This window comes from Eriocheir sinensis, unplaced genomic scaffold, assembly GCF_024679095.1.
Source record: "Eriocheir sinensis breed Jianghai 21 unplaced genomic scaffold, ASM2467909v1 Scaffold1378, whole genome shotgun sequence".
In the NCBI taxonomy this organism is placed as follows: domain Eukaryota; kingdom Metazoa; phylum Arthropoda; class Malacostraca; order Decapoda; family Varunidae; genus Eriocheir; species Eriocheir sinensis.
In genome coordinates this window covers 3,185-75,273 of record NW_026110715.1, presented here as the reverse complement: position 1 = coordinate 75,273, position 72,089 = coordinate 3,185, and the positions used below count along the sequence as shown (strand labels likewise).

The 72,089-nt window shown below is 47.7% G+C and overlaps 1 pseudogene; it reads left to right on the top strand.

Annotated features, from left to right (window-relative positions):
- Positions 1-31,203: 31,203 nt before the first annotated feature.
- LOC126989915 (uncharacterized) lies at positions 31,204-43,537 on the top strand (annotated as a pseudogene).
- Positions 43,538-72,089: the final 28,552 nt, after the last annotated feature.

The following is a 72,089-nucleotide window of genomic DNA, read 5'->3' as shown; positions in this document are numbered from 1 at the left end:
CTGGAGGAAGGAAGGAATGGGAGCTGGAGGAAGGGAAGGAATGGGGAGCTGAGGAAGGAAGGAATGGGAGCTGGAGGAAGGAAGGAATGGAGAGCTGGAGGAAGGAAGGAATGGGGAGCTGGAGGAAGGGAAGGAATGGAGAGCTGAGGAAGGGAAGGAATGGGAGCTGGAGGAAGGAAGTGAATGGAGAGCTGGAGGAAGGGAAGGAATGGGAGCTGAGGAAGGGAAGGGAATGGGAGCTGGAGGAAGGAAGGAATGGAGCTGGAGGAAGGGAAGTGAATGGAGAGCTGGAGGAAGGGAAGGAATGGGAGCTGGAGGAAGGGAAGTGAATGGGGAGCTGGAGGAAGGGAAGGGAATGGGGAGCTGGAGGAAGGGAAGTGAATGGAGAGCTGGAGGAAGGGAAGGGAATGGGGAGCTGGAGGAAGGGAAGGGAATGGGGAGCTGGAGGAAGGGAAGTGAATGGAGAGCTGGAGGAAGGGAAGTGGAAAAAAGCGAATGGAAAGCAGGAGGGGGATGGAATTGGAAAAAGAAGTGGTTAGTGGTTCCTTGTTTAACGGTCTTGTAACTCTTTGGATGGAGAAGGTAAGAAGAAGAGGGAGTTGGAAATAATGGGGTATCTATTTTAACTTTATTGATGGAGAGGCAAAGAAAAACAGGAGCTTGAAAATAATTGTGCTACTTATTCCAACTTTTTGGATGGAGACGGTAAGAAAAAAAAGTTGAATGGAAAGAAAATATTGTGGTGCCCTATTTTAACATCTGATTGATTGGCCTGGTAAAAAAACATTGGGACATTTATTATTATTGGCGTCACAGACGCCGAACAACAGATTGTCCATCTTGTTGTTCTCTTCAAGTTGTTTTCCTATATAATAACGTCTTGGCCTCTGGCGTCGGTAGGCCTTCATAGTAGGGCCTGATGGTCGGCCCGTTGTGGCTCAGGCAAGTGTTTATAGTGGCGCCATCTTTACTTTTCAGCATTTTCCATAGGAGTAAAAGAAAAATATAATATGAGATAAATATAGGGGAGACCGAATGAGAGGAGGAGGAGGGATGTGATAATGAAGGTGGATGAAGTAAATGATGATAAGGTGAGAGAATATGAGAGAAATAAATAAAAAAAAAATAATAAATAAATAAATAAAACGAATACAGTGGACAAACTAGAACAGGGAAATCAAAACCAGTAAAAAAAAAACAGCATAACAATAGAATAGAGAGGAAGAATAGAATAAAACATGTAAAGCAGAACAGTATAATAATAATAATAAAAGTTAGGAACAGGATACTGTTGTCAGGTGTGTGTGTGTGTGTGTGTGTGTGTGTGTGTGTGTGTGTGTGTGTGTGTGTGTGTGGTCATTAACAGTAAGGTCAGGGCAGGTAGGCAGAAAGGTGTGTGTATGAGGTTGGTTGGGTCAGGTAAGGTCAGGTGTTGTCAGGTATATCAGACCTTGAGAGGGAGAGAGAAGAATAGGGTAGGAGGGGAAGAAGTGATAACGGGGAGGAGTAGGGGATTAAAAAAGAGAGTGAGGAAAGGAGAGGCGAAGAGAAAGAGGGAAAGGTAAAGGGGAAGAATGGGCAGGAGAGGAGAGTGAGGGAGTGATGTAGATAGGGGTGGATATAGAGGAAGGGGATGAAGAGAGGGAGGTGGGTCATGGGAGTGGTTCATAACCGTTTTTGTCATTTTTAACCCAAAGTCCCGAGCAGTCGCAGATAAGGTCATTGTAGCTTCTGGTGTCGAGGCGAGCAGACGAGACGCTGTCCTCCACATCTCCATACCTCTCCCGCCTTCCCTCCATCAGTAACGAGTTATACCTCCATCTCGAGTCCCTCAATCTCTCCACACCTACCATCAGTAAGCCTCGACCCATGTCCCTGCTGCCACTGAGTCCCCCAGTGCCTCGTCTGCGCCTCACCCTTACTCCCTTTGCTCTAAGGTTCATTCCTAGAGCCTCCCCCTACCTCTCATATCACCCTCATCACCAGCACAGCCTTCCCCCAGCATCCACCCTTTGGCATCCGTCCAATTTTCCACCAGCATTCCTCAGCACCCCATATCACCCGATCAACCTTCCCCCAGCATTCCCCAACACCCCAAATCTCCCTCCCAGCCTTCTCCCAGCATCCCTCTCCACCCAAGAGATCCCCGTACCCCATATTCACCCTCGAGCACTTCTCCCAATGGAACCATGACCCCCCAGCGGTCCTACAGGTTACTTCGCAGGCCCCCCTCCCCCCGCCAGGACTCCCCCGTGCTGGAGAGGTTGCGGCAGGGGCTGGACACTGTGGAGAGGACGTGTATTTCCGTAGATGAGGTTCCGAGGAGCCCACCGATGACGTGTGTTGGCTGCGAGGAGGGACTGAAGCGGCTGCAGAGCTTGGTGATTAAGCTACAAGGAGACTAGAGTACTAATATAGTCTCCTTGGTAGGCTACGTGTTGGCTTTATTGAGTTTACTTACTTTATTTCACCGCAGTTTTGTTTCGTTATTATTTCACATATTTTTATATATTTAGTTTAGCTATTTCACGGTAGTTTTGCTCAGTTAGGTGATTTAGTGTTACGAATGTGTGTGTGTGTGTGTGTGTGTGTCCACGTTTCAAGTTTTAATTATTTATCTCACGGCATTACTGTTTACTTAGTTTTCGGTAATTATTTCACAGCATTCATATTTATTTTGGATCTACCGGTAGTTATCTCAGAGCTCTATTGTCTACCGGTACTTATTTTTAGCGGTTTATTTCACACCATAGCAGATACTCTTCTTTCCCTAACAATACTAATTCTACACATACTCTTGACTCGTGTTATTAATAGCATCTTTTTTCTAACTTCTAGGTGGAGGAAATGGAGGCACGCGGATACTCTTCTTTCCCTAACAGTACTAATTTTACACATCATAAACTCTTTACTCGTGTTATTAATAGCATTTTTTTTCTTCCTTTAGGTGGAGGAAATGGGGATGCGGTAGGCAGCCCGTGAGTCCCAGGGAGACGCTGGTGCCCATACTGGAAGAGGAGGCGGAGGCGGAGGAGGCGACGGAGGGGAAGAAGGCGAGGTGAGGCGAGGCGAACTGACTGGCTGGCTTATGCTCCGTTGACCTGAAACGCTGAACACAAGACATCATCACAATAATTATTGTTGTCATTACATGCAGTAATGATGAATTCAAGCGTATATTTACTCACTGATATATATTCTCGCATAAATGCAGTCAACAGCTCCCTTCACGGTTACTCAACAACTGCGATTGATTTTTTTCGACAAACTGAGAGCTTTTCAAATGAAACTCAGATTTTGGCAAGAAAAAGTCCAAGCAGGTCGGTATGACATTTTTGAGAAAACGAGTGACAGCTTGTCATCTCTGTGTAGAGATGATGAATAAGGTCAGTGTTGTTATCCGTGAGCACTTGTTTTTTCTCAGTGAAGAGTTGGACAACTATTTTCCTAATATCACAGACTTAGATTGTCAACTTATTCGAAATCGATTCAAGACGAACCCTAGATAACTTCCAGAAGACTTACAAGACAAATTCGTTGACTGTGTTAATAACAACTGCAAAGATAAGTTTTGAGAGTTTGTCACTGACAAGATTTTGATCAACAATAGCGAGTTCTTACCCTACTCTAGCAAATAAATGTGCCCGGAACCTCTTGATGTTTCCTTTTACATACCGCTGTGAACAGGGATTCTCAGCACTGTGCTTGATTAAAAACAAGTTACGATCATGTCTAGGAGTCAGAGATGCCATAAAAGTGTCTCTTTCAAACACTGTACTGAGGATTGACTTTAGAGAAACTGTATTAAAGTGAACAGTGAACCAGGCCTGATTCTGCCAGACATGAAGGTTCGGTTTCACCGTGATCGACGGAATTTAATCAAATTTTTATGGCACATACGGTGTAAATACATTAGTGAAACTGTATTAACAACTGATTTCTGATCAGAAGGCCCGGTTCGAATCCTGGCACCAGTGTTGTTCATTTGGGATGTTTATCACTGTGTTAATACAGTTTCTAATGTATTTACGCACCGTATGTGCCATAAGGGTTTGATTAAATGCGTTTCCGTCAGTCACGGGTGTGGGCGGGTTACCTTTCACCTTCATGTCCACAGTGCGGGCTGGGGCGTCAGGTAATGGCCGCAGAAGTGGCCTCAGGCGCGGTAACCTTTAGCCCGTCGGTGGTCTGCTCGGTTTGCTGCCCTGACTTCTGATCAGAAGGCCCGGTTCGGATCCTGGCACTCAGTGGTGTTCATTTGGGAGGATTAACTTGTTAGTAGCAAAGAAACAAGCCCAACCATCTCACTGAATCAGCATATGTTTGTCATGATAGTCTCACACTGACTATCAGTAAGTAACACTTGCTATAAATGAATAGTTCTTGATAGCACTTGCTCACATTCAACTTATTTGAATATATATATATATATATATATATATATATATATATATATATATATATATATATATATATATATATATATATATATATATATATATATATATAAGTTACATATTGGTATTTTTATTCTAGTAACAAACAAGGACTTTCTTGTTGATTACTAGTTACAAACAACTTGTCAAACTTTAACAATCACCACTAAATCACAGTCACAGTCACCTTTTTAATTTATTTTATCCTTTTTTTCACGCTTGGGATGCTAGTCTGGTAAAATTGGAGCCTCTGTCAGATTTGATCTCCTGAGTGATGCCAACAGTCTTGATAAATCCTCGAACCTCTTTCTTCTCAATTTCTGCAACATTCGCGGTCTTCGTTTTAATTTTCATTATGTGGAACACCATCTCCTCCTCTAAACCTCACTTTCTCTTCAGCACCGAAACACAGATTTCTGAGGCTACTGACAGTAATCTCTACTTCTTTTTTTTTTTTTACAGCTAAGAAGACTAAGCTAAGGAGACAGTTCAAGGGCGTAAAGAAAAAAAAAAAGGCCCGCTACTCACTGCTCCCGAACAGAGGTTAAAAGAGTGTCCAAAAGCAGAGGTCAATTTCGGGAGGAGAGGTGTCCTGATACTCTCCTCTTGAAAGAGTTCAAGTCGTAGGCAGGAGGAAATACAGATGAAGGAAGATTGTTCCAGAGTTTACCACCGTGAGGGATGAAAGACTGAAGATACTGGTTGACTCTTGCATAAGGGGTTTGGATAGTATAGGGATGAACATGAGTAGAAAGTTGTGTGCAGCGGGGCCGCGGGAGGAAGGGAGGCATGCAGTTAACAAGTTCAGAAGAGCAGTCAGCATGGAAATATCGACAAAAGATAGAAAGAGAGGCAACATGGCGGCGGAATTTGAGAGGTAGAAGACTATCAGTATGAGGAGGAGAGCTGATGAGACGAAGAGCCTTTGACTCCACTCTGTCAAGGAGAGCTGTATGAGTGGAGCCCCCCCACACACACGAGATGCATACTCCATACGAGGGCGGACAAGGCCCCTCTAAATGGATAGCAACTGTGCGGGGAAGAAGAACTGGCGGAAACGGTACAGAACGCCCAGCCTCGAGGAAGCTGATTTAGTAAGAGATGAGATATGAAGTTTCCAGTTTAGATTTTGAGTTAAGGATAGACCGAGGATGTTTAGTGTTGAGGAAGGTGATAGCTGAGTGTTGTCAAAGAATAGGGGATAGTTGTTTGAAAGATTGTGTCCAGTGGATAAGTGGAAAAACTGTTTTCTTGAGGCGTTGAAGGACACCAGGTTCCTCTTGCCCCAATCAGATATAATAGGAAGGTCTGAGCCTAAGCGTTCTGTTGCCTCCAGCCTTGAATCGTTAAGTTCCTGTAGGGTGGGTCTTCTATTAAAAGAGGTTGAGTAATGCAGAGTGGAGTCATCGGCGTAGGAATGGATAGGACAGTTCGTTTTGGAAAGAATATCATCAATGAACAACAGAAAGAGAGTGGAGATAGGACAGAACCTGTGGGACACCACTGTTAATAGGTTTAGAGTTCTACCACAGCAGAAACTGAACAGTCAGAAAGGAAACTGGAGATAAAGGTAAAGAGAAGGATAGAAACCGTAGGAGGGTAGTTTGAAAGAAGATTTGTGCCAGACCCTATCAAAAGCTTTTGATATGTCCAGCGCAATAGCAAAGGTTTCACTGAAACGGTTAAGAGAGGATGACCAAGAGTCAGTTAGAAGGCAAGGAGATCACCAGTAAAACGCCCCTTGCGGAACCCATACTGGCGATCAGATAGTAGGTCAGAAGTGGAAAGGTGGTGTTTAGTCTTCCGGTTAAGGATTGACTCAAAAGCTGTAGATACACAGGAAAGTAAAGCTATAGGACGGTCGTTTGAGGGATGGGAACGCTCACCCTTCTTAGGCACCGGCTGTATGAAGGCATACGTCCTGCAGGAAGGACAGTGGCGTAGTAAGGGGGGGCGGTCCGACCCGGGTGACAGCTTGAGGGGGGTGCCATGATACAGGCTCAAGTCTAATGGCTAAATTCAGTGACGTAGCTAAGGGAAGGGGTGTTGGGGTCATATAAGAAGACGCCCCCCATGCCCCAACAAAGGTACCGCCCTCCAAATGGTCCATTTGGAAGCCCCCATTTGTTGCCATACTCATTTGTAGAAGCTAGTGTGGGGGGGGGGGGGACCCCAAAAGGAGACAAGACCCCCGCGACCCCGCCCACATGATCTCCAGCCATGCCGGCATATATAGTACCACTGTGGGTAATGATGGAGTTTTGATTACCGAGCTCCAGCCACGCGTGATACCGTGAATGACGGCGCCTTGTGTTTCAAATGACTGTAGCAGATGAATTGCTTTGCTCGTAGCAGAGATGTTATTTACTATAAAGAACACATTTTTGCATAATGTTGAAGATAAGGAACTGTACTTTATCACGTGACGTTAAAAACTTGAATGTAAATGTTTGTTGTAGCATGTGTCTCGCTAAACGGTATCGTAGGTAGGTGAGCGGGGAGACGCCTAAGTGTTTGTTGTAGCATGAATCTCGCTGAACGGTATCGTAGGTAGGTGAGAGGACGCGGGCGTTTGTAGCATGAATCTCGCTGAACGGTATCGTAGGTAGGTGAGAGGGGAGACGCCTAAGTGTTTGTTGTAGCATGAATCTCGCTGAACGGTATCGTAGGTAGGTGAGCGGGAGACGCCTAAGCGTTTGTTGCATGCATGTCTCGCTGAACGGTATCGTAGGTGAGAGGGGAGACGCCTAAGTGTTTGTTGTAGCATGAATCTCGCTGAACGGTATCGTAGGTAGGTGAGAGGGGAGACGCCTAAGTGTTTGTTGTAGCATGAATCTCGCTGAACGGTATCGTAGGTAGGTGAGAGGGGAGACGCCTAAGTGTTTGTTGTAGCATGAATCTCGCTGAACGGTATCGTAGGTAGGTGAGAGGGGAGACGCCTAAGTGTTTGTTGTAGCATGAATCTCGCTGAACGGTATCGTAGGTAGGTGAGAGGGAAGACAACTAAGAGTTTCTTGTAGCATGAATCTCGCTGAACGGTATCGTGGGTAGGTGAGAGGGAAGACACCTAAGAGTTTGTTGTAGCATGAATCTCGCTGAACGGTATCGTAGGTAGGTGAGAGGGGAGTCGCCTAAGTGTTTGTTGTAGCATGAATCTCGCTGAACGGTATCGTAGGTAGGTGAGACAGGAGACATATTATTAATAACACACACACACACACACAATATATACATATACATTTACATATTATTATTATTATTATTATTATTATTATTATTATTATTATTATTATTATTATTATTATTATTATTATTATTATTATTATTATTATTATTATTATTATTATTATTATTATTATTATTATTATTATTATTATTATTATTATTATCATCATTGTTATTATTATAAGTATTATTATTATTACCATTATTATTATTATTATTATTATTATTATTATTATTATTATTATTATTATTATTATTATTATTATTGTTATTATTATTAGTATTAGTATTATCTTAAATATTATTCTCATTTTATGTTGAACACCGACATCGTCGTTAAGTGACTGAAGTATCATGCATATATAATAATAATAACAATAATGATAAGAAGAACTGATTAAGAATTATCATTATAATAATAAGAATGATGATAATAATAAGGATAGTCAGCCAGTTATTTCTGCTTTCCAGTGGCTGTCTCTGAATTTGTCTGCCTGGAATAGTAAGCGATGTATGGGGATAATATAATAATAATAATAGCCGAAAAATAAGGCAGGACATTCAAACCATATATATATATATATATATATATATATATATATATATATATATATATATATATATATATATATATATATATATATATATATATATATATATATATATATATATATATATATATATATATATTCGGATCCACTGGAAGAAGCCTACCGGCACAATAGGCCAAGACGTAAAAAAAAAGTGTGAGGAGCTACGACACGCGCGGGTGTTGGTGACAATGTTCTATGCCGTGAGCCGGATCGCGCGCCGAATTGTGAAGAACGACAACATAAACACAGCCTCTTCTTCTTCTGACCTGTACTGCTTGGAATCGCTTCGCCGCCCCTGAACACCGCTATGGAGAAGATGAGTGACAGAGCTTCCTCAGTCAGCGCGCGACCTTCCTCAGTCAGCGCGCGACCTTCCTTGGGTTCACACGTGACTTTGCCCCGCTGCTGTGTGGTGCCAACTCGCTCTTTCCTCTGTTTTCCTCTGCTTTCGCGGTGTGAGGCGTTCTGTGCTTCTGTGTAACTGCTGCTGTACTGGAGGACTACAAAACCAGGAGGATTACCCTGCCTTCTACTACAGACCGCTAAGTGTTCTGATTTAGTATTTACTTAGTTAGATAGTGATCCACAGTTACTCCTAGGACAAGTGTATTAAGCTTCCCACATCTACACTAAATTCAACATTCTTTCACGCCAACCCAGTGCTACACAGTTTTATATTGCTTTTGTGTTTTTTTTATATTGCCTCTGTGTTTTCTTCTCCTTCTATTATTAGGATACTTTACTGTGCTGTGATAATAGGACTACGTGAATCAGGCGCGCCAAGCTACGTTAATTTCTAAGTCCACACAAAACACTAGATAATCCACTTTCCGCGCAAACCTAGTGAACACAGTTATTATCTTCTTTACATAAGTGATTTCTCAGTATATTAATATTGGCCTATGTTTTGTCTTGGTGGGTAGAAATAACCGCGCCTTTTTACCCGAGACATACCCTTTTCCCCGGGGAATTGACCTGACTGCGACCTCACAGCAGCTGTGGTTTGTTTTCCTAGATACAATTTTTGACCTGACGACCTCACAGCAGCTGTTGGTTTGTTTTCCTAGATACACATTTTTGACCTGACGACCTCACCGCAGCTGCGTACTTTGTTATCGTCTTAACGCGCCTAATTGTTTCCGTCTTGCCTCGCCCATATCTTCACCATGACGTCCCTCAAGCGTTGTTCTGGGTGTGGCCTTCGCATGGCCAAGCAGTACTTTCTTTCCAAGGACGTTTGTAGGTTCTGCGTTAAGACTCAGAAGGATGATCAGAGGATCATAGAGTTAGAGAATAGGGTTACGACTCTCGCCGCCCAGGTACACTTACTGGTTAGTGCAGCAGCAACAAGCGCCGCCTCCTCCTCCTCCCCTTCCTCTTCCTCTTCTTCCTCGTCCTCCTCCCCCTCCTCTTCCTCTTCTTCCTCATCCTCCTCCCCTCTAGTATTGTCTTCAACCACACAGCAGCCCCTCCCATCCTCCTCCTCCTCCTCCTCGACCATCACCGATCTCCTGCTTCTCACCCTCCGTCTCCTCTTCTTCATCCTCCTCCTCCTCCTCCTCCTCCTCCTCCTCCTCCTCCTCCTCCTCGCCTTCCTCCTCCGTCCCCCCTCTCCCCTCTCCCCGCCCACCCTCCTCCTCCTCTCCCTCCTCCTTGTCCTCCGCCTCTTCGCTCGTCCCTCCCTCCCACACCTGTCCTTCACCTTCCCATTCCCCCTCTTCCTCCTCCCTCTCCTCGTCCGTCCCTCCCCCACCTCACTCTCCCTTTCACCTACTCCTCCTACTCCTCCCCCTCCTCCTCCCCCTCCTCCTCCTCCTCCGCCTCAAATTCCTCGCCTTCCTCTTCCGTCCCCCTCCCTCTTCCCTGCCCACTCTCCCTCCTCCTCCTCCTCCTCCTCTTTCTCCTCCTTGTCCTCCGCCTCCTCGCTCGTCCCTCCCTCCAACACCTGTCCCTTACCTTCCCTTTCCCCTCTTCCTCCTCCCTCTCCTCGTCCATTCCTCCTCCACCACCTCACCCTCCCTTTCTCCTTCTTCCTCTTCCTCCTCCTCCTCCCCTTTCCACCTTCCACCCTTCCACAATTTCTCCTCGTTCTTCACAACAGGTCCCTCCCTCCCTTCCTGCTCTCCCTCCCCTTCACCCACCTCCTGGCCCCTACCGACCGTCGGGTTCTTGTTGTTGGTGATAGTCAGGTTCGTTATGTTGACAGGTATTTTGCTCCAAGGATAAGAACAGGACGAGGGTGTGTTTCCCAGGGGCAGGGGTGGGCCATATATCAGACAGGATTGAGGCGTGTATGGCAAGCGAGGGATCGAACCCCATTGTCTTTCTCAGCTGCGGCGGAAACGACGTTTCTCGTGTGCCAAGCGAGGACCTTCTCAGGCGTTTTAGAGAATTGTTAGGCAGGATACGTGACGCTGGTGGGTCACCAGTAGTGTGTGGCGTCCTGCCAAGGAAGGGCGTTGGCGATGGATGGCTGTCCAGGGAGATAGCAGTGAACAGCAGACTTGCTGAGCACTGCGAGCGCAATGGGTGGCAGTACGTCGAAAATAGGGACCTCTTCTTTGGCAACGACGCCCTCTACGCCCGTGACGGGATACACTTGACGTTCAAGGGTGTTGAGGCTCTCTCAGACTCCCTTGAGCGAGCACTTGGTACCCTGAAGGATTTTTTAGTATAGGCGAGGGGGGGAGGAGTAATGGGAGCAATGGGAGGGGTAATGGGAGAGGACATCTAGCTCATAATATAACCAGGCAGCTTAGAAGTAATTCTAGAGGAGTAACAGAGGACGGGCTAAGAATCTTCTATACTAACAGCAGGAGCCTCAGAAACAAGATAGACTTACTAAGGGGTGAAGCTTGTTCAGAAAATTTTGACATAATAGCGATCACTGAGACATGGATAGACTTTGCTAATAGAAATTTTAGGTCAGAATTTGAAATAACGGGTTATCAGATGTTTCACAAAGACAGAAGGGGCAGAAAGGGAGGTGGAGTTGCGCTATATGTTAAAGACTCACTTAAATGTTTAGTTAACAACTCAGTCAAAACTAACATGGATTCAGAATCAGTTTGGGTGAACGTTTACAATGGGAAGAAAACTAACTCTAGGAGTTATATACAGGCCACCCAACCTTAACAGGCAGGACACGAGTATATTACTACAGGAGATTGGCAGGGCGAGTATGAGTAGAAATGTCTGCGTAATGGGGGACTTTAATTATAGGAATATAGACTGGGAAGATCTAGTGGGTGACCTGGAAGCCGAGGACTTTCTTGAAGTTATACAAGATAATTTCCTTAAGCAGGTAGTTACTGAGCCTACCAGAGGAGATAACATATTAGACTTAGTCCTAACCAATAATGGGAACTTGCTACGTGAGTTGGAGGTGGGCGGAGAGTTAGGAAATAGTGATCACAGAACGGTTCGTTTTAGGTTAGACTGCGCGGTAACCCGTGATCCAAACCCAGTGTTAGTGCCAGATTTTAGAAGGGCAAACTACGAGGGGCTTCGAAGACATCTTGAAGGGGTAAACTGGGATAATTTAGGGATTCATGAGGGCCAGAACTGCGGATTGGAGAGCCAGGAGAACCAGGTAGAAATGTCTTACAATAATTTAGTTAGAGTAATAGTAGAGGGGCAAGAACAGCATATACCACAGCGAACACTTAGAAAAGAAAACATTGATCCTAAGTGGATGACTCGTGGACTAAAACACGAGATTGGGTTAAAGAAGGGAATTTATCAGAAAATAAAGAATGGGGAAACACATCTCAGGGGGCGGTACGTCGAACTATCTAGATTAGTTAAGAAAAACACCAGGATAGCAAAAAAGAACTATGAGATCAAAGTAGCAAATGAGGCGAAAAGTAATCCTAAGGGCTTCTTTCAGATGTATAAAACAAAAACACGGGAGAAAATTGGACCGCTGAAATCAAACACAGGGGAGCTAGTAGAAAATTACGAAAATATGAGCACATTGTTGAACGACTACTTCCTTTCAGTATTCACACAGGAGGATCGAACGACTATACCGGAAAGAGTTCAGGTGTACGAGGGCGGGGATGGCGATAAATTGAGGGATATAATCATTACCAGGCAAGTAGTTCAGGATGAGATAGATAAGCTTAAGAAGAACAAGTCGCCAGGTCCTGACCGGATATTTCCGAGGGTATTAAAGGAGCTAGGTGATATAATCAGTGACCCACTAACCGACATCTTTAAGATGTCGGTAAATACTGGCTATGTGCCGAGCCTATGGAAAGTAGCTAATGTGACGCCGATTTTTAAAAGGGGACAGGTCAGTTGCTTCAAACTATCGCCCAATTAGCTTAACATCGGTTATAGGGAAGATGCTGGAGTCCATAATAGCCAGGAACATTCGGGAGCATTTAGAGAAACATAGCTTAATTCACGACTCGCAGCATGGGTTCACAAAGGTAGGTCATGCCTCACCAATCTCTTTGTCCTTCTACAATAAAGTATTTGAGGCGGTTGACAGAGATGAAAATTATGATGTAATCTATCTTGATTTTAGTAAAGCGTTTGACAAAGTTCCTCACCAACGACTGTTGCTTAAATTACAGGCTCACGGAGTAGAGGGTAAAGTTTTGAACTGGGTCAAGGCGTGGCTTAGCAATAGGAAGCAAAGAGTGCAAATCAATGGTAAAAGATCTGACTGGGGATGTGTTACGAGTGGGGTCCCACAAGGTTCGGTATTAGGTCCACTTTTGTTTATTATTTATATCAATGACTTAGACACAGGAATTAGTAGTGATGTTAGTAAATTTGCAGATGATACCAAGATCGGTAGAGTAATTGAGTCGGATCAGGACGCTAGTATTCTCCAAGGTGAACTCAACAGATTATATGACTGGGCGGATAAATGGCAGATGGAGTTCAATGTAGGGAAGTGCAGTATTCTGAGTGTAGGTCGGAACAACCCCTCACATAACTATTGCTTAAATGACACTCTCATAAGTAGGTCTGGGTTCTAGAGGGATTTAGGGGTCTTAGTGAGCTCTGATCTCCGTCCAAGGGCACAATGCATTCAAGCTAGAAATCGAGCTAATAGGGTACTGGGATTTATTTCAAGTAGCGTAAGCAACAGAAGCCCCGAAGTCTTCCTCAAACTATATTTAGCATTAGTTAGACCTCATCTTGACTATGCGGTTCAGTTCTGGTCACCCTACTATAGAATGGATATCAAAATGTTAGAATCGGTGCAGAGGAGGATGACTAAGATGATTCAGGGGTTGAGAAACTTGCCATATGAGGAAAGACTCAAACAGTTAAACTTGCATTCTCTAGAAAGGCGAAGGGTGCGTGGAGACATGATCGAGGTTTATAAATGGATGAAGGGCTTTAATAAGGGAGACATTCATAAGGTTTTGTTGGTAAGAGAACCGGGTAGGACACGAAGTAACGGGTTTAAACTGGATAAATTCAGATTCAACAGGGACATAGGCAAAAATTGGTTTACTAATAGGGTGGTGGATGAGTGGAATAGGCTTAGCAGTCATGTGGTGAGTGCCAATACAATTGTCACATTCAAAAATAGACTAGATAAATTCATGGACAGCGATATTAGGTGGGGTTAGATACACGGGAGCTTAGGGTCAAAGGAGCTGCCTCGTACAGGCCTACCGGCCTCTTGCAGACTCCTGCGTTCTTATGTTCTTATGTTCTTATGTTCTCTATTCTCTCGTGAGCAGAGAATGATGCTCCTCAGGCTTGTGGGGGAGCGGAGGGTCTTCCAAGATCGATCCAGCAATCCCTCCCTCTGAAAACAGTAACCCCTCCATCCATTGTTTTTAGACAACACTGTATACTTAGGTATTTCTTCTTGGATTAGTTATTAAGGCTACTAAAGTGTTAAGATTGTAATAAAGCATGGCATGGTGTTTAGGTTAATTGCACACGTATTTAAATTTTTAAACTTCTTTTTCACATTAGTGGAAGCAAATCCATCCTTGCATGTCACTACACTGCTTGGTAATGAATGTGGGGCTTCAGGTTTGCGAGTGTCCGCCTGCATGGCTTCATCCTCTGCTCTCCCAGACAAGCTTGTGCCTTCCCCCATGGACCCATCCCCTCCTGCCCCTAGAAATCCTTCCACTGTAACTTTCCAGCACATTCCTTCAGCTTCCACAACACCCATTTCCCCTTCTCCTAATGTAAGGAGGCACACCAAAGGGAGGTTTGCTGCTGAGTATTCTATGTATAGGAATAGGAGGAAACAGGATGACTACTATGATCTCTTCATTCAGCAAACAAAAATTGAGCATCAGGAGCAAATGAAGGTCTATCGGGTGCAGCAGGAAGCAGCTGAAAGACAATGTAAAGTGTACGATGCACATCTTGACATGTGCACTCATATAAAAACATAGGATTCATGACATACATGGAAAGGCTGGCTACAGAATGCCAAACTAAATTTAAGAAACAATGAACATCATAAAAGATGCAGTCTAGGAAATAAGTTATTGATTAAGTTAATTTATTTATCTTAAGTACTTGAAAACAATATATTGGGGATGAAAAGAATATATCATATGCGTCCATTAACTTTTATTTTATGCATCTCTTGATAGTTTGTGGAATGATATATATATATATATATATATATATATATATATATATATATATACATATATATATATATATATATATATATATATATATATATATATATATATATATATATATATATATATATATATATATATATATATATATATATATATATATATATATATATATATATATATATATATATATATATATATATATATATAAGGAAATACAGTAAAGACACATCAATTGGGGATTCTTGAATCATATGTTATTGCTCAAATATACATGATTATTTGAATTTCACTCATGGAAAAATGAAAGTATAGATTCACAAATGATTCTAGGGATAAGTAATGAAGGAGATGAATGATTGATGCTCATCTTGTGGATCTGGTTGAGGACAATGTGCTTGTAAAAGGTTATTCCAAAAGTAATGTTTCCTATTTTTTTTATTCCGCCCCAAGGAGTCCGAGGGGACTGATTATAACATGATGACTGAACCTTCGCACTAATAACCTGAAATGTTCATCTCTATGTTGCAAACATTGATGGTGTGACAGTTCAAGAAAGCAACCCTGTCATGGACGTGCGTCAGAAGCAGAGGTGCGTCACTGTCCTCCACGCAGAGCAAGTTGAACCAATCGACATTCACCGACGCTTGGTGAACGTTTACGGAGCCGAGGCAGTTGATGTCAGCACGGTTAGGAGATGGGTTCGTCGATTCCGGAGTGGCGACAGAGATGTGAGTGACAAATCGCTCTCCGGACGCCCATGCACAGCCACCACTCCGGAAACTGAGGTGCTCCATGATCAACTCACCCGCTCTAACTGGCGTATAACAGTGAATGAAATGAATGCACTGCTGGATGTGGGTGTCGGTGTACTGAAAAATGCTGTCATCCCAAGGATACAGCAAAGTGTGTGCCAGGCGGGTGGCTGTGCATGGGCGTCCGGAGAGCGGTTTGTCTCACATCTCTGTCGCCACTCAGAATCGACCAACCCATCTCCTAGCCGTGCTGACATAAACTGCCCGGCTCCATAGACGTTCACCAAGCGTCGGTGGATGTCGATTGGTTCAACTTATTCTGCGTGGAGGAATACAGTGACGCACCTCTGCTTCTGACGCACGTCCATGACGGTTGCTTTCTTAAACTCACACCGTCAATGTCTGCAACAGAGAGATGAAAATTTCAGGTTATTTGTGAGGAGGTTGTCATCATAAGAATGCAATACAATCCCTCGACCCCTTTGGGCAGAATAAAAAATAGGAGGCATTAACTTTGAATGACCTCGTACATATACGTCTCTGTCTAAATTTAGGCCAAAGAGACGAGATGAGCACTAAAGCAACACACAAGTAGTGTGTACACCTCCCACTATATCTTACAACCAAGGAATACTTGCTTTGGTTGAGAATAAGATCAATAAGCAGGTGAGTTGGTGTCATTATCCTGTGTTATGTATACCTACATTATCCTATATTATACATTATCCTACATTACCCTATATTTTACACGCTCTGAGGCCTCTCCGGCTGCCTGCGAAAACCAGGACCGTTCAGGCAAACCTGAGCGTGTATGGGACGTTTAGGCGGCCTGTGCACTCTAGAAGCGGCGTGGACTACGTGACTGGAGAGAGAGGGGGGGGGCAGGGTGAGGTGGTTGACGCCAAGCCAAAAAATTTGGCGGGGAAGCGGGCGTGTCTGGCCGTGCGGCGGGTCAGGAGTATGTCTGGCGGAGAGTAGGGTAACGAGGAGGGAGTGGGGTGGGCCTCGGTGAAAGTCTGCCAAGGAATATTCCACGCGATAACGGCTCCTGGCGAAACTTATATTTACTTATAATACTTAAAACTACTTTATCTCCCCAATTTCTATTTTTCCCGTACTCAATTAAATTTTGGCATTACACCATGACCATTGCAATTACCCACAGCCCCGCCATAACCCTTCCCATTACCCCCATGACCATTCCTTTGACCCGCCCTCCATGACCAGTCCCATTACCCCCATGACCATTCCCATACCCCCTCCGTGATCAGTCCCATTAACCCCTATGACCATCTCCATAACCTCCCCACTCCATGACCAGCCCAAATACCCACAACCCCGTCACCATCCTATCCCTAACACATTAAATCATTTATTTCCCCAGCTACACGATCCGGGAGCCGGAGGACTGCCTGTGGGGTCTTGAGGCCAGCGGCGGCAACTGGACAGGCATAGTAGGGACTCTTCAGTATGAAAAGGCCGACTTCTCCATGGACCTCACCCTGACGCCCCAGAGAGCAGCGATAGTGGAGTACGGGAGGGTGTACATCGGGGAAGAAATGGCCATCTTGTCCCTGAAGCCAAGGCCACTACCCGAGTATTTAGATTTGTTCAGGCACTTAGAAGGTAAGAGATGGTTCTGTAACTCTCTCTCACATATATTGTCAGATAAATACACCGGTCTGACTAACGGTGTTGTCAGGTTTGCATGAAATCATTAAAACTTGGAGTTTTAAGTTCAACTTTTAAATAAGAAAAATATGTTATTAGATTTTTTTAAAACGTTATGTTTTTTCTATGCTATGTAAAAACATTTATAACTTCGATTAAAAAAAAATCAATTAAATGAAAACATATTGAAAAGGAAATCACATCAGCTTGTCAGGATGAATGGAAAGTATCGATGTTCGAGGAAATCAGTGAACAAATAACAAAGAACCTGCGTCATTTTTTGCAATGTATTTTTTTTTGTCCGATGATCTTGAACTCTTCTTATGATTATTATGTTACTGTTACACACAACACGTGCACAGCCTAACCAAGACCGTCGGTGCAATTTAAAGCTACGGCGGCCGTACTCTTCTTCCCTTGAGCATATAAAAAGTGTTTCAAGTGGCCAGACGAAACCTTTCATTATTAGGACTCGTCGAAAGCAGCTCCGGTTCCTGCCAAAACTGAAGGGTTATTTCACACTGCTCGGCAAACATTGAAGTAGACACACAATTATTCGTATATGAAGCAGTACGACTTAAATAATTATGTATAGTATTTTATTCCTGAAAATAGTGTCTCAGTGGAATATTAAAGTTCACTTTGTTTTCCTAAAGTGTGTGTGTGTGTGTGTGTGTGTGTGTGTGTGTGTGCTCAATCAAGCGCTGCTGCCATGCGTCATTTCTTCCTCCATGGTGGCCGGCGTCATGGTGTGGAGCCTAACACTCTGGGCCTTGCTCAGGATCATACAAACTGGCGCGGAGAAGCACCCGATGAAGCTCACGCGGGCACTTTTCTACGGCTGGGGGCTGCTGCTCGAGGACACGCCCTATGACCCGCCCGACAGCGTCACAGGACAGATGTATTTTTTAACAGTAAAGTAGGCAGCTCAAGGGCAAAAAAAAGGTCCCCAAACTGCCCCTTGGCGCTATTCCTGCAAATAGTGTGCATGTAGTAAAAGAGTTCCAATACAGAGGCCAAAATTATTTGGAAAGGTATATTGACACTCTCCTGAAAAAGCGCAGGAGGAAATGCAGAGAAAGCTGATGTAGCTGTTCCTGAGTTTGCCTACGAAAGGGATGAAAGAATGAAGATGCTGGTTATCTTACCTAAGGGATTTGTGTAGTAGAGGGCTGAGCAGGGGTAGGAAGTCATGTGCAGGAAGGCCGCGGGAGGAGTGGAGGCATGCAGTGAACAACGTCAGAAGTCAGCATGAAAATAAGATAGAAGATAGAGAGACAACACTGCGGCGGAGTTAAGACGCAGAAAACTCATTGATTGAAATATGATAACTTGTTACCAGATACCCAATTTGATTTTAGAGAAAAAAAATAGGTACCTTTGATGCACTCTTGACCTTGGTGCATCGGATTCAAGCTTCTATGGATGGTGGGTCAGACACTGAAGCTTGTGTCTCTTCATTTCTCCTCTACATTCGATTTAATTTAACATAAAGCATCCATTTAAACTTTGTCAGAAAGTGTAAATGACTTATTTTATAATATTCTATCTGACTTTTTTTATCTGATAGGCACCAACGCGTTGCCATTGATAGGTATTTTAGAAGCTTTAAGCCTCGTTCACAGTGTGCCGACTCTGGGCCACGACAACCCAGCGACTTTTATGCCCCTTCACACTGCTCCGACTCAGCATCCAGCGATCGTTTCTAGACCTCTTTCCGACCATGTGCGACCCTTTCATCAACCTCTCGCACCAAGACCTCGTATACCCGAGTCACTGGGTTGCCCAGAGTCGCCACAGTGTGAACGGGGCTAAATCAAGTCCGGCGTTCCTCAGGGCAGTGTTTTCGGTCCACTAGTTTTATTGTATTTTTTCTATACTAGTGATTTCTGGCATGGCATTTTCTTCTCAGTGGCATATTCCGATGGTTGACTACTTCTTTATTTTTCTCTATTCCTGATCCTCATAGAAGGTCTTTGTCACTCATTGTAATGCGAATCTTGATTTGAATTTTTCTTGGCAGCGTCAGGCCGTGAAATGCGATCCTGCCAAGACTAGTACTACTAATTTTAGCCACTCAAGGACCACAATTTCGATCCACCACATCCTTATATCTTAATGGACCAAGCAATCCACTATAGTAACTTCTAAAATCACTTGAGGTAACATTGTAGGTTGTCCGTTAAGAATCGCATTAGAAAACTGCTTATGTAATTTTCCAGAAGGCCGAGGTGTTGAGGAAATGCAGGGCTGTTTTCATTGATCAAAATATTGTTTATTTTTTCATTTGTTTTGCCATTTTTAAGCGTTGTGGTCCGATTTGGATGTCTAACTGGCAGCTCCATCTCATCTCAACCTTTTAAACCTTTCTTTTAATCAATATCGTTTCTAGCTCACCAATGGCCTCTTACTAAAGCTGTTTGAGTTGAGAAGTTTTGTGTGAAGATTACAAGACTGTTGAGGCATACTGTTCTGTGCCTTCTTTTTAACGAACGTGATTCCTCTCGACAGCTGATGCTCGAGTGTGGCTCCTCGTGTGTCTGGTGCTGAGGACCTCGTACACCTCCTCGCTGACCTCCCACCTCGTGGTGCAAGGCATGAGTCTTCCGCTATAAATGACATGGAGACGCTGGTCAGACTACACAAAAAGGGGAAGAAGGACGTAGTGGGGCACGCAAATTTTCTCTGGAGCATTCAACATTTTCTGAGTAGCGGCTCAAACCCAGTCTACCACACCATGAAGACACACATGCAGGTAAGTCATGCCAAATTGAGATAACGATTATGTAAGACAATAATATGAAAAGTTTAGAAGTTGCGTTCTCCAAATATTGTTATTCCCAGGAAATCCAAGACAAGTCACGACGGGTTTCGTTCGCGCTTAGGTTAGTGAAAAGCGTGCAGTGAGAAATGCATGTGTGTTACGGGTTTCTCGTAATACGCATGATATGTGCGTACGTATGTGAAACAAGATGTAGCGTCCGTATATTCCGTTTTTACTCCCAAACAATCTGAGCCTAACAGTTATGTCATATTTCTACTTGCCAGAGTGTGCCGAACGACGAAGCCCTCCAAAAGGTTCTTGGTGACGGCTTTTCGTTTTTCCGTAACTATTACATTATGAGGATCTTGGTGGAGACCTTCTATGCCAGGCAAGCTGCAAGCGTCAAGCCTTTCCACATCGGAACGACGAAGTATCCACTCTTTGCTGGCAACGCTTGTCCTTCAGGTGTGTGTGTGTGTGTGTGTGTGTGTGTGTGTGTGTGTGTGTGTGTGTGTGTGTTCCTCATTCACCACTGTTTGATCATGCACTGACTCGCGATCGTCAGTCAGTACCCTCCACGAATGAGCTTGGAGCTCAGGTGACACATCTTCGGGTATTGGCCAGCTGAAGCCTCACACAGACACACCGAGACACAACCCGAACTGAGACTCCGGAGAGCTGGCGGCCTACAGCTCACCCTTTCGGGCTGGTCGATAAATGATTACCTGAAACCGGAGAAGGTAAACTGTGGTAACCCGGATGCCACTCTGCCCCCGTGGTCCTGGGTGACGGGTTCTTTGGGTCTTATTCTTTAGCATTGGCGCCTACACATAACTGACGAGGCTTTCGTGGGATTTGGGGGGCATTTCCAGGGATAGTTTAATGACGCTGGTGGTAGTTTGACCCTCTCTCTGTACCATGAACCTAAAAAACACTCATTAGAACCCGATTAATCTCCTTTTCGGTCTTTGGAAGTGGTTGATGTGACGGTAGCGTCTGACAACACCAACTCATCCACCACAGGCTCAAGGGCCAATGCAACGGAGATTAGCACCGAGGCCATGCGCAGCTCTACCGTAGCCCTAACTTGACCTTACTTCAGTACCAGACGAGCCGTGTGTCCAGACGCGGCGCCTCTGCTGGTGGTCCGCCTCGACGCCGCCGTTCAACGCTTGCTGGACGCCGGGCTGGTCGCCTTCTGGATGAACGACGTCATCACGCACACGGTGGAGATACGCCGAGAAAGCTTCATACATCACCATTATTTAAAGGCCAAAAGAGAGATTAAACGCGTTCTCATGAGTGTCCTTTACGTGTATGGGTGCAGAAACTTTGTCAAGCTTTTCTACCAAGGTCATACAACTACGGATGCCTTGTTAAACGTATGTGCTTGGGGCGGCGAAACCTTCAAGAATCTGGCCCCTCTTGAACGAACAGACTCATTCACCCCTCACCGCCTCCGCTCCTCATTCTCCTCAACCACTGGGATTAGGGCATAGAGAGGGACACATTTCCACCCTCCCATCCTTCCCTCCTCCAGCCTCGGGCACACAGACCACTGCCGCCACCACCGCCGCCACCTCCTCACCTCCTCCTCCTCCCAGCTGTTGTGCATCATCAGCGCGCTCGTGCTAAGCCAGCTTGTCCGCCTCCTGCCTGCCTGCCGCCCCACTCCTGTCCTGCTGGACTAGCACCTCCTCGACCACACCTAAGTTTTCCTCCTCCACCCCCTAAGAGAGAAATCAGACGGCCAGATGGTGCGTGTTACTTTTTACTTTTAGCATCTATAACTGTATAATTACATGTTACTGCTCATACACTGGCCTTGCTTGCTGTTTTGCTTTGTTATTTAATTCTTTTCTTTGTCTTCTACGTCGTCTGCCTTTGTCTCTCTGCTGTCTTTGTGTTGTGTTTGGATTGGTGTTCCTCGCGGTTAGTTTAAAAACACTTAAATATTATGTTTTTTTTCACCATTCTTCGAGTCTTTATCCTTCTTGACGTTCTTTTTTTTACATAGCGCGTTACCAACTTATCTGTGTTACATTATATCTTCAACTTTAGGGGGAACTGCTTTTTTTTTCCACTTTTCACTTACATTAAAAAAATTCAATGACGTTCGGCACGCACAATTGATTATTTTTCCCTTTAAAATGCCATCCGTTGACCTTAACATAAACAATAAGCAGTTTTTCATTATCATTCCAACCCCGTCATCATCGCATCCACTAACAATTCACCACCCATATAACAACAAGCTACAGCTCCTTACTCTAATTATCTTCCATTTATGCTTTCTCTCAACGTTCATAACCTACTAAGCCATCCCATTACCTTCTCAGTGCTGGAACTCCTTCATCTTCAATTCTTATTACGCCTCATATCCATCTGGGCAAACGACTTATTGCACCCACTGTCATTTATATTGCTCTGCGTGTGCTATAAAAACAGCTACTAAGCACTTTCAAGTTACCTCTCAGTGCTGGGAAGTCCCTTCATCTTCTTCATCCTTATTACGCCTTCATCCACCTCACAAACGACACAACGCTCAATTCCCATTTATATTGTTGCTTTTGAGTGTGGTCGCTATGTTTTCCTGGGGAGGGTATTTCTCTCAGTACGTGGCATATACGGGTGCCTGCTCTGTTACAAACAGGCCAGGTGTTAGGTTAAGTTTACTTACATGTGTCACCCGGTAATCTTTGAGAGGAATTACAATGAGAGTATTTCTTCCAGAAATAATTCCTCGTGGTTAGTTTCTGTAGGTGTATAGCCGAGTTAGTCTTCTACTCACAGAGATCCACGCACCATAAAGAGAGATTGCGATAATATGCTCCTCCTGGGGATTCACATAATAAAAAAGAACAAAACCCCTCAAGACAAAACTCCCTTTGGACAAAAAAACCCCTCTCCTTATTGGTCTTCCTCTATCTCTTCTTTTCCTTCTTTTCAACTCTTCTTTATTTTTCTCTTCAAACCTCGTTACATTAAGATACAACTCCCTTAAGAGAAACTCCCATTGAAACGAAACCCATATTAAGGGATCTCTTAGACAGCGTTACCCTCCTCCCCTTACGCCCCTTCCCCTCATATAGTTAAAGCGCAAATAGAACAAATCCCCTTAGTTATTTTTTTGTTTGTTTGTTTTCAGACCCTAACTTAATACTATTGTCTCCGGCGGGCTATAGTGGTTAGTAAGATTATGGAAGTTCAGATCATAAGAGCTTTTAAGTTCTATTTTTTTTCCTCTATTCGATTTCCAGTAACAGCACTCCAACAAAACACTTACCTCACTCTTACCTGTCCAATTCACCTGACCTGACCTGCTCTTGGCCACTCTGCTCCACACTCCACCACCACCACTTGGCACGAATCTAATTTACGCAGAAACATGAACATCCTTGAAATATTTTCTAGCATGAGGGTCATATTTGTTATTTATGTGTATGTGTGTGTGTGTGTGTGTGTGTGTGTGTGTGTATGTGTGTGTGTGTGTGTGTGTTATCTCCTCGTCCGGCGTGTAGTGTTTACTTAATTACGTATTCATTGGAAAGTCTGTGTGTGTTAAGGACCGCGAGCCGGCTTAAGATGTAGGTGGAGGGAGGAGGGAGCGAGCGAGAGGGTGGAGAGAGAGGAGACAGGTCTACTGGGTTGAGGTGAGCGAGAGAAAGGGTAGAGCTCAGAAGAAACTGGGCACCCTCTTCTTCTCTCCTTTTCTTTAAAGTTCTTCTCTCACCCTTTTTTTCCTTTTTTTACATAAAGTTCCTAGTATTTTTTAGGGGTAATTCTCTCCTTGTTGTCTTTTTTCCTCTTCTTTCTTTTTTAACTCTCTTATTTTTCCATTTTCCTGTTCGGTCTTCATTTGAGAGTCTTGTTTTTCTCCCTTTTCTTACCTTCCCACACTTACATCTGTCTACCTTCCTTCTTTCCTTTCTTCCTGTCCTCTCCTTGCACGTTCTTCTTTACTTCTTTTTTATATCTTTTCTTTGGTCCGCTAAACTTCCCATACCACAAACTGCCACCCCTACCATAACCTTCACTTCAACTTTTTATTCCTCCTCCTCCTCCCTTTTTCCAGGTTCTTTTAATATGGCCCCAAGCCCACTTTCGTATATTTTTAGAAGTGTCGCTTGTAAAGTACAGAATCCATTTACCATATCTGAACTCACCCATCCTTCTTTCTATGTCTATGCCTCCCTCATTCACTCAACCCTTCCATCCTTCTTAGCCATGCGATGTCTTGTGTCATTATCGCCTTGCAGCAAACTTATATAGCCTCCTTGACACATGGAACCCAACTCAGAATGCCCCCTTGAAAACTGACAACCCTACTTCTAAGGATCCCCTTTTGAAGATAAACAACTCGACTATGTTTCACCTGTCGAAGGAAAGCAGCCTCACTCCCTCATCACCTCGCATGAAACCCTGGACTGTTTTCCCCTTTGGAGAGACCTCACTGACCTCACCCCTCCATCTCCCCTGCCCTCACATCTCTATCCACCTGCTGAGCTACCTAATCTGTCCCTCTGCTTCAATCTCACCCACACTTCACCTCTACAGTCACCCCACCCCACCCTCTTCCGCCTTTCGTCCCTTTGTGCCCCGCCCCGTCTTCGACTCACCTCTCACTCTCACTCACTTTCTACAATTCCCCATATTCACATCAAATACCAATGCCACTGATCTTTAAGGTTAGACCGATGTTACATTAACTCACTTTGGATCAAGGGTTTAAGAGAAAGGGAGAGAGGACAGTAGCCAGATATGTACTTTTATAAACCCTCCTTATTCCTTAAACTCACACAAAAAACAACATCAAAGCTATATTGAGGATTGTTGAAATTAATATCGTTGTTCTGGAAAAAATGAAGAGTGGTGTGGATAATTGCAATGTCAAATTAAATCGTTTCTACTAATATGTGAAAGGCAAACCTGTACTTACTGAAAACGATACAATAATCAGGATAGAAAACGGGTGAAAGAAAGAATTAACAGCCAATATTTTCAAACATATTGGGACTTACACACCACACTTGATAAGACTTTCATAGAGGTTGTGGGTACTTCTTCCATGGGTGGTTTCTTGAGTCTAGTGATAGTATGACAAGGCTTTTGGACCACGAATATGAAAAACTCGTGATAACCCGACTCATCTCCTGTGTGGCCTTTGAAATTATTTGTTGTGAGATCCGAAAACGTCTGAATATTTTTTTTTACAACAAAGAAGACAGCTCAAGGGCACAAAAAAGGAAACAGTAATAAAAAAGCCCGCTACTCAAGACTAAGAACAGGGCAGCAACATGAAGGACAGGTTGAGATAAGATGGAGTTAAGTCACTATAGCTCTAGACCAGCGTTGCCAAATTATCGTACTCAGAACAATTCATTTATCATTTTTAGGCTCTAAGACTGTCACAACCACGCAAATAATGATAGGAAATTAAAGTCATCGTAAAAACTCTTAGATATTGATGTTTTTTGTTCTTCTTTGCTATAGTTATCGGTCAGACACTACGAAAATGCAATAGGCTGAGTACGATAATTTGCCAGCGCTGCAGTTTAGACAGAAGAAGGACCGATCAGGAAAGTGCTGCTCTCTATATAAAACCAGCTCTGTAAGTCCCCCCCCCCCCCTTCCCCCCATCTTTGGAAGTCCGGGTATGCTGGAGTACTTAACTTTCACTATCGTTATTTTTTTTTCATTATCGTTTTCTGTCGCCTTGACATTACGAATAACGACACTGACCGACCAAGACTCCTTTTACTGTGTGTGTTTGTGTGCTGGGGAGGCGTGGAAAGCGGTTGGGGAGCAGCAGAGCAGAAGAGAAATGAAGAGAAGAGCAGAGAAAACAGAAGAAAGAGCAGAGGGAGAGAGAAGAGCGAAGTTAAAGCAAGCAAGATTGGAAACCAGTGAGAGCAAAATAAGCGGAATAGAGGAAAGAACAGTATGATGGAGCAAATAAATAGAAACAAAGAAGAGCAGAATATAGCAAAACAGAACAGAATGAAAAGAGAACAGAGTAAACATAAGAAGATATATAATAGCAGAACAAAGCAGAAAAGAATAGAGTACAGCAGACGAGGACAGACCAAGAACTAGAGTAGGGCAGAGCAAGATAGTGGAAAGGAACAATCCAGAGTATTAACGCGAGGGAAACTTCCGAGCCACGTCACCAGGGTCAACGCGACCTCTGATGGTGGGATTTTTTTTCTTCAGGGGATGACGTCACGGAAGAATTTCGATGTTTCCCACTGGCTTCATGTGCACGATTCCGTCTCCTTCGCTGACAATGTCTCGGGTTCTTTGTCTCAAACCGTCGACTTGGTGAAGACGATGCTTGTTTTTTTTCGTGGTCTAGAAGAAGTTTGTTGTGTTGCTTAATATTTGATGAGAAGAGAGAGAGAGGGAAAGAGAGACAAAGAGAGATGGTGCTTAAACTGAGGTGGATTTTGATTCTATTACATAAGCATTTCTTGTAACGGTTCTGCCTGGCGAATGAGATAACTAATTCACCGCTTGTAAGGATGGTGGTGAAGGGCAATTATCTTGTCTCACGATGCGATAGTTGTAACAGTTAGGAAGAAAAAATAATGCAGTGTTTGTGACGGTGATAGTGGTGATGGTGGTGGTGGTGGTGGTGGGAAAAGTGGCAGTGAAGGTCGGTGCTCTAACAGTATGCGGTAGTAGGTAGGATAGCTGTAGTTGTGGTAGTGAGGGAAGTAGATTGTGATATATGCTGGCGGAAGACTGGAGGTGTGGCGTGTGTAGGCCGTTTCAGTGGCGGTAATGATGATGATGATGAAGATATATTGTAATAGTGGTGGTGGTGGTAGAGATAAGTTGTCCTTTCTCTATATGCAGGAAGAATGTAGTGGGGGTGTTATGTGCGGGGGGGGGGGGGGGGCGGAAGAGAAGTCGTCCTTTCCCCATGCAGGAAGGCGTGAACATTATAATTATCGGCCCGCTGACCACTCACAGGTATTCCCTAACAAGTCTTACCTGTTGACCTCACTCACTCTCACTTTCTATACGTCTTCGCCTCACTACCTCAGCATCCTTCCCCCCATCCCACCCCTTTTACCTCTCCACACGTACTAAGAAGTTAGCCAATATTGACCACAGAGAAAACAAACACAAAAAGAATGGTCCAACACAAAGCAAATTCTATACGTATATTCGCTGACAAGAAGATGAAATACATAACCAAATCAGCACAGGAAAGGAGAGAATAGAAAGCAATAACAAAAAACAATGGTCCATCACAAAAGCATATTCAAGACTCCATATTCAGTAACAAAGAGTTGAAATACAGAACAAAATCAAGGTCAGTTTCTATAATAATCAGGTGATATTGTTTTTAAAGCTCCTCCCACCCTCACTTAGAAATTACTCCGCACTAAGCTACACCTCTCACCCACGCCCACTGTCCACCTCACCCCTCCTCATCCGTCTTTATTCATCCACACACACACCTGCACACTCCCACCCACACGGCCACTCCTTGTATCCCTCTCCTTTCCCCTCTGCCCATTCCACCACCTTCAATAACCAGGAAAGATGAGACATAAAGAAAGAAAGAAAGGGATAGACAGATAGAGAGAGAATGAGACCGAAAACAAAATCGATTCATACCAGGCTTAAGAGGTTTAAAGGGAGGGGATGCGAAGGTGGGGGAAGGAGGCGAAAGAGGGAAGAGAAAGAAAGAGGGAAAGGCGCATTTTTTTCCTTCTTATCTGGCATTCATCCCGCGGCTTCCCGGATGACATCCTCTCTGTCAAACAAGTTTAGTCCTGGTGTGTGTGTGTGTGTGTGTGGGTGTGTGTGTGTGTGTGTGTGTGTGTGTTCGCTCAGATCTCTCCCGCTTCGTCTGAGAAAAAAAACTTTCGAAAATAAAACTTCTGTGAGTGAAAATAAAGTTAATTAAAGTAAAACAAATGGTAAACTTAAGGAGAAACGCTGATGGCAGGTAGATAAACAGCTTACGAATGATGAAACAAACTCAAGACAAAAAATAACCAATGAAATAAGGCGAAGGAGATAAAAACAATCCACAAACACTATACCAAAATGTGTATTGGGAAGAAGGGTCGACTTGGAAGAGGGAGTCTGAGCGGGTAGGGTAGGGTAGGGACACGGGGCTGGGGAGGAAGGAAGGACCTGGAGGGAGGGTAGGGAGGGGAACTGAGGTAAGAGGCAGTAATGGATTGCAAGGGCGACTCATATTTATTTTTCTCTTCCCTCTCTATCTATATTGCTAGACGGTTTTTCTGTATAATTTATTTTTTGCCCCTGGGATGTTTACTGCGTCTATCCTCCTCGTACACTTTTACTAACATATCAACTCCCTCCTTCACGCACGCATTCCTTTACTCTTTTGTTCAACGTTACTCGGCGCCCTTCATCACAATGCAAAACAGATCAGCGTCAGCATTACCAACGAGCAAGACAGAAGCGGTAGTTCATGCACGGAATGTCTCGCACTCTTGACGAGGATACGGAGTGTGTGGAAATTGGGAGACGTTGACGGAAAAGGAGGAGGAAGAGGAAATATTTACCGGCAGACAAGTGGCGTTAGGAAACAGACAGGAAATTGCGATCGTGCAACCGTTAGGTGAATGTGAGTTTTCTGTTCGTCACTGCTTGCTGGGCGGTCTGTTTGGCTGTTTTTTGTCTGTGTCTGTCTCGTTGTCTTTTCTTAGTTATTCTCGTCTCGTCTCGTCTCGTCTTGTTTCGTCTCTCTCTCTCTCTCTCTCATTTATAAGGTATCATGGACATCAGAGAGACCTGATATGTAAATGGCTCTCTCTCACACACACACACACACACACACACACACATAGTTATACACAGATGCGCTTCTGAATAATTATATCATCACACCCACATGTGCACACACCTGAATCTCATAACACACACACACACACACACACACACACACGCCATTAAGAGGATCACTATCATCATCAGGGTAATATTTATATGTATACAGACCTAAACCTAACCCTTCCCCCCCATCCCCTCTCTTACTACTGTTACATCTACCACAACAACACCTTGCTTACGATATTTACCTGTCCCTAATGAGGCTTAATTTACCTCACCTGTGTTGCAGCCAGCCCGGGATAAAGGTAAGTGCCGGCTATTATTACCATGGTGTTATATCATCGCCATTATTACTGTCTTTTATCCGTATTGTTATTGTTTACATTGTCACTATTATCATTATTATTTACGATTCTATTGTTCTCATTGCTTCCCACATCCCTTCCATCCCCTCCCCTTTCCCGCACCATTCCCATCCCTCCCCTTCCTTCTCCTTCCCCTCCCTTTCATTTGCACCGTCATCGTCTCTATCATTACCACCGCCATTATATCTGTACCATGATTGTACTGAGCATTATTAGACAGTTTCCCATGATTGCTATCTTTCTTCCACCGTCTTTTCCACTCCCTGTCTCAAAGTCTTTGTTTTAGAATGTTTCACTGCCTATCTTTCGTTTTCCTTCCTTCTGTCATCCTAATTTTCTTCCGTTGGTTCTTTCCTTCTTTGTCTACTCGTTCTTCATAGTATCTATCTTCTTGTCTCTCTTCCTCTCTCTGTCATCTCCACGGTCTCTCCTCTCTCTTACTTTTCATTCCAACACCTCGGTCTTGTCTCTGTCTCCTTCTTCATCTTAGTTTCCTCTTTCCCTATCCAGTTTATCCAATCCCTCTGTCTTTCTGTTCTTTCCTACAATCTACCCTATTTCCTGTCCCTGTTCTCGTCTTTAGTTTCTCTTTCTCTGCTTTGCATCCTCGTCTCAAATCCGCCCTCCATCCTGTCTCCCGCACATGACAACTTGGTTCATCATCCTGTCTTCGCTTCTACATTCCTTCTCGCCCCTGCCAGGCCCGCTACGGGAGCTCATAACTCTCTCTTTTCTCTCTTCCTTCCCCTCGCTCTCTCGCCCTACTAACGCTTCGAGTACTTATGTAGCCTGTGAGACGCACCGCATGTTACTGCTGCCCCCATAACGCTTTAACTAGTGCAAAAAGGTGATATGCTTAGAGTAGTGAAACGGGGTGGAATGTGCATGATTAAGGAGGAAGAGGAGGAGTAGGACCGGTAGGAGGGGGGGAGAAGGAGGGAAAGAAGGCAGTGGACGGGGAGTTGGATACTTTTCACAAGAATCACGTTTCTGCACCACGCATGAGCCTCCACAAGACACGCACTCTCCACACATCCATGTCACACGTTAGTCGTTAGACACACGCGGCGCCACCCGGAACATAACATTGGTGTGAGACTTGCACCAACACCTGAAAGACCGCACACACACACACACACACACACACACACACACACACACACACACACACACACACACACACGAGAATTACATCACACACATATACAACGCCCTTTTAAACCTTGTCCGTGAACCAAGAACACACACACATACACAACTCTTGGTATACATAATTTCGTTTAAAGGACAGTTTTCTTTTCAATTCTTCAAGTTAGTCTGTGTCTCTGCTCTGCGTTGTATGCCTTGCTATAGGGGTAGTCTAGGTCTCTGCCTTGGTGTCAGGTGATGAGCGGCTGATTGGCAGGGACGCAGGGGGTCGGGAAGATCGGGGAGGTGATGGGTGTTGCCGCGCAGGTGTGTGTGTGTGGGTCGGTGATGTGGCTACCAGTTTATGGTGTACAGGTGTGTCTAAACTCTTATTAGTTACCAGCCAGATGTTTATATTCACGGCGTACACAGAAGAGCGATAGGATATTTTCTTTCTCGTATAGATAGATGGATAGATAGACAGGCAGAGGGAGAGAAGCGGGCATCCACCACTGGGGATTTCTGTACATTTTAACAGCGTCGCTCTAATTACAATGCAGAGGCAGGTGTGGGGCGTTGCGTCACCTGCCTGCCTTGTTTACTTCTGGGTGTGTCCCGCGGCCACCCGGACATTATGCCCGCCCACGCCCCGCCCACCCGGCATTCATGGGGGTGGGAGCGAGGTGAGGGTGGTGGTGGGTGGCTCCAGTGGGTGTTATGATGGTAGGACGGGAGTGTTGCCCTTTGCTCGGTGGTGGTGGTAGGCTGAGCAGTGACTGGCTGGGCAGGATAGTAACGGAACCTTTGCAGTAGAGGGGTGTGAACGGTGCGGGGACGTCCTTGCTTGCTGAAAGGTGTCAAAATGGTGCTGGTGCTGGCGCTGTGTTGGACTGGACGTTGGTTTCATTCTTGGTTGCTGCCTCTGTTAATAGTTTCGTGTCCTCCTCTTGTGAGGGGAGTCGAGAGGAATTGACGGGGCATGAGTCGCTTCTCTTGACTTGTCATTGCAGGTGTCAGGGCAATGTTAAGCTTCTTTGTCTTGCATTTGATTGAAATGATGACTTTTCCAGCGATGGGCATTGTTAGTCTGCATAGCATCTCTCTTCAAAGCCTACAACCTTCAACATGATACTTCAGCCTCACTAACCTCTTTCTCATGCACCTGTTCACTCTCCATTCCTAAACAGTACGGAAGGTTCTGTTCAGCATGCAGTGCTGTGAAGTCTGTAACAAGTATAACAGATTGCACTGCTGCTTGAACTGTTGAACCAGCTTACTTTCCGTTAGCTAACAGCATGTAATTACTTTTAAGATGCCAGTTGTCGGTATTCCATAGTTTAGGAACTGTTTCGATTTGGTCTGTCCTCCTGCTCTAAGTTTACAACACTCCCTTGTAGCTTTGCATGTGCCTCCGTTCCTTCGTCAGCGGAAGAACCTGTGACTTCAAGAGCATGATTATCACTAACCTATTTATGCCTGCCGCCTCATCGCACCCCAAACAACATCCTAACGCAAGCCTTCCTAACTTTGCACGTCAACTAACAAACTAATGCAAGCCTCGCTAACAGCTGCACGCCAAGAAACATACTAATTGAGCCTGCTTTTGCCTCGCTTGCCAAGGAACATACTAACGCAAGCCTTCATAGTCTTCCTAACCAAGAACACTGGCCATCCTGTACCCTGCCATAAATCCCACGCCAAGCAACACACTGCCGGAAGTCTTCATGAACCTTGTACATTCTCACATCCTTCTCCATGGAAGACAATGGTAGATATTGTGTGTTTTCTGTCCCCACAAGGCTATGCCACGACGGGTCGGTCGAAGCCTCCCACAACCCGGCGGGCGTGAGGCGGAGCCGGTCCTTCCAGGTGGGTTCAGGCAGGGTGGACGAGGAGGACCCCCCGCCGCTCAGCAAGGACTCTCTCTCCGGTCAGGTTTCACGCTACGTTCGTGAACTCGAAAAGGGAATACAGATGACGGTAGAAAATATGATGCCCAAGAAACACCCTCTCCTCCAGGGCGAACACCTCAAGCCCCCGCCCAGTCCCTCCAAAGACTCCAGCCACTCTGGTCGAAGACTCATCTTGGAGCGGCGTCCCAGGACCGGCGCCCCGCCAGCTCGCCCAGCGACTCTGGCGGTGACGGCACGACCAAGCTTGAGTTTGATGACCGATCGTCTGGCCGACACTCCGACAACTCCTCGACGCAGCGCCACTCAGACACCGCCTCTGACATTGTCCTGGACGCAGAAAAAATACAGCCTGAGGGCGATGATTACAAGTTGGTCTTCATCAGCTCTGACTCTTCTACGGACTCTGAGCTGAACTCCTCCATAGATTCTGACACTTGGCTCACCTCGAGGCGGGTGTCGAGTATGAGCGCCGTGAACGACTGACAACTCTGGCTTCATCGACGAGAGTGACTGGGATTACTAGAGTCGCAGTCTCAGGCGGGGCGGCAGCGGCGGGCGAAGGGCGCTGCCCCGCGCGTCACTGCCCCGACCCGTGTGGACGCCTGCGTCATGACAGACGGCGAGTACCTGAGCGGTGGTGGATCTGAGGGGGAGGAGGACAGCGAAGCCGAACTGTCACTCCGAGTGCCTTCTCCCGCCAGCTCCCCCTCCCACCTTCGGCATGACAGTGGGGTCAGCACGGAGAGTCCGGAGACAGACGACACAGCCACGCCCGTCCCCAGCCAACCCATCCTGGGCCCCCTGGGTGCTATGGATACAAGGGATATTCACGCTATGTTGCGCCAGACGGAGGCAGTGCAAGCTGAGGCTCGTTTCCAGGCGGCCCTGATGGGCGCCTTCACCCCTTCAGAACCTGCTCACTGCTATTACCGGCGGGCGTTGGTTCAGGCTGAACAACTCCACCTGCAACTCGGCTGAACGGTCCACGAGTGAAGTGTCTTGCCACGACCAAGCACGTGACGCGGGCACTCCCCAAGAATCTCCTGCTCTTCGAGAATATCGCAATAGAGTCTTAACGGAAATACAGAATTACTACGGTGTCAACCCAGGCCTGCCGCTGGCTGTGGCTGCCTGCACACGCAACAGCGTCCACGCCCGGCCCCTGATGTTCCTCCCTCCTTATCTCGATTATCTTATCAGAGGAGAACCAAGCCAACGAGAGAGGTTGTGAACACGACGCCAGTATGAGAGCTGCGCCTGCACCGGCGGGTACTACACCTGTGCGCAAGTCTAGCTGGACATTTGTATACAGACTGACCCAGACCCAGCTGTCCTCACCTCCAGTTTTGAGGAGCCGCCAGCCTCTGCGTCTCCAGAACAGCCTTCTCCTCCGCCAGGCTGCTGTGAGGCCCTCTCACCGCCAGCCCGCCACACAGGCCACTAGATTACCAACAATAACGAAGGATACAGCTAAGGCCGCAAGGATACAGCGCGTCCTGCGGCAGAGGTGGAGGTGACGGCGGTGTTAGGGTTGAGAGAGGTGGGAGGTGGGGGCCGGGAGCGAGGGGGTAAGCCACTCCCCCAGCTGCCTCACCCTACCTTCCACCGCACTTCACGCTCAGTCGAGAGACTCAGTCGCGCACCCGTCCGACCTGGAGACGGATGAGAGGCTCTGGAGAACAGTTCCTGTGTCAGTAGTGATCTCGGGGGAGTCTATGAGTGATTTTGAGTACAAAGACGACCCTAGTGAACGCGGGGAGGTGTTGTGAGTAAAGTGAAGGTGAAAATGAACGCAAAGATGGTGGAATCCGTGTATTAGAAACAGAGGGCAGCAGGGAGCATGGCGGCCAAGGAGTGGGGAGGAGGAGGCGCCTTGGTCCCCCTGCATAGCAGCAGCCAACACCACGCACGCACTGCCCAGCACACGCCTGCCAGCACCACTGCCCCAGCCCTCCCCTGCCATAGCCATGAACGCAGCACGCCCTCCACAGGTCACCCTCCCCCAGGACCAGCTCCATCCTGCAGGAGACGGAGACCTCGACGCCTGTGAAAGAGTAATCCAGGTGGAGGACGCGCCTTCCAGCCCGTCTCCTGCCCCGCCCTTCCTTCTCAACTTCGGGAAGGGTGTGGAGGCGCCCTCGAGTGGCACGAGTGAAGGTGAGGACACAGACGAAGACGTGCATGTGTCTCGGAGCTACGACATCACCGGCGAGGGTGGAGGCAGCGGAGGAGGCAGAACACAGCGGCCCGGAGGAGTCTGTCCCGGGCCTCCTGCAAGTGGAAAATGACTCCTCCTCATCCTCCGGGGACAGCGACACCGACGAGGACAAGCACGTCAGCAAAAAATACAACCTCACAAGGTCATCTTCATCTGAGTCCGATTTAGCTCAATCAGACACGGACGCCCTGAGGACTCGAGCCCAGTACAGCAGCCGGCGAGGAGCCGCCCGTGGAGGCTGTGAACCCTGACGTGAGCCTCGAGATGGTGGACGGCCGAGGCTGGCCTTATCAAGGAGGAAGAAGGAGGGAGGAGAAGAAGTGGCGGTGGAGGCCATAAATCAACAAATCTGTGATCTCACATTGAACGACACTGTTATTCAAACGGAGGGCGGACGGCAGCTGAGGACGCCTCCGCCCCAGGAGGTGGATAATGCGGAGGTGAAGGATGAAGTGGATAAAGCAGATAGTTTTAAAGTAAATTCTAGTGAAAAGGACGAGAGGAGAGCGAGTGTAAAGGTAGCAGCTGTGTGCAGGCTGGCGAGGCGTACCTGAGTGAGGGAGGGAGGGAAGCCTCAGGTGTGCTGGCGGAGGTGGGTGACGGCGGCGCAGTCTGTGTGGCGGAGGAAGTGTGGGAAAGGACTAGTGAAGTGCTGAGGGGAAAATGTGATCAACATGAGGATGTGAAGGAAGCATTATGAAGAAATTCAGGGAAAGGATGGTAGCGATGAAAATACGAGGAGGAGATTGGGAGTGGGAGCAGCGCGGAGAGTTTGGTGCTGAATAATGTAGTGAGTCCAGGTGAGGGAGAGGCTGAGAGCGAGGCCACGGCTGGCTTGAGGCGCCAGCTGTGGACCATGAAACTGCTCCTCAGGCTGACATTACTCCGGAGGCAGAAGAACCAAGCTCTGCTGATATTTTTGACGTGGAGTGTGAGGAAGAAGTGACGGGCTCAGTAGAAGCGGCTCAAGACGTGGAGACTGAGGTTACGACGGGGCGGCACCAGTGTGTGAGGAGCTGCCAGTAACAGCTGATGCAACAGTACCCTCTGACACCGGCGCTCCTGAAAGTCCAGCCACTGAAAAAGAGGAGGAGGAGGAGGAGGTGGCAGGTGAATCAAGCTCTGAGGCAATTCAGGAAGAGCTGGGGCAGGAACTATGGAGTCACCTGCCGAAGGAGAGAACACAAGACACACCATCGTCAACTGATGACGCTGCTACCACCAAAGAAGACACACAGCTGCTCGAGATATCTGAGGAGACTGAAAGAGAGACTGATGGACTCTGTGAAGGGATGTGGAGGAGAAAGGAGGAAGAGGGAAAGGGTGCCTTGCCTCAAGGCCCGAGCGTGCCTGGCATCCAAGTGAGAGTAAAGACCACCTCCGGAGAAAGTGAAGGGCCGGAGTCTGATGCTGAAAGTAAGTCGGCGGCGGCTGTGTCGGGTAAGAGCTCTGAATCTGCTGGCACGAGTGCCGACACCGGAAGTGAGCAAGTGGAACACAGCGGTTCTGCTCTCAGTGGTGGCGGCCACACGGCAGTAACTCATGACTCGCATGCGGGCCTGCACGCGCCTCCCGCCGCTCCCAACAGTGACAGCATCGTTTGCACAGAGGCCGCGGAGCCTGAGGATCCAGAGCAAGTGAACGGCCAGGGCGATGACGTGATACTCGAGTGTGGTGATACCAAAGTGAAGGAGTTGAGTGGTGAGGGAGAGTCCAGCGAGTCTGGCCATTCGAGTGCTGGTGAGAGGAGGAGGAAGGGACGACCTTGGCAACGTGGTGAAGATCAGTGTGACTGAAGGAAACGACAGTCAGCACGAGGACGACGGCGTCAGCATCCCTGTCAATGTGGTGGGCAGCGAGGAGCGGGGCAGGAAGTGACAAGGTTTGCTGTGCGGCGGGTGCGTTCCCCGAGATAGTGTCCCGCCACACGCCCCAGTACCCTCCCTGACGCGCCAAGAGGTCCTCCTCCTCGGACGGCGTCTCCTCCTCCTCGGACATCGACAGATCTGACGCCGATGCGAGCGACTCTGCCGACACCGTAGTAGAGGGCGGAAAGCTGCATGCCGAGCTGCGTAGATTTGCTCAACAACAACGTCGCCGCGACCACGACGACAAGGGCTGTGACTCAGACGGACCTCATCAGCTGACTCGGTCCTTCAGGGCGCTGACAGTGAGTCGCAGTGCTCAGACAACAGTGAGGAGGGAACTTGGTGTCCATTGTGTCCGTCGATGAAGACGACCACAGCAATCGTCTGGCCTCGCAGGGCAGGATCTATATCAGGTCAGACTCCACAGACTCTGACGTACAGATCAAGCCCACCTGCATCGTCGTGACGGGGTCGTCGGGGGCTGAGTCGGGTGAAGATCTCGATGCTGATGTTGAGGGCAGCAATACGGACCGTAACATCAAGAAAGATGGTAATGACGTGACCATCCTGGAGGTGACGAGTGACGTGCGGCGCGGCCACGTCATGTCAGTACACGTGACTAGTCCAGACTCCTCGCGCAGTGCGTCGCCTGCCCGGAGGAGTCAGGTGAGCGAGTTGCAGTCCATGATACTCACTACTCGCGAACGACAACAACAATTCCGTCGTTCTCCGACAGAATCTTCTTCCAGCCTTGCCAACTACTTCACGCTCACCTTAGGCACAGACTCCTGCATCGCCCTGCGGAGGCTCAACAAGACGCCTGAGATCCGTCGACGTAAAGTTGAGCGGCCTGAGTCTGTGGAGTCTCCTACGGCACCAAGTCCAATAAGTCCAGCCCAGACTCCAGACCACCTGAGGGGATCTGCTGGCCTACGAGGAGCACCATGGCATCGACATCGGGATGAGTTCAACAGCCAGCCACAGGAGGCTGACTCTTGGGAGGACGGAGACAGAGCCGTCTCCTTCCTGACGAGGCCGAATTTGAAGAAGACGTCTCCTTCGACGAAAATAATCAAAGCTTCGCCGAGGAGATGAGTTCGACGGGAAGACATTTACATGGATCGTGAAGTGGAAGGAAGATTTGATTCAATTGAGGACGGCGAGTCAATAAACAGCGAGTCTAATTACAGTGAATCTTCAGGTGACGAAGCCTGCGATAGAGAGGACGAACTTCGGGGTTACTATAACAGAGCTATTGACTTCACGCCCACACCATCATTGAGGAGAGCTGTGAGGAGAGCGACTATGAGAGGAAGCCGAGGGAGGAAGATTCTTTGAAAGCTGACCCTTCAGAGCTAGAAAATATTTTACTTCGACTTAGGCAACGGACCCGCCGACCCCAAGAAGTACGCCAATGAGGAGAGTGAGTACAGCGACACCTTCTCAGAGACGTCGAGCTCCATCTTCAGCGAAGGGGTTGACATCGATTCTAAATATGACGAGGAAACAGACCCGGCAGAGCTCGCGTCATCAAGATTGGAGAAATACTTCTTGACAGAGTTCATGTTCGAGCGACAGCCCTCCATCAGGTCAATGGGCGAGGATTCTGAGCTCCACACAGACGAAAGTGGCTCCGTTGGCAGTGACTCCGAAGGTTCTCCCAGCCCAGAACAGCTGAGGAAAAAGGTTGTTATGAGGCGGCCTCGGGGTTTCGTACAGGAGTAGCCAATAGATGCCTGGTGTCTAGCGGTGACAGGTACGACGGAGCCCCCAGCGACGGCTCTCATCACTCAGAAGGGGACGACGTGGAGAGGACGATGGTTAGTGGGGAGGACGAGGCCTCCACGGAGTCTGAGGAAACAGCCTTTGACAAGGGAGATGGTCAGTTTGACACGATAAAAAGAAGGAAAAAGAAAAAGAACTCTGGCGACTATTCTGACAAGAAATCGGATAGTGATAAAAGTGAACTGAAAGTTGTTGAACAGCAGCATGACGCCGATCACAGGGAGGACCTGAGTGAGCTAAAGAACGCCGAGGCACTGAAGTCACTGATGCACGAAGGAGAAAAGGTGACGAAACGCGTTACAATAGACTTTGATAAAGACTTCAGAGATAAGTGTGACGAGAGGATGGAAAAAGAAGGGGACCTTTCTGACCGGAAATACCAAAGTCGAGACAGTGGATTCATTGGCAGCTCGGATGACCTTCTGAAAGACAAGCCTGAAGACTCCAGAGATCAAAAAGGACGCTCCTCCTCGGAGTCCAGTGTGGACGACGGCGAGGCGTCCTCAAAAAGAACGGACAGCCTACAGGTGTCAACGGGCAAGAATGGCGAAGGTAAAGGTGACAGCTTTGACAACGACAGCAACAACAACAAGTCTGAGACGGAGGAGCGAAGCAGCGGGGACGGGAAGGTGTCAAGGTCCAGCACGGGCTCCTCCGTCGACCTGACGCCTTTCTGCCCCGATAAGATGAGAAACAAGATTTGCCGGAAAGATTCCTTCAACAACTGGAGTTCGGACGAGGAGACCAACATGATGATGAACAAGATGCGCGCCTTCTTCAAGACGATGATCAGCAACAACCGCGAGGCCCCGAAGGGACAAAGAGTGAAGCCGCCTCAGCTGCTGGCCTTCGAGGCGAAGCTCACCAACCTGATGAAGACGGTGCCCGGCATCAACGACGAGCAGGTGAAGGAGATCGTCGAATACCTGAGCTCCGAGGACACCTGGAGCGACTCTTACGACTCCTCAGATTACACGAGCAGTGATTTGGAGGGCGCCTATGCTCTGCTCGATCAGGCTGATCCTGAAATGAGAAGTGACCTCCAAGAACAAATTTCTGCCTCGTGTCAACAAATAATTCAGAAATTTGATCAGAGTCGTGAGCCGAGCGACACTGACAGCGCTCACTCCCTCACCCGCTCAGAGAGTTCAGAAGACGCGTCGCCCTCCAGCAAGGACACTGTCTTCGTTTACCAGCGGCTCATGTCCTCCATCTCTCGCCTCAAGCCAGACAGTGACTGGGAAGCATTGGCTCTGGCTCCCAGGGTGCCTCTCCTCCCTCCTGGCCAAGGTAATGCACCACATCGGCAACAGGCTCGTGGCACTCATGCACGAGGTGTCGGGCAGCGAGAACGGCGATGACGACTCACTGAGCGGCGGCCACCCCGTCACCTCCAGCCCCAAGGTTCCACTTTTCCTCCCGAGGAAGCACAAGTCTGTAGAGTCCATCTCAGACTCCTCACTGGACAAAAGTTCATTGACTAGCACCAGTTTCGAGTCTGAGGACAGCCCCACCGACACCGAACAGTCCCCAGAGTCCGACCCAGGCACCCCCAAGGCCCGCAGCCAGAGACAGGGACAGGGGCCACTTTCTGTTATCAGCGAGCGATCCTCAGCCGAAGACTTCACCTCCTTGGAGAGTCAGCGCACGGTGTTCGCCTCACACGACTCTCCCCGTCACCAGATACGTCCAGACGCCGCTCGGCCCCAGCAGAGTGCGTCATCTGAACGGAGCCTGGAGGAGCGGGGCGTCACCAACATCCAATACTTCGTGACGGAAGGCAGCAACAACGAGGTGGAGGTGTGGCAGAGCGTCACTATCGACGAAGATAAATTCGATGCTCGAGAACACCACGGCGTCCCCCGCACCCGCCGCAGCGCCCGGAGGCAGGAGACAAGGAAAGCAAAGAGCCACATGAGCCTTGAAAAAATCCACCAGGAGGATGTTAAGGCCACAGGGGAGAGGTCAGAATCACTTGGTGACTTGCTCGACCGTGTTCGCTCCTCAGAGTTCTCCAGTAGCTACGAGCAGTTAGACTCAGACTCCACACTCAAGGCCTCAGACTCCCTCGATCGGCACATTTGTAGCAGTTCCTCAAACTTTCGCCTCAACGCCTCCAGTCGAGGCTCCCTCACCACCAGCAGCCGAGGCAGCTTGGCGGCGTCTAGTCGTGGCTCATTGAATGCCGGGTCCTGAGGCTCCTCCAAGGCTCCTCAGGCCCTGAGGAAGAGGAAGAGAAAAAGCCGAACAAGTTAAACTTCTTCCGATACGCGCGACGGTCGTCCATGCCGGACACCAGCAAGGACCGCATGTCCCCGGAGGTGCGGTCCACTACTCTACCTCGATCAAATCCGACCCAGGTGGCCTCCACGGCCTCCCTCCCTCGATCTCAGTTCGCTCTACTCAACAAAACTCCTCCGTCCGTCACCACCTCCACGCACACCACCGTATCTTCCCCGGCCTCCACCCTGGAGAGGCTGGCGGGGATGGGCTCGTCGGTTCCCCGCTCCGCCAGGTACCACGCCCCCGGGTACCGACCTCCTCCCTCCACCACTCCCAAGCGTACCGTCTCCACCCCGGGGCTCTCTTCCTTCAGGAAGGACACATTCAGCTGGGCGCGTCAAGGTAAGACACGTGTGTTTATTTTCAACCCTGACCTCAGGGTCAATGTTTTTTTTCCAGAATGTCCGTGTCTTATACTGACGTCACTGTGATGTCATGTCCAGGCATTGAAGACTCTTGCCGTGTGTTTGTTCACTTAATTGAATTTAACCTAGTTTTATGATATGGAAGGTTAAGTGAGGTGTGTCAAACAAACAGAAATATAAAACAAAGTTATGCAAATAACAATGTAAAACATAATTACGTAAGTCGTAGTAATTTTGCCTCATATGGAGGTACTCGCGCGCGCTAAAAAATAAGTTGAGTGTCGTCTAAGAGACGTTATGGCTCGAGAGGAGTGTGCGGGCGCCTTGCCTGAAAACTAAACTAAACGTCGGCGAGAAGCTTGATTGTAATGGTCAATGCCAGTGTGACTTATAAGATGTCGTGCTCTCACACTCACAGGAACCCACGGGCGATACATTCCTCTGTAACCACTACAGTCACCCACCTTGACTGTTACGTGTTTCCCTTCCCATGAGTCACACTCATGCACCAGTCAAGTCTACACACACACACACACACACACACACAAAGACACGCACAAACAAGATCTATCACAAAACAGTACTGCACCTAATCAGTTTACGTGTAGGGGCCGTGCATTCCTCCCCGCCTCCTCGGCACCCACATCGCTCCCTGGTGTGACGAGGCTGCCGGCGGGGGCCCTGACCACCCCCCATGACAGTAGCATAAGGAGCACGCCTGCATCTCCCGTTACTTAGCCGAGAGAGAGGAAGGGAGGGAGGGGGAGTTGACTGACCATCGTGCTTGCGACCCGCCAGTCTAAGTATTACAGTGCTTCGTCACTAAACGTGTAACTGTGAAGCGTTTTGCTGTGAGAGAGAGAGAGAGAGAGAGAGAGAGAGAGAGAGAGAGAGAGAGAGAGAGAGAGAGAGAGAGAGAGATGCTGCAGGACACAACACGCGCCATTCGTTCAGTTAGGTGTGTGTGATGCATAATAAACTTGTCGCGGCGCCGTGCTCGTCGAGGTCAAACCACTGCACAAGGGCGTGACCTCAATAGCGCCGGCATCAGTTTGTGTACCGAGAGGCAGGGTTCTGGAGCCGCTCCTGTTTGCGTTTAGACTGTTACCGACTCAGAAAAAGAGAGGAATGGGAAACAGTGACCCTCGTTGAAGATTAATTGTCGAAGTTAGCCCACTACATAAGGGATCTCACTAACGCATCCATCGGCCCCTAACACAAAGCGAGATTCTGGTGCCACTTCTGTTTACCTTAAGAGAGTAAAGTAGGAAAAAGTAAAAGGAAAATTAAATCATAGCACGAGATGAAGCTATTTTTTTTAAGGTTTGCTCACCTCACCAACGCATCCATCGCCTAACATAAAACAAAGTGGGATTCTGGTGCCGCTTCTGTTTACCTGTAGAGAGTTACCTGTGCCGGAGCAAAGGGAAAAGGAAATCATAACACGTGATGAAGCTGAATTGTCGAGGTCAGGCCGCTACACAAGGGCGTGACCTCAATCACGCGTCACCACAGCGGGATTCTGATGACTCTCCTGTTTACCTTTTAACTGCTGTCTGTGCCAAAATAAATAAAAATGGAACCCTTGACAGGCGATGAAGCTAACTTGTCATGATGACGCCTCCACTGCATGTCTTACCTAATGGCGAGACTGGTGCTTCTTCTATTTAGCCTTTTCAGTGTTACTTATACCAAAACAAAAATAAGAAAAAGAATCCGTGACAGGCGATAAAGTTAGTGTCTCAGTCATTCCAGTACATAATAGTTCCTTCATTGCACAGCGTACCTAATGGCGAGACTCTGGTGGCCCCCCTGATTGCCATATAAGAGTTAGCTACGCAGAAGTGAAGGGAAAGGAAACCGTAACGCGCGTCGAAGCTGCTCGTCATGTTAGCAAGTGTGGTAAGCAAGCGGCTGAGGGCGGAGCAACATCAGCTTTGTTCGAGGAGAAAACAGAAACAACTTCAGCTCCCTCACCCCCGTCAGGCGTGCCACCAGTAGCAGGAGGGACGCACACCAAGGGTACCAACATAAGCAAGTCGTGCTAGTAGATCGAGGCTGGACTTGTTAATCGTAACGGAAAGGGCCGCTAGTCTCTCCTTCCTCGTCTCCCACGTCATTCCTTAAGGCAGTTCACTTGACTTGTTGTTCGTTCCTCCCTCGCTCTTTACACACACACACACACACACACACACACACGATAAGTCGAGTGCGTGTGTACGTATATTGCATCATCATTAAGTGGTTGTTGACTGACATAATTCTGTGTGCTTAGAAATATCTGCTCTTCCGCTTATATTGAGTGCCAGTCACTTGTCACCACTCTCTCTCTCTCTCTCTCTCTCTCTCTCTCGCCCGTGATCGCCCCCACCCACGTAGTATAGCATCGATCAATAAACCGTTAACAGTCTGCAGGAGGGGGCGCCGGGCAGCCAGGTGTGAGGGCTCGCGGGCCCCTCCTCCCTGCACACCTGGCCGGGGAGAACGCGATACCTGTAGGAGGCGGCGACCCTTTCTAGCAACAGTACTATAAAAAAAGGAAAAAAAATACTCCGGTTTGCGACGTTAGGCCGTTCATTTACACTCTTTTCCTGTCTCCAAGCCGTTCATTTCGTAGTATCTCTTGCGTGTGTGTGTGTGTGCTACAAAAAAAAAGAAAAAAAATGCTCTGGTTAGCGACGTTAGGCCGTTCATTTACTCCCTTTTCCTGTCTCCAAGCCGTTCATTTCGTAGTATCTCTTGTGTGTGTCTGTGTGTGTGTGTGTGTGTGTGTGTGTGTGTGTGTGTTTATTACATTCTTTCCCCTAGAGCTATTTGCCGCCATTCATTTTTTTCCACGTTCCATTCTCTCTCTCCCTCTCCCTCTCTCCCCTTCCATCCATCTGTTAGAATTATTCCATTATACTTTCCGTCTCTTTCACTCATTTGGTGCTGATGGTGATGTTTGTTTGTTTGTTTGTTTGTTTATCTCCATCCACTTACCTCAGCCTCAAATGTGAATGGTTTGTACTTTTTTTTTCTTCCTTTCTCGGTCCGTTTGTGTGTGTATGAAATTTGTTTGGTCTCTCTGACGTGTAATTTATGCAGGTGACTCGCATTCCTCCGCCCTCGTGGCCCGTGCGATCCACATGCTAGGCTCTAAAGCATCTACCCTCATCTCCTTATTCGTCTCTCTCTCTCTCTCTCTCTCTCTCTCAAGTACTCATTTTCTCCCTTTCTCTCCCACCACCCAAGCCGCCCCCCGTTCACCTTACCCAACCTTCTCCTACCCTCACTTTCACCCCTCCCCGTCCACACACACACACACACACACACACACACACACACACACACACACACACACACATACACACACACACACAGAGTTAAAAAAGAAAAAAAAATAATCACACCTTTCCGTGGAACTTTCCTTTCGGCTCAAGTTCACGATTTCGTTCCCGTTGTGACTCACCGACGTTTTCTTTTTTTTCTTTTTTACTGGACTATAGAAAACAAATCCACATGGCGTCGTCTTGATTTCCCTTTTTTTTTTTTTTTTTGCTGCGTGTTTTCTGTGGTTTGTTATTATTCCGGTTCGTTGGAGGTTCATTTATCATGTTAACTTTTGTGATTTCTCTTCCCTTGCACTGTGTTCGTACTTCAGGTCTCTCTCTCTCTCTCTCTCTCTCTCTCTCTCTCTCTCTCGTGAGGAAGGCCAAGGCGGTAAAAAGAAAAACGTAGCGGTCTTCAGGTGCGGTTCCCGGCCGAAAGAATATAAGGTTGTGACGAAAAATGTCGCCGTGAGCGTCGGCAAGCACACCTCCTCCCTCCCTTTCCTCCTCTCCCTGCCCTCACCCGCACCTCACGCTCATTCATTGCACAAGTGGGTCACCGAGACACGAACATCTTGTCATCGATGTTTGTGGGTGTGTGGGTGTGTGTTTGTGTGTGTGTGTGTGTGTGTGTGTACTGTGTTCGCGCCGGGAAAGGAAATTGGCGAGAAGTGGAGTCAGGTGATAGTTGTCTGAGAAAGTGGCCCCAGCCGGAACCTTGGGGCTGCCAGGTGTCGCTAGGGTACCGCTAATGGCTTCGCTTCCATGTATGTATTTTTATGGCCGCGCCGCCGCGTTCATTAGTCTTGTTAAATGGTTAATGGCCGGAGTGTCCATTCACTCCATTGCCACCGCCTCCTGGCCGGCCCGACGTCGACAAACTCTCACACACAAACCAATTGCCAAGGAAAGTTTAAAAAAAAATGGGAGGAAGGTGAGGCAGCAGAGAGGAACCGAGAAAAACGATGTCGCGGTGAAAAAGTATTTCATATAATACCCTTGACAAAAAGAAATCTTATTGTTACACGTTTAGGCGAGTTGTTTCTCTTTCTTAGTTTTACCAGTCCATTGTTTATTGATTCTAATTGTACTTCGAACCCTAAAAAAATCTCTTACAATGTGATATAACTGATTACCTTATCACTTCAAATTCTAGATATACTGGACTAATTGAATGTAAAGATAATCTTATCACTTCAAAGTCTCTGACAGTCAGGTGGTTTCCTCAACTTTCTACATTCATCTTTCCAGTCCTTTTACTTTTCCTCTCGGTGCCTTACGGTGAACACAATGGTCGGCTCCTTTACTCTCCCCAAAAGTAACCCTCCTTGTGACTGGGATCAAACTCGTATTCTTCCCCACCTTCCCGGGACCCTGAGCCGCGGCGGGCCGGGGGCAGGTGCTTGGCGGGGCGCGGCGGCGGGAGATTACGTTCACTTAGCCTCTGTGTGTGTGTGCTTCTGTTGCTCACATATCTTATCTTATCGGGAAGTACTTTATATGACACGTTTTTCCTGGTTATTCGTGTGTGTGTGTGTGTGTGTGTGTGTGTATGTGTGTGTGTGAGCTGTGGACTCTGGATTGTAACTTGAGACATCCCTTGACATCTATGCTAGTGTTTGGTTTTCCTTATACGCAGAGAGAGAGAGAGAGAGAGAGAGAGAGAGAGAGAGAGAGAGAGAGAGAGAGAGAGAGAGAGAGAGAGAGAGAGAGAGAGCAGAGAGCAGAGAGCAGAGAGGGCAGAGATCAGAGTTTCCCCGCAGAGGTAGACATAAGAATTTCCTAGGTGGAGTCTGCGATTCTGGGCCCGAGCTCACCGCAGCCGGGCAGGAGGTATTATAATGGGTCATATTTTCAAGCTGCGGACGAGACTGTACCGACGAGGGAGGTGATGGTGGTAGTGGAGGTGGAGGTGATGGTGGTGGTGGTATCGATGGTGGTTATGGCGATGTAGTGATGGTAGTAGAAATGGAGGAAGAGGAGGTAAGATGCTCTGCCCTCTCTCCTTCCACACTGCGATGACGAAGGAGGTAGCGTTGGTAGTAAGAGTAGAGATAGAGGGATGGGGGTGATGGTGGTGGTAGAGGAGGACGTAGTATAGTGGTGGGAGAGGGAGAGAAAGGTAAGATGCCTTGCCCCTCTCTTACCTCTAGTTAGCCCGGTAGCAACGAGGATCATGTTTCTTAATAGTCCCTCTAAGCGAGAAAAATGATAAAAAATCACCCCTCACACAAACCATTTCATAATATATATCGAAGCATTTGTGATCAGTTTATGCATCATCTATTTTGGCCCGTCGCTGTTACCCGATAAAGCCACAAATTTGGCCCGTCGCTGCTACCGGGCTAGACTGCATTGACGCGAAGAGAATAGTGGCAGTGGAAAGAGCAGAGGGAGGAGAAGGAGGGTGATGGTTGTAGAGTAGGTGGTCGTAATGGGAGAGGAGGAGGAGGAGGGAGAGGTAAGATGCCAACCCATCCTCTCTCCCTCCCTCCTGCGAGACAAACACAATAGCCGAATCACTTCCATCATCAGACGAGAAACCGCCGGAGAAAGTCGATACGAAAACGTCCCATCATCACCAGCACCGTCACCGCCGCCTTCGTGTGTGTGTGTGTGTGTGTGTGTGTGTGTGTGTGTGTGTGTGTTCCTTTTGACTCGCTTGCCCCGCCCCGCCTCGCTCTGTCCCACCTGGTTGCTGCTATTCACACTATCTACATACACGGGGCGGGGCGGGGAGGGGGTTGGGACGCCTTGCTTTCCCCGCCACCTGCAGTTTTTTTTTTAATTCTCCCAAGCGGGTATTTGCGGCAGTCTGGTTGCGTTTCTAGATTATCGCTTCATGGAGGTGACCCGACCCTCTGTGTGCTTCCTGTTTTCACTCCTCTCCATCCTCCTCCTCCTGCTCCTCTGCCTCCTTTAGTCTAGTTCTCTTTCCTACATATTCTATTATTTTTGGATTCAGTAACTATCTCGGTGTATATTCTGTTGCTTTTTTTTCCATTGTTTTTTTTATCATAATCCAACTTTCTATCTCTATCACTACTTCTCTTTTGTTTTGTGTCTTAAGCTTCCATTCCTTCTTTTCGTCTCACATCTCTCTCTTGCCACTTGTTCTCCCTCCATACTTTGCCTCGCCCCTCCCTTCCTCTCTTCCTCCTCCTCTTTCTCTCCGTCGGTGAATGAGGAGGTGGGTTAATGTCATGAAGGAGGAAAGAGGGAGAGGGAAGATGAGAGAAAATAAGGATAAAGAGGAGCAATTTGGGGATTCATTTTACCTCTTGCATTCTATCCTGTCTGGCCTTCCTTCTCTCCCCTCACCATTCCTTTCCTTCCTCCATCCATCATCTTTCCCTCCTCCCTCTCACCCACTCTTCCTCCTTTCCCTCCCCTTACCTTCCCTTCCTTCCGCCATCTGTTCCTAGATTTCCTTCATCTTTTCCAAGCGAATTTCTCACATCCGTCTGTCTACAATATTTTTAAAACATTTTACTCTAATCCCTCCCGTCTCTCTCTCTCTCTCTCTCTCTCTCTCTCTCTCTCTCGTATTGTTGATTACCTGGAGAATTATAGGGAGAGAGAGAGAGAGAGAGAGAGAGAGAGAGAGAGAGAGAGAGAGAGAGAGAGTCATGGAAGGAAGGAGGAGAGGGAGAGAAAGAAAGAAGACAGCTGGGGAGAGAAGCGTAGGACAGGAGCAAGACTCGGACAAAGGAAAGGAGGGAGAGAAGGAAGGGGAGAAAAAAAAGGAGGGAGGGAAGGAAGGAGGAGGGAGGGTGTGTCTTGTGGCTCAGACTCAGACATAACCAGCCACCGGAACTGTGTGTGTGTGTGTGTGTGTGTGTGTGTGTGTGTGTGGAGGTGGGTGGCTTTAAGTAATCGTAAGGTTCAGGGTCGCCGCTCCCTTCTCCTTCATTCCTTCCCTTTCCTCTTCTCCCCAATCCATCTTCTCTACCCCCCCCCCCCATTCTCTTTTCGTTTCTCTCATTATCTCATTTTATTTCCATTTTCCTTCCATACTATATCTCTCTTTACCTCTCCCATCTTAGCCTTTTCCTTCCTTTCTCTTATTTTCCCCTTTCCCTTCCCATCCCATCTTCTATATTTTCTCTTCCCTCCACCCTCCTTATCCTTTTCCTCCCCTTCTCTTCTCCTTCCTCTAATCCTCTCTCCTCTCCATTACCTTCCCATCCTTTTTCCTCCCTTCCTCTTATCCTCTCTCCTCTCTTTTCCCTTTCCATCCCTTCTTCTACATTTTCTCTTCTCCTTCACCCTCCTTATCCTTTTTCTCCCCTTCTCTTCTCCTTCCTCTTATCATCTCTCCTCTCTTTTACCTTCCCATCCTTTTTCCTCCCTTCCTCTTATCCTCTCTCCTCTCTTTTCCCTTCCCATCCCTTCTACATTTTCTCTTCTCCTTCACCCTCCTTATCCTTTTTCTCCCCTTCTCTTTTCCTTCCTCTTATCATCTCTCCTGTCTTTTACCTTCCCATCCTTTTTCCTCCCTTCCTCTTATCCTCTCTCCTCTCTTTTCCCTTCCCATCCCTTCTACATTTTCTCTTCTCCTTCACCCTCCTTATCCTTTTTCTCCCCTTCTCTTTTCCTTCCTCTCATCATCTCTCCTGTCTTTTACCTTCCCATCCTTTTTCCTCCCTTCCTCTTATCCTCTCCTCTCGTTTACCTTCCTAGTCTCTTTTCTCCCTGACTTCCCTTGCCTGTTTATATTTTTCCTCGTACAAGTTTCTGCATCCGACGCCCAAGTTTAATTTCATGGCCGGGATGTTTCTGAACTTAACGCCTTTTCTGTAATTTCTCTAATCCTCTTATTTTTTTTTTTTAGTCGCGCAAACACACACACACACACACACACACACACACACACACACACACACACACACACACACACACACACACACACTGAAAATCGATAATCCTTTGTTTACGTCAGTTTATTTTTATTAGAATCTCTCTCTCTCTCTCTCGTAAGTCGTGAACCCAGACTACTTCCTGTGACTGCGTTTTTTTTTATTACCCTCTCTCTCTCTCTCTCTCTCTCTCTCTCGACTCCAGTACCTGCCATTCGAGTTCTGAGAAAAGGAAACAAAAGAAAATAAGCGAGAAATTAAGAAAAAAAGTTTAAGAATGCGCTAATGTCCCGCCTTTTAGTTCTTGAGTTTGCTGTTTTTGTTGTTGTGGAGGCGCGAGAAGGTGGTGTTCGCTTTATTGCTATTGTCTTTTTTGTTTTGTATTTTCTTTTGTTTCGTATGGATGAGCAGAGAAAGTCACACACGCACATACATACAAACACACTATATTCGAAGGTCTCTTTGTGCTTTTGTTTTGGGTATTGTAGTGTTGCTGTGGTTCGTTTTGTATGGTTGTTGACATTATTGGCTTTGCTGTTGTTGTTGGTTGTGGTGATGAAGTATAGTGCTGATTGTTGTCTTTTACCCTGTACGTCATCGTGTGTGTAAAACAAAAGCGAAGTCAGTGGAAACAATAAACGACATTCCTTCCTCTCTTCTTGTTCATCTCCCTCATCCTCTTCTTCCTGCTTCTTCTCTTCTTTTTGCTCTTCATCCGTATCCTCTTCATGCTCTTCCTCCTCTTCTTTCTTCTCATCCTCCTCATCGTCATCCTGCTTTTCCTCTTTCTTTTCACGCGCCAACAGGTCCTGCTGGTGGTGGCGTTAGCGGTGGAGTGGGAGACAGTGGGGCGGCAGTGGGTGGTGGTAGAGTGGGAGACAGTGGGGCGGCAGTGGGTGGTGGTGGTAGTGGTTGGTCGGGGCTTGGGGGGACATCGCCTGAAGGTAAGAGGCTGGGAAGAAAGGATGGGCCATGAACTCCTTTGGTTATTACACCGACGGGAAGATCATTAGTCGAGGACAGACAGGCGGCCTTCCAAGAGCTGCTCTGTCGGGGTTGCGGACTACTGAGAGGGGCGGGTGGGGCGGGGCGGGGTTGAGAAGAGAGCGAGAAGTTTGGGAAAGTGGAAAAGAAGGAATAATTGAAACGGAAATGAGGGGCGTGGATGGAAACGAGGCACCGAAAAGTTTGTGAGGGCGCGCACACACACACACACACACACACACACACACACACACACACACACACACACGTCAGCAAGCCGGGCACTCCTTGGCCTACTCTCGCCTCTGTATTGGCCCCGTCACGTCAACGAACCGGGAGCGGGAGGGGAGATGGGTAGGGTGGAGATTGACTGTGAGTACGGGGTGGGGTGAGGGGGCTCTGGGACTTGGTTGCCTTCCTCATTCGTATGTCCCTTAGCGAGGACGCACCGCCACTCCCACAGCAATCATCGCCACCACCACCACTACCAACGACACCCACACACCACCACACGATTTAGGAAGGGGATGAGGCGGGGATGATGTCCGCTGCTATAAACCCTGTGTGCAATCGTGTAGGCGTGTTCCTTCCCGTTAGTGGGCCTCACATCCTCCTCCTTTCTTTGGCACCAGTTTCACGGCATCCTTCTTCACACGTTTTAACCTTCCCCTCCCCTCCCAGCCCCGTCCATCCGTCCTTCCACCTGCATTCCCCCTTGCCCCCTTGCCGTCCCCTCGCCTGGGTAAATGTCCGCCCTGGGGCACGGCCGAGCAGATGCCAAGGTCGTTGTACCTGGGAGAGGAGGAAGGGAGAGGAGAGTGAAGGAGAGGAAGATGAGGAGGAGGGTGAGAAGAGGATGAGGTGACTGTGATTACTTTTTCTTCTTTCCAGCCATTCTCTTTCCCCGTCTATTTTCTCCTTCCCTTCCCTTCCAGCGCCTCTTCCTCTCAGCGTCTCCGTGTTCGTAAAGATTGTCTCTCGCCAAACACGATAGAGCCTGACTGTTTGCTCTCAATATTATCCAGTGTTTGAATATAGTGCATGACCTCTCTCTCTCTCTCTCTCTCTCTCTCTCTCTCTCTGCGTGGCACGACTCATAACGTGTGATAAGCCACTGACTCACCACACTCAAGGTCAGTTACTCGGATCCGTGCCTCGCCCCCCTCACCCGCCCCTTCTCTCTCTTCTTTCCTCTCCCTCACTCTCGTCTTTAACTTCCCTCCCTCCCTCCCTGGCTCCGCGGCACCGCTTCTGCAGGTCACGAACTGGGTCGGCCTGTGGCGCCGAACTGCGGTTCCGGTGTGTCGAGGGCGAAACAAGGGCCGCTAATTACTTCCTTTCACTCCCAGGCGGTGTGTGTGTGTGTGTGTGTGTGTGTGTGTGTGCCGGGGAGACAACACTTTGAAGCTTGAGGAGTGCCCGCTATTCGCTCCTCGACAGAAAACGGTGAATGACGTCATGAGTTTGTTAACCTGCATGGTGGTGACGCCAATGGCAAGGTTTGCTGATGGCTCACTCTGCCGTGTGTGTGTGTGTGTGTGTGTGTGTGTGTGATGGCTTATCTCTTCGGCGTGACGTTCTTATCTGCCCTATCAGACGAACCTAATTTACTCGCTGCCCCGCGCTGGGAACCGCCGGGTTGCGAAAACCACGCAATGTCTAGGAGGGGAAAACAACAAACCTGCTGGATGATAATCAAAATAAAACTCCCTGAATAATGCATCAACGTCCTTACCGGTGGGTGTGCGTACCTGTTTTATTGTCTCATTATCACCTGGACCGGCGAGTATGAGGAGGCGCGGCGCATCAGGTGTGTCCGTAACGGAAGGCGGGGAGGGAGAGGGGGGGGGGGGGAGCAGGGCAGGTGTTGGCGCTGACACGGTGGCTTGCTGCATTCTTGGGGCGTTAAGTCACAAGGTTTTGAACACACCGAAGAGAGGAGGAAGCGAAAAAATAAAGGACGGAAACCACTAAGAAAAGAATAACTAATATAATGAGAAACTTTCCATGGAGGCTCCAGCACATCCCGTTGTTTCTTAGTCGTGTGTCGTGTGTTGGTTCTCTTCACGTATCAAAAGGGAATTATTATGGACACAAAAAGTGAAATTTTAAAAATCTTAAAAAATCAAACCAACATTGCACATAAATATCGATAGTAATCATTCTCTCTTTTTATCTTGTGTATACCATTGTTATCAAAGTCACTCGTCACCAAAGTTCAATCTTAAAAACAAGCACTAGATAATTCTTTCCTTACATAATTATGAATCAGCAGATCAGTTCCTTGTAGTTTTAAACACTGCACTAGTCTTTTGAGGAGAGAATGATGCAAAAGGTTGTGTCAAGGGCTGTGAGAGTCCATCGTGTTTTTTCTTTAGGTCACTAAAATTGCAATCCACAACAAGGATCACCAACTCCACCTGTATCAGCTTTATCACCACAATCACGATAAATACTGTGAAGTCATCAACCACCAAAACTACTGATGCTTTTTCCTCCTCCTCATCATCATCATCTCCCATCACATGTCTTCCTTGCATGATCTCACTGGTTTGCGTCACTTCGGTGAGTCGCGACCTCTTGGTGACGAAATCGAGGTCCAGAGAGGAACGACCCGCGGCAACTGTCAGGGCCTCGAGGCAGCCCGCCGGTGGAGAGTTCTTTTCATGCCGCGCCAGGTGCCCGAGACCCTTCGCGGCATCACCAGGTTACTCAACACACTCTTTTATCTCTTTTCATTTATGGACCGGTCGAGATTATCTAATGAAAATAGCGAAAAGCTGAGGTAAAATATTCAGTGAAGAAAGAAGGCTCACATCTCGGCCAGGATGCCAAGATGAGTCATCCATTATCCAGTTTACGAAACGCAGCCCCCGGGATTATATTATATTTGGAAACATGATTCGGCTTTTGTTTCTGGAACGGGAGGAAAGAAGGAAAGAAAGAGAAGAGGAACGAAGGATCCGGTGACCTTGTGTGTGTGTGTGTGTGTGTGTGTGTGTCCGGCCGTAACCGGAACACAGCTCACCGGCCGCCAGGGCTCCCGCCTGAGGGGCCGCCACGCTCCAGCACCGGAGGCTCTTCCAGCCCGGCAAGGCAGAGCAGCACCGCCCCGCCGCTGCTCCGACGGACGTGAACTTGGGGCGGAAACTCTCCCCTGGGGCGTACGTGAGGTGTTGGCGGGGTCTTGCTTCCTCAGGTCCTAGTATCTTGGGGATCGTCACCTTGCAAGAAATTGAGTCGAGCAACGAGTTATAATCACATTTTTGAGCCTGATTTCACGGAAGAATTATCGGAACTATTGACATTAGAGTTCACGTTATTTCTTTGATCATGGATGCTGTTTTTTGCACGGGCGAAGCTGCTGATGGGAAGATGAACGAACAACCATCAGCCCACGTGCAGGATGTGGACTGTGTAGTGTGGGGCATAGATTTTTGGCTGTAGTACGTGTGGGGCTTTGAAACGTGAGGTATAGGCTGTGTGCTGTTGAGTATGTCTTGTAGGCGGTGGACTGTGGAGCCGTAGGCGGTTGGGCAGAGGCAGGAGCGTGACCTGTGGGGCTCTGGGTAGTGAACACCTGCGGCGGGAAGGTCAGGGAAAGGTGTGCGGCGACGACCCTCTTCCCGCCGAACTAAAAATAGAGCTCTCGTCAGACAGGAATGTTCTCCATGCAGTAGGCTCCTCATGACTCTTGGCTCTTAAGATGTGGTTGATCACTTCTCCTGGAGCTCAGGGCAAGAGGCTAAAGAGCACTGGACTATTATACATACACCCAAGACTCTGAAGGAAAAAATGGACTGTCCCGCCTTTTTTGTATGTGATTGAGATTTCCGATATAGTTCAGTGACCAATTTATTTGTTGTTTGTATTCCGTCCTCCCACTGCGAGACGCCAGTGTGTATTTGTCTGTGTGTATCTGTTTGTTTGTTTGCCTATACGTGTCGAAAACCCAAAGGAAAACAAATTAAAAGTGTTATCTAAAGCCCGAACAGACAGACAGACAGACAGATACAGCTCACATCACACGCGGCGACCAACCCTATCCCGTGCATGCAGACGGCCGGACGGGAACGAAAAGTTTTGGCGGCTCAATTCTGCCTGTGTAAAATAACCGAGGGAATGGAAGTGGTAGTGGTGGTGGTGGAGGGGGGACGGCGGCGGCGGCGGAGATGGCGGGACGGCTGCGGGAGCATCAAATGGGAAGGGGAGTTGCATACCGGGCCGTGTGAATAGGTCATGGGAGGGGAGTCGAAGGGGAGGAGGAAGGGTTGGTGGGGAGTCTTAGATGAGAAATAGAAAAAAAAGTGGCAAAAGTGGGGGCTGTGTGAAGCGAATTGCTGTTGTGTTGCATTGGTGGTGGTTGTGGTGTTTGGTTGTCTGGTTGGCGTGGTGTGGGTTGGCATGGTACGGCGTGGCGTGGCGAAGGACGGTGGTGGTGGTGGTGGTGGTGGGCATTTCCTGTTGCAGCGTGTCCTTTTAGCGTCCTTACCGGGTGGGATGCTTCGTTTTTTCAGGGCTGTTAGAGGAGGAGGAGGAGGACGGCGTGGCTATACAGTAAAGGCTCCTAAATACCACCATTCTGTAACACGTTGTAGTTTATGCAGTGTAATATATATCTGCAAAAATAAGTATAAAGCTTGGAACACTTTTAGAACATCTCATAACTGATTGAATGCATATCCCTCGCCTCTTTACTTCACAGTATCACGCATGGTTCATATAACACCATCTTCATCACTCAGGCCATGATTGGTAAAGACTCAAGTCCATCACATTCAGCGTATGGCCTCGTGCGTCATGAATCTTTGACGTAACAGTGTCCTCCTTTTTGTCTCGCCTCCCACTGCGATGCGATGGAAGGAAGACGCATTCCCGAAGCACCACTTGGGGGCAGCACCGCCGCCTCGTCACACTTGACGTCGACCATTTTTTGTTGTTGTCATCGTGGTTTTTCTTTTGGTATATTGCATGGTGATTATTTTGAGAGAGAGAGAGAGAGAGAGAGAGAGAGAGAGAGAGAGAGAGAGAGAGAGAGAGAGAGAGAGAGAGAGAGAGAGAGAGAGAGAGAGAGAGAGAGAGAGAGAGAGAGAGAGAGAGAGAGAGAGAGAGAGAGAGAGAGAGAGAGATCTTAGTCACCATCCACATTTCGTAACTCCTCGAATCATTGATGGAGACACATTTCTGCCTCGCTGCACCCCCGGGCCGCTGCTGCGCCACTCGCCGGAAGGATTAAAGCAGTTTCCGAACAGTTGTTCCTTGGCGGGACAGCAGGTGAGACACAAGGCGGGGAAACGCTAGCCGGGTACGCATCGGGCGTGGCGAGGGAAAGATGGAAGGAAAACTCATTGTGATTGCTTTTACAAAGCTGATAAACTGTTTGCACCTTCGGATAACATGCTTGGTTTCGTTACTTGTACAAATCTTTCGCCTTGTTAATTTGATGACGCAGTACTTCATAATGTTTAGGGTAAGAAATCACGTGAATGCTCAGGACGAAGGTTAGCAAGTAAGATGCGGTGCTGCATATTATGTTCTCACGCACAGCCGAGGCGTGAAAGGATTTGAGGTCGGCGGTGCTCGGCGGCGGGGCAAGCAATGCAGACGACGCCTGGAAGGGTGGTGGAGTTAGTAGTCTGTGGGCGCCGGTGCGAGGAAGTGGAGGAAGGGGGAGGGAGAAGCTGTCTGCTTTTCTCAGACTCGCTGAGTTAATTAAAACATCACCCCACCTTTTAGATGTGGTGTTGTTTTCTCGTCTTTAGCGTTAGGTGCCTGGCCAAGATAACTCGATGGTGGGTTTTACATTTGCAAAGGCGTTATTTGTGAGCCCCTCCGGTCACCTCCGAGGTGCAGTGATTAGCATGCCTAGCTACGAATCCATTGGCCCGGGTTTGATCGCAGCCTGGACAGTCTGCGAGCACCCCGCCCAGCTGTTCTTCCTCTCTTCGTGCTAGTCGATAAATCCGTTCCTGGGGAAACCTGTAAAAAGTAAACTGTGTTGATGCGGATAACACACTGGCCTTGTGCCCTGGGGGAATGGAGTTTTATCCATCACATACTCAAGGTATCGGATATGAGCGCCTACGCACGCGCAACCATGGCGTAAGCCCCAAGTTTACCTTTTACCTGGGTTCCCTCTAGACCTGCAGGGTTGCCAAAAGTCTCCATTTACTTCGGTCTGTTACTGGCGGCGGGTCGACCGTTGCCTCGCGATTAAAAGTATCATTGCAGTAGACAACACAACACGGTGGCTGTCAACGCCCCACGCGGCCCCTCAGGACGTGACGTCAATACAAACAGAGCAGCTGAACGCGCTCAGCTGAAGCACAACAACATGCTCTGCGTCGCCGCGCCTTGCAGGGCGTGGCGGCAGCAGAACTCCCTCCAAAACACAACCACGCCCTGTTCCCTGGCCGTCGGTGCTCCCGAGTTTTGGCACAGGGGACGACACGAAACTGGCTGAGTGTTCTGTCACGGCTGGAACAAGGGGAGGACACTGGGAGGGTTGCAATCCCCGAGACCAGGGATGGCGAAAAGAGGACGAGAGCAGGAAGGAAAAAAAAGAGTCGTAATTATGAATACTTTAGATGTGTCCCTCTCTTCCTCCCTCTCCTATTCTTCCCTCTCCGTGTCTAAGCACAGCACCACATGTTATTAATTCTCCCATCTAATCTTTTATACAAGTGTCGCCTGCAGACTAAATCAGATCTCTCAAGTTCTTAGTGTCGTAAATATCCAACAGACTTCGCTACCTGTTCAACCACTAATGTTTTTTTTTCTTTTACTTCCCCTCTTCTGCCTCTTCCTCTCTCTCTCCGTTTTATACTCCATCCCCATACCTTTTTCTTTTTTCCCACTTCACTCTCCATTTCCTGGCCACCATCCTTCTCAGAAACAAGGAAATATCCCGCTGCTACTCCTTACCTTCCCTTTTTATACATTTCTACGTGAAGGAAGTCGCCTCGGTGGTCAGTAAGGAAGGCCAAGCTCTCAGACATCCCACCAGGGTCCTCGAATAGCCTTTTTGGTGTGTGTTTTTGTCTTATCTTTCTTGCGTCCTATTTCCTCTTGTATATTTTCTTTATCTGACTGTATGGAGCACTGTACACACACACACACACACACACACACACACACACACCTGAACCAATTTATCATGTTACCTGCCCGGCGGCCTCTTCTTATCTCCTTATCTGTTATTGTCTTGCGTGTGCTCGCGGCGGCGGCGGCGGTGGGGCGTGAGCTGGTTTATAGTAGGGAGCAAATTAGGGTGGCGCGGCTATCACCACTGCTACCGACTTAACAACAACAACAGTAGTAATAAAAACAAAAATGACGAACTTTATCATCATAACTACATCGAACCATAATAACAATAGTAATAACAACAGCTCCAACGTCATTATCTTTATAGCTACCGCTGCTCCTACTAACAATAATTACAGTAGAGATAACGTCAGTCACAGCATTATCGTCATTCACTCCTTACCGCCACTGTTACCTCGGACAACAACAACAACAGTGACAGCAAAATAAACGGCCCTACCACTACCACCACCACCACCACCATCACAAACAGCAACCACTAACTTTAGACCTTTACCACACCACCACCACCAATAACAACATCCAGCCTACACAAACTCCATTTCCACGGCTCTTTGTATTGCCATTTGTCTGTATCTTGAATAATTAATGGGATCGTTCTTGCTATTGGTGCCCGCCTTCCTACACCCTCACCACCACCACCACCACCAGCATCACCTCTCCTCGCCTACGCCTTCATCTCGGGACCCGCACTTTTGCCTGTTCTCCTCCTCCCTCTTCCTGTCATCAATTCGTAGTTGTGAAAGGCAATCGTCGAAGAGTAACCACCTGTGTCACGCCTCCCTCCCTTCCCTTCGCTTCCTCCTTTAGCCCTATCCTCCCTTCCTCACGTACACACTTTTTACTTAAACGCTTTGCTCTCCCGTTCTACCTCCTCCCCTTCCCCACTTCCTCTCTTTCCTTTCCCTCCCTCTTTTGTTCGTTCCCTTCCCTTCCCTTCCTCTTTCAGTCCTATCCGTCCTTTCTCTCACAATTCTGACTTTTCTTCCGTTCTACCTACTCTCTCTCCTTACTTCATCTTCCTTTCCTTCCCCCTTTCCCACCTCTCTCGGTTCTTCCCTTTTACTCCTCCCTTCCCCCTTTTCCCACAGCCCTCCCTCCACGTCTCCTCTCCCTCCCTCCTTCGTTCTCCGCTCGGAAAATGAATTAGTCCATCATGAGGTCGAGAATGGCTGCTTGTGGCCGGACGAAGCTGCGGTTAGGGAGACCAACGACGCTTGTAACGCAACGCCGATGAATAGAAAGTGTGTGTGTGTGTGTGTGTGTGTGTGTGTGTGTGTGTGTGTGTGATGTCATGCTGTCTTCTATCTCGTTACGAAATAGGCAGTAAAATGTTCCTTCCTCTTCTTTTCTCTCTTCCTTCTCCTCCTCTTCTATCGCCACCCCCTCCTCCTCCTCCTCCTCGTGTAAGGCGTGTTGTATCTCCATCTTCCTCTCCCTCCACCTGGCGCTTAAGCCCACACAGTCACGTTCAAGGCGGAGGGAGGAGGGAGAAGACACGTGTAAGAGGGTCGTGAGAGAAAGAGAGAGAGGGGATGAGGGGAGGTAATGTCTTGTTATCCACCTTCTCCCCATCCTCTCTCGCTTTCTCTTCAGCCATCGATCATCCATTCACTCAACCCACCCTCTCTAACCCCTTCTTTAGCGCATACAACCCGGACTTTCTTCTTCCTTTTCTCGTTTACGCCTTCCTTCCTTCCATCCTTCCTGCTTTGTTTCCTACTTCATTATCTTAACTCCCTATTTCCTCTTCCTTAACTTTTTTCTTTCCCTTCCATTCTTATCCTTTCTATCCTTTCCCCTAATCCTCATTTCCTTCCTTCCTGCCTCCTTCATTATCTTAACTCCATTTCATCATCCTTAACTTTTTTTGACCCCTCTTTTCCATCCCTTTCCTTTCTATCTTTTCTCCCTTTCTTCCCTCATTAAGTCACATCCCTTTCCTTCCTTTCTTTCTTCTTCATTATCTTAACTCCCCATTTCCTCATCCTTAACTTTATTTACCCTCTTTTCCATCCCTTTTCTTTCTATCTTTTCTCCCTTTCATCCCCTCTTAAAACACACATCCCTCTCCTTCCTTTCTTCTTTCTTCATTATCTTAACTCCCCATTTCCTCTTCCTTAACTTTTTTTACCCTCTTTTCCATCCCTTTTCTTTCTATCTTTTCTCCCTTTCATCCCTTCTTAACTCACACCCCTTTCCTTCTATTCCTGTCCATTTTCTCATAACTCTTTCTTTTTCTTTCTCTTTCTTCATCTTCACTCACCTTTTTCCACTTCCTTAAGCTTCTTTCTCTACACTGTCTTTTTTGTGTGTGCTTCGGATAAGTCTTCCTCTCGTTGTCTGGTCCGTTTACTTCTTTCTTACCAACCGTCTCAATGTTCTTCTCTTACTCTGGTGATCGGATAATATGACAATCCCTCTTCCCTTTTTCTTCCTCTCTCCTCTCTCATCATCCTCAGCCCTTCATCCATCCCTTGCCAGCAGGTGTTCTTACCATTGTTCTCACCCTCCCGGTCCCTTCTCTCCCTCCCAGTCCCTTTCTTAATTAATAACCCTGGCGGTGTTGGGGGACGCAAGGAAGGGTCACGCAAGGAAGATCTGAACGAGCTGAACTAATGTGTGCAGTGATTGGTGTGGCCGATAACGTGGGAGGAGACTTTTTGGGGTAATTTAGCTCGTCATGCGTCTTGGGTTTATTATGTTTTTCTGCATCTTTTTTTTGGTATTCTTTTTGGTGAAGCGAATTGCAAGGCCCTTATTTTTTTCTTGGTCAGTCACAATCGTAGAAAGAAAATACATATTGCCCACTGCGATTTTGTCACGTATATCAATTTTCTTTCATGGATTGCGTTTGTCTGTTTACTTTTTTGGTTTGGTTTTAGGTTCAGACGCGTTCCCTTTTTCTTTTTTCTTGGTCATAATTTATAAGATCTTTCCCAGTGGCTAACGTTTGTTCATCCGTTTTCAGTCCAACATGAGGGTGTAACATTTTCATCCTCAACGTTTGAATGAAAAATAACACCCGAGACACCTTTAACTAATTGCCCAGGTGACTATAAATATCGATGCTGCAAGGGATGCTTTAAAGGGGTAAGGGAGACAGGTGTGAAGGTTACGAAAGCCGGGATGTCGGAGATGTTGCAAGGATGAAGAGGTGATGCTGGGGGTGGGGGGAGATGAAGAATGTATGAGAGGGGAGCGAGAAGGGAGATGAGAGGAGGGGGAGCCAGGGAGAGGGGAGAGGAGAGTGAAAGAAAAGGGTGTCTGGAAATGATGGGATTGTGTCTAAGGGCAGGGGATGAGGGAGACTGAGAGAAGGGGGAGAAGGGAGTAAGAAAGAAGGGGAGAGGGGGAGTAAAAGGGAGGGGGCCGGCATCAGGTGCAAGGACGTCTCTTTATCTTCAGAAGTTTCCTGCCCACCTGGCGACACACACACACACACACACACACACACACACACACACACACACACACACACATACATACACACACACACACACACACACACACACACACACACACACACACACACACACATTGTCTATAAGATAAAAATGTGATAACCCACTTATCATTACTAAACTGACCCAGTCCTCTAAAGAAATCGAATCAAGAACACACACACACACACACACACACACACACACACACACACACACACGCTCTTCTTTTCTTTCTTTATTTTTACATCTTACATATTGTAAATGTGTACATATATGTTGATGAGCGGGCAACGGCCCGCCGCTGGGGAAGTGTCAGGGCCACCCTGGTGGTTGGTCGGGTCACATCACACACCCTACTCCCTACAGGGGGGAGTATAGCGGTGTGCGGTCAGCGTGGAGGAGGGGCGGTCTGTACCACCTCCAGGAGTCGCGGGAGTGTCGTCTGGGCCCGCCGGAGCACAAGGGCGGCTCTCGCCTCCTCGTCCTGCGGGTCCTCGGTGGGCTGCTGTCTGAGCTGGGCCGTGGCGGGGCAGTACAGCAGGTAGTGGACCAGGGGGCGATGAGCGACGGCTTCGCAGTGCTCACACTGCCGGCCCGCGAAGTCGTTCCTCATCTCCTGGAGCGTGCGGTAGCCAAGCCGGAGGCGGTGCAGCGTCACCTGGTCCGCCCTATCCAGCTCCCGGCCGGGGTGAAGTGGCCGGTGGTCGGTGGCCCTGGCGTACCAGGCCCCCTGCCGCGAGTGCCGCTCAGCCTGCCTGTGTAGGTCCTCTGCGGAGCCGGCGGCAGCGCGTCTGGCCTGCTCTTTAACCTGCTGCAGGCTGGGCAGGACATCGCTGGTTATGGCTGGCATGCTGGTGGCTGCACGGGCCGCCGCATCGGCTGCCTCGTTTCCACGCAGGCCTACGTGGCTGGGCACCCAGTTGAGTTTGACGTGCCGCCCCTGTGCGGCGATGCTCTGGGTAAGGCCCAGGATGGTGGTGACGAGCCGCACGTTGTCAGCCGGTGGACGCCATTGCTGCAGGACCTGCAGGGAGGAGCGGGAGTCGGTGTGCAGCACGACAGGCCCCTCTCGGTGCTGCAGGGCGTGCTCCAGGGCATGCTTGATGGCCAACAGCTCGGTTTGTAAGGTGGAGCAGTGATCTGATGTCCTCCACGACAGCGTCTCTCTGCCGGTGACGACCGCCGCGCCTGTCGCGCCTCTCACTGGGTCGACTGAGCCGTCGGTGTAGTAGACGGCACAGCTCCCCACGTTGGCCTGAGCCACCACCATGAGCGCGTGCTGCAGGAGTTCCCCCTGTGTGCACCGCGCCTTGCTGGCAGGCAGCTCTCTTATGATGATCTCGGCGGTGGGGGGCTGCCACGGAGGTGGCGCGACGTAGGTGGCGGCTGGACGGTCAGGCCCCTCCCGCCGCAGGTGGTCGAGATGGGGTAGGGGGCTGGCAGCCTCAGCCACCTTCAACAGCCAGGTCCTGCCGGTGAACAGGTCTCGCCTCTGTGGCAAGACTCTGCAGAGCGCCGCTCGTGCCACCGACTCCCTGTCTTGGTGGAGGGCCTTGGCCACTCGGCAGGCGACGATCTGCTGGACCCTGCTGGCCAGAGGCACGAGGCGGGTCTCGCTCTGCATGACACCGCTGCTGGCCCAGCCCGGCGCCCCGAGCATGGTCCTCATCTCATCTCATCTCTCTCTCTCTCTCTCTCTCTCTCTCTCTCTCTCTCTCTCTCTCTTCTATCAAGGGGAGAACAAACACACTGTACAAAGCTTTAATTACTCGGCCAGTCCCAGCAAGTGATTTGTTAAATAGCGAGGCACACACGGGATTGTCAAGGAGAAGTGCACTTGAAAGCGTGACGGGGGGGCGAGGGAGGAGGAAGAAAGAGAAAGAGGAGAGATGAGAGACTGTGAGGAAGGGAAGTGGGAGGGGATAACCGATCGCCTGAAGGAAGAGAGAGAGCTTGAGTAGTAGGAGAGGGAGGAAGAGACGAAAAGATGGGGAAGAGAGGAAGGGAAGTGTACTGAAGGGGTTTTGTGAGGTTCTGGTTGACTGTGCTGTGTTTTTGTTCCTATGGTTGTTGTTGCTTTTTTTTTTTTTACGTTGCGGCCTATTGCGCCAGTAGGCTTCTTCCCAGTGGGGCCTGATGGTCGGCCCAGCCCGTTCTAGCGCAGGCGAGTGTTTATAGTGGCGCCATCTTGCATTGGCTCATGCTGCCCTCCCGGAGCTCATCTTTATTCCTAGAATCTAGAGTCCGGGTTGATAGGTGGTCTTCTGGACAGCTTGTGGGTAGTTTTAAGCCACTTGGCGGCGGCTGAAAAATTCCAGCTTGGTGGCACCGGGCGGGGATTGAACTCGCGTCCTCCTGAACGCGGCGCCGTCACTCTGTCGACTCAGCCACCGCCTCCCCGTTGTTGTTGTTATTCCTATGGTTCTCCTTGTTGTTGTTGTCGTGTTTACTGTTTTTAAGGTTCTCTCTCCTTGCCTCAGTGCCAGGAGTAAGCGGGTAACTGTACAGGGATAGCTTCGAGCATCCACACGGAAGAATAATCCATCCAAAGAGCACCTTAACCCCAACACACAGACAGACGCTCGCACACACACAGAGCCAACGCCCATTAACATATTTGCACAGACAACAACACTCCCGTAACAGACTAACTAACACATCTCAAAGGCATCGAAGAACATATAACACTAGAAACAGACGACGATGGACACTCTAACTCACTACCATGCGGACAACCACTATAATCGCTACCACATACCTATTTAGCACATTAACTCCTTTAGTCCTCAACGCACGCAGACTAACCACGAGGCAGACAACACACCCTTACCATTGCCACCACAACACCGCCCATCCAGTGTTGCCAGGCCGAAGATGAGCTTAACGTTAACACACACACACACACACGCACACACACACACACACACACACACACACACATACACACACACACACACACACATCAATGCAATTTTCCTCAACAAAGCCCTTCCATTCCTCACTCCCCTTCCTTTCTTCCCTCCATTACACACACACACACACACACACACACACACACACACACACACACACACACACACACACACACACACACAGAGGGAGCTTGGCCGAGTGTGACCGCGATAAGAGATTGAAAAACTTATCGATTGGTGTAATGCGATATATTTTTCCCTCCTTTCGTTTCTTTATCTTTCGGTTTTCAGTTTTATCTCTTTCCTTCTATATATATATTTTTTTGTTGATTTGTCCTTTGAATCATCGTGTCTTCTTTGTTTTCCTTTTATTCTTTGTTAGTTTCGTATTTATTTTTCTTGTCTGTTCTTTTTTTTCTTTTTTTCTTTTTATCTTTCCTTTTCATTTATTTTTCCTGTTCTATATCTTTATTCGTGGTTCTTTTCTTTCTGTACTTATAATTAATATTTCATCTCTGTTTCCTTACCTATATTATCATGCTTTATGTTAATTTATATTGATACATTTAGTTTGTCTTTCTTTTCCAATTGTCTACTTTTGTTTTTCCCTTGTCTTCCTTGCATTATTTTTCTTCTCATCGACTTTATTCATATGTTTACTTTCTTTGTCTTTCGTTATTTATTATTTCTTTCTCCCCTGACTTTTTATCAATTTCACCCCCTCTTTCTTCCTTCAGCATGTCTTTATTCACGCGTGTCCAGGCCGGGAGGGGCGGGGCACTGTTGACCAAGTGACGCATGAAGGCCCGTGACGTGACGTGACCGGACTGTCTACTTTTACGATTTTTTTCTTTTCTTCTGGGGCGGCAAACACGATTTAAACACACAAAGACCGGACACGTGTATTCCTCTGTGTGTGTGTGTGTGTGTGTGTGTGTGTGTGTGTGTGTGTGTGTGTGTGTGTGTGTGTGTGTGTGTGTGTGTGTGTGTGTGTGTGTGTGTGTGTGTGTGTGTGTGATCAGCTTCGTGACGTTCCCTTATTAGAACTAAAGCCCCAAACAGGTCTCCTTATCTCTGTGTGCGGGGGAACATCCGCTGTATTCGTGTGTGTGTGTGTGTGTGTGTGTGTGTGTGTGTGTGTGTGTGTGTGAGCATTTTATAGTAGTCAAGGGCAGTACATGGCCATAAAAAAACATAAAAATTAAAGGACAACATGAATGCACAAATACCCGGATACAAAAAGAGGTTGATTATCTATTGAAAGAAGGAAATTTAAACCCCTGCAGCCTTTTGTGTTGTTCTTATTGCTCTTGTTGCTGTGGTTCAGGAAAAAAGGAATTAGAGGAGGAGAAAGAGGAGGAGAACAACAAAACAATAGCAATACCAAAAGGAAAAAAAACAGGGGAAAGATTATACGATTTTGTGCTTAGACAGAATGGCGGAAATAAAAATTGAATTGGGTGGTGGTGACCGTTGTGGTAGTGGTGGTCAAGGGTGGCGGTGGTGAAGGGCTCGCCGCTCCCCTCAACGCCCCCCTTCCCTCTCTGGTACGAAGGCCTTGCTCACTCTAATTGCCACCCGCCCGTGAGGAATTCCGGAAGGGGAGACGCCTGCACCTGACCACTTGAGAGAGAGAGAGAGAGAGAGAGAGAGAGAATATGAGGAGGGGCCTTCATCTCCTCATTTCATCTCTTTGTCATATCCTGTGAGTGATTTCTCTCTCTCTCTCTCTCTCTCTCTCTCTCTCTCTCTCTCTCTCTCTCTCTCTCTCTCTCTCTCTGACTGCCTTTTTTCCCTTTTAGTCAACGGCGTCACAGCTCTCAGGTAATGGGAAATGGGATTACATGTTTCAAACAATGTTCTTTTTTTCCCTTTTGTTTCGGAGGGGGGGAGGGGGGGGGGCGAAGGGGCTAGGTTTGCGTATACTTTTGTTTCTGTTAAATACAAAGTTGATTAATCTCTTTGACTGTTATTTTTACTCCATTTTTACGCGTTTCACTTTATAAAACTTCTTAGATATCTTTTGCTTTTTGTTTTCTTAGGGTAAACTTTTTATCCTTTCTGCTCAACATGTTTATTCACGTTTACCCGTTCTTGCTTCTCTTTCTTTTTGTTGTTGTTGTTCCATGTCCTGACCATTACTTCCATTTTCTTTCGAGGCCAAAAAAAAAAAAAGAAGGGAAACTAAAAAAAACTATAACCTCATAAAATATATTGCCGAAGTCTAGAGTTGCGTGGATGAGTAAGGAGCCATCTCTTCTAATCCCATAATTCTCTCTCTCTCTCTCTCTCTCTCTCTCTCTCTCTCTCTCTCTCTCTCTCTCTCTCTCTCTCTCTCTCTCTCTCTCTCTGCTAGTCCTCTTCCTTCTCCTCGGTTCATTTCCACAACACCCTCGCACACACACCCTGTCCTCCTCCACCTCCTCCTCCTCCTCCTCCTCTTGTGTCTCTCCGCCCTCCCGATACTGACCCTGCGCGTGGTGCCGAGGCGGTGGTGGTGGTGGCTGGGCAGTGGCAGTGTGTCGGTGTGTGTGGTGAGGTTAGCATCGACAGAGGGGGCCTGCTCTCTTCTCTCTCTCTCTCTCTCTCTCTCTCTCTCTCTCTCTCTCTCTCTCTCTCTCTCTCTCATGCACTCGCTTACCCTCTCCTCGTAATTATTTTTCTCTTATCTACTTCATCTTTTTTTATTCTCTTTCTTCTTCTTCTTGAGCCTATTCTTCCATACTTTTGGTTTCCCTCATTCTTTTTCTTCCTCGTCCGCCGTCCGTCCGTCCCTTCCTTCCATACTTCTTCGCCCGCTTCCTCCTGCTAATCCTCCACCCCTTCCCCTCACACAAGAAATACGGGCAGCGCTGAATGGGGTGGAGGAAGTTTAGGAGGAGGAGGAGGAGGCGGAGTCGGATTAGGCATAGGGTCGTAAGAAACAGCTGTGAGACGAGAGAAGATAAAATGAGAGGAAAAACACAGGAAGTTTCTACATCTGTTGTGCGATGACTTGCGATATGTCTTCGAGCGCGCGTGTGTTCCTTCCTTCCTGTGTGTGTGTGTGGGTTTGTGTTTAGTGCTGAGTGTGTGTGTGCGCCTTACTAACCTCTCACACGGAAGCAGTGGCGGTAAATCGACGGGACCAAACAGTGCGTGCATGCGTGTGTGTAGTTATTCATGACATTATTCCGCGAGTGAGGTGATAACATGGTCCTGGCCGCTCATGTGTGTTTGTGTGCATGTGTTACGTGGAGCAAGGAAATATAAGAGAAGGTGAGTGAAAAGGAGTATGTCAGAAGGTTAAAAATTGGAAAATATGCAAGAGAGGAAGACAGCGGGAAGGAAATGCAAATGGAGAACAGTTAAAGAATCAGAATAGCACGAAAATTAACATTGCCAAGAGATTGAAAAAGATTAGAGTAAAAAGATAATGCAAGACACGAGGTGCGAAATCTAGAAAATACGAAAGCCAGTGAGAAAGAAAAAAGAAGGAAGCAATGAAAAGAAAACCTTAGACAACGAAAACACAAAAGGTCAGGCATATAAGAAACCAAGATGGAAGGAAAACATCGGTCGAAAAAAGAAAAAAAACACGAAAGTAATTAAATGAAGAAGAAGAGGAGAGAAAGAGGAAAAACACCACTACAGGAACCGAGTAAGAAAGAAAAAAACAAGATCCTACAACCTGGACAGCCTTGAAACTTGAGATGAAAAGAAAGGTTATATCGCAAGGAGAAAATACATAACGAAAGGCGACAGAAGATGCTGAGGAGAAGAAGAATCAGAGCGAGTGTGTGTCTGTGTGTCTGTTTGTGTGCGTGATCCGAGAATAGACACGATATCAAAGAATGCGCATTGATACGATTCTCGCAAACTTGTATATGGATGGAGGATGAAAGCGGAAGAGGAGGCCGTGGGTGGGGAAGTATGGGTGGGAACAGGAGAGCATGGGGAGAGGTAGGGGAGGTAGGAGGGGGAGGGGGAACGTGAGGAGGGAAGATAACAGGCTGTCGTGTGTTGAGGGAGACAAGAGGATACGACAAAAAATGAGTGACATGTTTTCAGAAAATATCTTTGACAAAACTTCAGTTCCTGCTTAGTTTATTCTCTCTCTCTCTCTCTCTCTCTCTCTCTCTCTCTCTCTCTCTCTCTCTCTCTCTCTCTCTCTCTCTCTCTCTCTCTCTCTCTCTCTCTCTACCACGTATTTCCTATCTCTAAAACATTAATGATAATGAATATTTTAGTTTGCAATATTTTCCTCTTATTTTTATTATTCCCTTTCAACTTTCCCCTCCTCCACCCTCCTCCTCCTCCTCCTCCCTCCTCCTCCCTCCTCCTCTTCCTCATACTGGTGTTTTTAACAATATTGGATCATGGAAAGGGGAACGCTTGCATGAAAATATTGAAGGGAAGAGAGAGAGAGAGAGAGAGAGAGAGAGAGAGAGAGAGAGAGAGAGAGAGAGAGAGAGACGCATCAAGGTTACGTATATAGCAAAGGAGAGACGGAGGAGGAAAGTGTTTCAAGGTTAGTGAGAGAAGGAGGGAGGGAGGGAGGAATGAAAGCAAAAGAGAAGGAATCAAATTTTGGCAGATAAAGAATGGAGTAAGCAGAGATGGAAGGAAACAAGGAAAGAGAAGAAAAGGAAGAAACGAATGAAGGGAATGAGAAAGGCTGGGATGATATATGAAGGACAAACAGGGAATTAAGAAAGAGAGGAGGAAAGAATGGAATGAGGGATACAGGACAGGGACAGGTGGAAGGAATGAAGAGAGATGGAGGAGATGAAGGGAATGAGACGAGACAGAAACAATGCAGGAAAAAAGATGAGAAGGAAGTAATGAAGGGAATAAAGAGAGATGGAAGAGATGAAGGGTGAGATGGAGGACGAAATAAAGGAAGGGAAAGAGGAGTAGGGAGAATCTTAAACGGAATGAAGGGGAAAAGAAGAGAGGGAAGGAATCAAGGGAACGAGGAAAGCGAGAAGAAATGAAGTAAATGAGAAAACGAAAGAAATGAGGAGAGAAGGAAGAGATGGAAGAGATGAAGGGTGTGATGGAGGACGGAATAAAGGAAGTGAAAGAGGAGTAAGGAGAAGCTTAAACGGAATGAAGGGAAAAAGAAGAGAGGGAAGGGAACGAGGAAAGCGAGAAGAAATGAAGTAAATGAGAAAAGATGGAAGAAACGAAAGAAATGAGGAGAGAGGGAAGGAAGGAGGACATTGATCGAGGGAAAAGGAGAGGAAAAGAAGGAAGGCAGGAAGAGAGGAAGCGCAGGGGAAACAAAATAATAATGAAAACAGGAGATAATGGCGATTACTTCGGATAAGTGTCTGAAATTTCCGCCAACTTTGCACCTCGGAGGAATAGGATTAGACGGGCGGGCAGGTAGACGGACAGACAGGACAGACAGATAGACAGACAGACAGGAGGAAAGGTAAACATAAACAGAGAAACAAACAGAAACCTCAATACATGGACCTTAAAGTATAGATAACCAGAAAGCAAAATAGATAAATAAACAGAGAGAGAGAGAGAGCGTGTGTGTGTCTAGAAACAAACCTTCCGCCCGTTTGACTGCTCTTGGCGGCCCCTAAATTATGACCCTTGAGAGTGGCCCTATGCCCCCTCCCCCAACTCTCTCTCTCTCTCTCTCTCTCTCTCTCTCCTAAACTGTTTCTCTCTTACCCTTTGCTCTCCTTACGACACTCAGGCTTTCCTTATTATCTATTTATACATTATTATCATTGTTATTATTGTTATTGTCCATCGTCTTATTAATTTCATCTATAATAATCTCTTTTTTCCATCGAGGTAAAATATTTCGCTTTTCCTTCGTTCTTCCTTTTTTCCTTCCTTTTCCCTCTTCCTCTTTTTCCCCTTTAATAGTTATTACAGGTTTCAGATATTGACGGTATCCCTCACCCACGTGCACCCCTTCCTCCTCCTCCCCGTCCTCCTCCTCCTCCTCCTCCTCTTCCTATGCAACCGCGGAGGCCCTTTCTTTTTTGTGTATTCGTTTCTTTTTATTCCCTCTCTTGCAAAATTCCAATATCTATACCTTTCCTTTTTTCCACGTCCCCAACACCCTGCCCTTATCACACACACGCCTCGCTATCAGGGGCACATACGTACGACCATACATGTCACTCTTGCACCTCTACATCCTCTCCCTCTTCCTCCTTTTTCTCCTTCTGGGCTCTCCTTTTTCTTTCCCTTTTCCCACACGTCAGTCTATACTTGTCCATCGTTCACCTCCATATCCTTTTTTTTTTCATTCTTCTTCTTCCTCTCCTTCTTCCTTGTCTCACTTTTCCCCGTCTCCAATATTCTACCTTTCCCCTTTTCACACGCCCTCTAACACCTCCTTCTCCTTTCCCTTATTATTCTTCAACTGTCTCCTCCTCCTTTTCCACGTCTCCACCTTTTCTATTCTACACACGTAAGAATTTATATCTCCCTCTTACACCTCCATATCTTCCTTCTCCCTATTCTTCTCCCTCTGCTTCCTCTTCCTCCTCCTTTTCCACGTCTCCACCCTTTCTATTTCACACACGTAAGAATTGATATCTCCCTCTTACTCCTTCATAGCTTCCTTCTCCCTATTCTTCTCCCTCTGCTTCCTCCTCCTCCTCCTCCTCCTCCTCTTCCACATTCTACGCATCGCAGGCTTAATCGCTACTTATTATTTGCCTCCCTGTCCTCCATCCGCCTTCCGTCTTTCTCGAGCGATTGAGCAAAAGCCGCGTTACGGATCCGATTCCCAGAACTGCATATTAAGCGAGCGAGGAGAACCGAAAGAGACTGATAGATGTAGTTTCTCTCTCTCTCTCTCTCTCTCTCTCTCTCTCTCTCTCTCTCTCTCTCTGGGAAAGTCGTGAAGTCATGCAATATTTCGCTTTGTAGGTCATGCTTAACACTTTTTTGTCATGTTTTGTTCGTGGTCGGTCAAGCATATTAGAAATTTCGTTTTGGGTCGGTTAATGTGAAGTGTCAACGGTTGGTATTCTCAGACGCTTCTATTCACATCAACTATTTCCAAAGGCCGAAAAGGAGATCAATCGGGTTCTAAAGAGTGATATTTTAGGTGCATGGTACAGTGGAAGGATCAAACTACCACCAGGCTCATAAAACTACCCCTGAAAATGCCCACAACTCTTACGAAAGCCTTGTTCAAATATGTGATTGGGCGTCTTTGTGTCTTGAAGTGCCCGTGACACTAGAGTTGGATTCTATGATGTTTACAAGTGGCCTCATCTTCGGCATTCACCTCAGTTAATCTATTTAATACTTGGAAGCGTCATTTCACAGTTCCCTGATGTTCTGAAGTTCCCGGAGAGTAAAAACATCGATTTCACAAGTTTCGGAAGGTTTCAAAACATCAGTGATAGGATACAATATGTTTTAAAGCGTAAGGAACTTTATTATTCCTTCTCATGGCGTTCAAGTATCCAGCTGATCAATATGCGGTCATGTTGTTCTCTTTGTTGTGTCTTGTAACATCAAACATTCGGGTCTCTGCCGTCCCTGCCAGTCCATTATTTCTGGCCTCAGCGCACCACGCCCGCCCACTTCAAAGCATCAATACTCGATCCTTTTATCCTCTTACGTAGTGCTCTTGTGTTTCAGCGTAGTGTCCAACCTCTCTCGGCTTCACCCACAACGCCCGTCCTTCCAAAACCCGACATTCGTTTTTCTCTTCTTGAATATCTTTGGGTGCGAAACACTGTCCTGATGTCTGTATGTATTGTCCAACCTCTCTTGGCTTCACCCACAACGCCCGTCCTTCCAAAACCCCGACATTCGTTTTTCTCTTCTTGAATATCTTGGGGTGCGAAACACTGTCCTGATGTCTGTATGTATTGTCGAACCTCTCTCGGCTTCACCCCCATCACACCCACCCTTCCACAACTCTTATATTCCTTTTTTAGTATCTTCCGGTATGAAACATTGGGTTCCTTGATGTCCGCCTGTAATCCTGTTGTAACAGGTTATTGTTTTTTTCCTTTATTCCATTCCTTCACACTCCCTTCTCTCTCTGTGCCCACCACCGCCTCAGTCCACCCTCGGCGTCACTTCACCCGCCGCCCCTCGCCTTCCCCTCCCAAACCTGGCCCTCCTGAGAGTCTCGGTGTGGCCTCTCCTGCCGCTAATTGGCGCTGCCACTCCTCCAGGCACCGCGACCCTGGCACTCGGAGGCCCTCGGGTGCCACTCAAGCTGACGCGGCCGTGGCTGGAGGGAGGGTGGGGTTGGAGGGTTGGAGGTTGGGAGGGTTGAGTGGCTCGTGGGCGGCAGGACACGTGTTGTTGCTAATGTTAGTGTTGTTGTTATTGTTGGTGATGTTTAGGATGGCATAAGGGAAGGACGTGGGGAAAGGTACTGCTGGAGGAGGTTAGAGTGGAGGAAAGACGCTTGGGATGGCTGTTGTGGTTCTTGTTGTTGGTGTTATTGGTGTTGCTGCTGTTGTTAGTGTCATTACTGTTGGCATAACCGATTTTTGTTATTGTTACCGTTGTTGTTATTGGTGGCGTTACTGTTCTTGCCGTTGTTTGCTGTCATTACTCTTCTTGTTTCTGTACTTGTCGTTGTTCCTGTTGCTTCAGCCTGTTACTGTTGTTATCGTTGCTTCTGTTACCGTTGTTGTTGTTGTCATCGTTGCTCTAATTACCGTTGTTTCTGCTGCTGCCGTTGTTCTCGTTTCCGTTGTTTCTATT